Source organism: Cynocephalus volans, chromosome 7, assembly GCF_027409185.1.
Source record: "Cynocephalus volans isolate mCynVol1 chromosome 7, mCynVol1.pri, whole genome shotgun sequence".
Classification (NCBI taxonomy): Eukaryota; Metazoa; Chordata; class Mammalia; order Dermoptera; family Cynocephalidae; genus Cynocephalus; species Cynocephalus volans.
Window position 1 is genome coordinate 82311810 of NC_084466.1, and position 71607 is coordinate 82383416.

At 43.6% G+C, this 71607-nt stretch overlaps 2 protein-coding genes across 4 annotated transcripts; one reads left to right on the forward strand and one right to left on the reverse strand.

Annotated features, from left to right (window-relative positions):
- Positions 1 to 1137: 1137 nt before the first annotated feature.
- MTIF3 (mitochondrial translational initiation factor 3) lies at positions 1138 to 16577 on the forward strand. 3 transcript variants are annotated; one of them, XM_063102537.1, is made up of 4 exons: positions 1138 to 1365; positions 11647 to 12110; positions 14624 to 14781; positions 15701 to 16577. In XM_063102537.1, exons 2-4 carry the CDS (start codon positions 11648 to 11650, stop codon positions 15920 to 15922), a joined length of 843 nt encoding a protein of 280 aa, XP_062958607.1. In that variant the 5' UTR covers positions 1138 to 1365; position 11647; the 3' UTR covers positions 15923 to 16577. The 3 variants fall into 3 exon arrangements, with proteins under 3 accessions (XP_062958607.1, XP_062958606.1, XP_062958608.1); XM_063102536.1 differs by having other exon boundaries at positions 1138 to 1266; XM_063102538.1 differs by lacking the exon at positions 1138 to 1365 and adding an exon at positions 6472 to 6540.
- On the reverse strand, positions 13176 to 49566 carry GTF3A (general transcription factor IIIA). The gene is made up of 12 exons (XM_063101555.1): positions 49383 to 49566; positions 41049 to 41202; positions 27603 to 27756; positions 27313 to 27552; positions 25064 to 25164; positions 21356 to 21452; positions 20885 to 20973; positions 19759 to 19832; positions 18467 to 18547; positions 17643 to 17872; positions 16414 to 16473; positions 13176 to 16169 (listed from the first exon to the last, which is right to left on the reverse strand). Exons 1-12 carry the CDS (start codon positions 49564 to 49566, stop codon positions 16005 to 16007), a joined length of 1629 nt encoding a protein of 542 aa, XP_062957625.1. The 3' UTR covers positions 13176 to 16004.
- Between the last annotated feature and the right edge of the window lie 22041 nt (positions 49567 to 71607).

The following is a 71607-nucleotide window of genomic DNA, read 5'->3' on the forward strand; positions in this document are numbered from 1 at the left end:
ATATTATAAGGTTGTCCTGAAGATTAAGTAATTGGCTATAAGTTAAGTGTTTAGAGCCATGTCTGGCACATAGGTCAGTGCTACAATAAATGTGTGCACACGCAACCGTTGAGCACCTAACGTTCCCCAAGGTATTGTCCTACTTACTCTATCCCCCTACCTGCATCAAACAAACCTATATCTTGGTATTAAGAAATAATTTGGGTAGAATAAAGCGAATCTTTAATTCTTCCTGTTTAACTTGGAAATGGCCAACGTGCAAAGCTGGACTCCGGGTCACACACGAGTTGTTTCAGGGCTCATCTCACTATTTTAAGAAATTGTGAGTGCCTGAGGTGCCAGATGCTGTGGATTTGGTGAGGAAACAGACTCCGTCTGCTTTCAAGGAGCTACTGAAGGCTGAACTAGTTTCTTCATTTCTAATACAAAGGCAATATCTGGTTCCAGGAGTTGTCTAAGGAGAATTAAATAAGATGACGTGTCCCAGTGGGCTACAAATAGCCAATAAAGGTTATAGTTTCCCTTCATACAAGGAATGAAACTATCGCCACATTAGGTGGCTTCACTAAGACTCGATTGTAGAGTCTCGCTCTTCCGCTGAGAAAGTTCCTACCGAGGAAGAGAGGGTGAGGGGCAGGTAACACCGACTCCCACGGCGGGCCCTGGGGGAGGCCCCAGCCGCCGGCGCCGGGGTTTAGAGCTGGCTCTACTCTGGCTCCGGGTCCGCTTCCCCTTCGTCACATCAAGGACCTGTTAGAAGCGCGTGCTACAGTGTTTGCTCACCTGTCAGTCAGGGACGGGGCTCTCTAACTCCCAATGATTATAAAAGACGTTTACGAAATGTTTTATTAGATTGACTATTTTATTAAATAAAAAATACACTTGCGAAAGCTCTCTATAAACCCTAGTGGGAGATGTAGCCACACCGAGACAGGTGTTAACGTGACGTAACTGGTGGCAGGGATGCCCTGATTACTGCAGAAACTCGACGTTCTAGTCTTCACTCCCCCTACGCAGCGGCAGGAGCCGGGTGAGAAGTAACTTCCCCGCATTACCCCCCCACCCCCCACGCCTTCAGCATTTTTGTCGGAGGAATTTATCCCACCAGCGGAAAAGCGCTCGTCCCCACGTCATCTCCTTTAAAAGACGCGGGCCCAAGCCCCGCCCACTACGGAAAGTGACGAGGTCTTGCCGCGTAGTCCGTTTACTGGCTCCTCCTGCCACACCTGGTACCAATCGCCAACCCCGGCACAGGTGATAGTAAAGGTGAGCGGAGCGGTGAGGAGATCTGCGGCGGGAGGACGTGGTCTTAGGGGACACTCCCTGCGGAGGAAGCGGCACTGCGCTCGGCCGCGTCCCTAGAAGGTCAGGGCCACCCCGTCTTGCCGGGCGGAGGGCGACGAGGCCTCGCAGGCCCTGCCACGGGGTCGGGGGTTGGGCCGTGCTGTATAGCCGTCTTCGGGCTCAGGCCGCTACCCGAGCTTCCCAGTGTCGCAGGACCTAACGCCGGCACCACTCCTACAGCCTCCTCCAAGTCCTGCCCCACCCTGCCGTTTCGGCCTATGTACGCGCTCACGCCCGCACGCACGCACGCAGTTCGTCCCTACGTCCCTTGAGGCGCGTAGCCTTCTGGCGGTGGGCGTGGCCAACGCTGCTGCACGTGACCGGATCAGCTCCGCCCAGGAGCGCTTCGCGGCCCTAGTGCCTGAGCAAGCTCCGGTAGAGCCAGAGAGCGAGGGGCCCTTGCGCCTGCGCAGAAGGGCTGGCCAAACTTGCTTGTTGCCTGCGGCCCTGGGACAACCCTTAGTGCGGAAGGTCGCGATGTGACTGTGGGTTTTCTTTTTTCCTTAATTGTCATTTAGTAGGCTCCGTGGCATAAGACTGCAGAACAAAGTAAAATAAGTTTTCTTCCCGAGAAGACACAGTTTCAAGTACGTCTTATAAAAGGCTTCGGTCTAAGGAGAGTACAGAGACTGAAGAGCAGAATCTGGGAAATCAACTGCCATTTATTTATTGTGCCATGCAGTAATGAATAAATCAGATTTGTTCCCTGCTTCATAGAGCCTACGGTCTAGTGAGAGGGAACGATAGTAATAAGATAGTCACAAAGTCATGATTATGATAAGCGCTGTAGATTAACTGGACTGCAGCAGAGTTTAATGTTGAGCTCAACAAACAAATTTGGGATGGGTGGGTCTGGCTTAGTTTGGGAGGTAATCAGAAGAGAAACCTAAGAGTAAGAGACGCTGATCTGGCATTTCCTCAACCAAGAGAAAGAACAGCCAGTGTGGTTCAGGCAGAAAGGAGAGGCTGGAGTCTTTCGGCCTGGTGAAGGTGCAGGTCTTGAATCTTGGGGCACTTTTAAGGTGGAGAGGCACTGGGTGTGGTGACAGCAGTGCAGTGGGGAGAACTGGTTGCAGGGTTCAGGCATGGTGTAAGAGCCCAGTTAGGAGACTGGCAGGAATCCAAACGAGATGGACGATGCCTTGAACATGGGTAGTGGCAGTGGATGTGGAGAGAAGTGGATGGATTTGCGTGGGATTCAGGAAATAAAATTGATGAGACTTGGTTGTGGGTTGGCTATGAAAGTGAGGGAGAGTCACTGAAATGGGGAGTTCTGGAAGAGGACAGGAGCATTTAGAAGATTAACATACAGGAATAAGTCTAACTTTTAATGCCGAGTAACTTTAGCTCTGGGTTTAAAAGCTTTTTAAAAAACATTTTCTGGATGGTTATTAAGTTATTTCAATTCTGTCGCTAAAGAAATATGGTTAAGTAATTGGCCAAAGATATATGTTGGGTTTTTCTAATGTTCTAATTGCAGTTGTAGCACTTAAAGAGCTCAGCCTCATTATGGAGAGTATACTTTGTACTCCTTAAGAAGGGAGAGCAAAACCAGAGCCAGCGGAGGGCATTGTGAAGGCTTGATAACCATAGTACAGTCTTCTAGGGTTAAGGCTGCACAACCCCAGGCTAAAATGGGGCCAACGGGACAGTTTGCGTGCAGAAGCAAGGACTTTGTGAAACTCCTTTGGAAGGCGTGAGAGAGAATTCTTAGAGTCATAGGAACTGGCAAAATTAATTTCACAAATATTTAGTTCATTAGAATCTATGTAACTTTGATACAACCTCCTTGGAATGAATAGATATCAGTATGTGCTTGTAAATATGAACTATATGGAAAGAAGAGCAGTGAGTGAACAAATAATGGAAGTTATTTTCATCTCTTCAGTCCACATGGTGTCAGAATGCATGCAAGCACTTGAACTTCTTACAGGAGGGGACTCCACAGCCTCTCACCCCTCATGATTATATCTATTCTATAAATGTATCTATATTTTATTTATTTATTTTTGGCAGCTGGCCAGTGCTGGGATCTGAACCCATGACCTTGGTGTTACCAACACCAAGCTCTAACCAACTGAGCAAATTGGCCAGCCCCTGAACCACATATTTAAATTATGTTCCAGGTAGTTACATTACAAATACATTATAAGTACCTCATGAAGAATGTAAAATAACGTATCATAAGGGGAATGCAGCTGTCATTTGGAGCAGTATACATTTAGTCACTTTTTTTTGTACAAGAATATTCATGGCAGCTTTATTTATAGTAGTCAAAAACTAGGAGGAAATTAGATTTTAAAACTTCTGTATGTTCACATGCGGGGGCAGTTCTCAGAAATAAAAAGGAACAAACTAATGACATACAACAACATGAATGAATCTTGAAAACATGCTGAGATGCCTTACAACAAAAGAGTACATACTGTTTTATGCCTCACAGCAATGAGTACATACTGTACTCATACTGTTCCATTTATATGTCTTAGAACAGACTATGATGGAAAAAAATCAGAACCATGGTTGCCTCTGGGTAGAGATGGAAATTGACTTGGAAGAGGGATAAGGGAACTTTCTGGGATGATGGTAATGTTCTGCATGTTGATAGGAGTTTTCGTTACAAGGTGAACTTGTCAAAACTAATCAATCAAGTGATGTGCTTAACACTCGTACATCTACCTCATTGTAAATTTTGCCTCAAAAGAAAAAAAAAGAATTACAAGCAGATATTGAATTCTAGTTAATGGTATGCAAGCTGAAGTATTTGAGGATGAAGTGTGCTGATGTCTGCAAGTTAATGTAGAAATGTATCAAAACATAAATGAGAGGAAAGAGGAATAAATCGATGGATAGATGAAGCAGTGTGTATTAGTCCATTTTTCATCACTTTGAACAGAATACCTGAATCTGGGTAATTTTTAAATAAATGAAATTTATTTCTTAGACTTCTGGAGGCTGGGAAGTCCACAGTCCAGGGGACTTATATAGTAAGGGCCTTCTTCTGAGTGGAAACCCTCCACAGGGTCCCATGGTGACCAGGGTTTCACGTGGTGAGAATGGCATGAGGGAGAGTTAATGAGCTCACTTGCTCACCTTATAAAGCCATCAGTACCACTCCCTGATAACACATTAAACCATTAACTGATTAATCCATGAATCGGTTAATCTGTTCACTAGGACACAGTCCTCAGGATCCAATCACCTCGTAAAGTCCCTGCCTTTTAAATACCATAATTGGCTAGCCACAAAAACAATAAACAAACAGAAACAGACTAATACAGAAAATTGCTACCAGGAGTGGGGCATTGCTTATAGTAAATACTTGAAAGTGTGGAAGTGGCTTTGGAACTGGATAATGGGCAAAGACTGGAAGAATTTGAAGGAGCAGGCTAGAAAAAGCCTAGCTGCTGGTGGGAGTTTAGAAGACAAGAACACCAGGGAAAGTTTGGAACATTTTAGATACTGGTTAAATGGTGGTGACCAGAATGCTTATGGACATATGGACTATAAAGACCATTCTAAGGAGGTCTCAGAAATAAAGAGGAGTTTATTGGGAGCAAAGATCACCCTTGCTCTGAACTAGCAAGGAACTTGGCTGCATTCTGTTCATGCCCAAAAGCTTTATGCAGTGTGAAACTTAAAGGTGCTGACCCAGAGTATTTGGCAAAAGAAATTTCTCAGCAGCAAAGCACTCAGGTACTTGCAACAGCCTATGCTGAGTTATGGCTGCAAAGGCATGACATATAGCCTGAACTTAAAAGGAAAGCAGAGCATAGAGATTTGGAAAATTTGCAGTCTGGCCATGTGGTAGAGAAGCAGCAAGCATCTTCAGGAGAACAATTCATTGGTGTAGCCCAGTGACTGTTTGTTAAGGAGATTAGTATAAAAGAAAGGGATTATCAAGAGAAGGGGAAAGAGACCTTGGAGGTTTGTCAGAGATCTTGGAGGCTGTGTTTTCCATTACAGGCCCAGAGGCCTAAGGAGACAGAATGGTCTTGGGGAACGGACCCAAGGCACCCCCCACAGACTCACTGCCCAGGGCCACCCTGGGATGCTGCTCCCCACACCAGTACCCCAACTGCTTTGAGCTGCTCCAGCCATGGCTAAATTGGCCCCAAGTGTGGCTGGACCTGCAGCTTTGGAAAATACAAGCCAGAAGTCTTGTAATTTCTTGGCAGTGTCCACATGGTGTTAGGTCTACAGGCTCGCAGAATGCAAGAGCTGTGAAGGCTTGGGAGCCTCCACCTCGATTTCAAAGGATGTATGGAAAAGTGTGGGGGTCCAGGAAGAGATCAGTTGCAGGGGCAGATTCACTACATAGAGCCTTTGCTAGAGCAATTCCAAGAGGAAATGTGGGGTCAGATTTGCAGCAGAAAAACCCCACCAAGACCGTGCCTAGTAGAGCTGTGGGAGCGGGACTGCCATGGAGACCCCAGACTTGTGGGGCTACCAGTGTGCAACGCCAGCCTGCAAGAGCTAAAGCATCACCTGAGACCAGGAAAGTCACAGGAATGGAGCTGCCTAAGGACTTGGAGACCCAACCCCTGTACCACTGTGCAGAGGACATTGAACATAGAGTCAAGGTACATGATTTGCCAGCTTTGAGATCCAATATCTTTCCTACCGGGTTTTGAACTTGTTTGGGAGTTGTTACGCCTTTATTTTGGCCTATTTCTCCTGTTTTTAGTGGGAATATGTACCTTATGCTTGTCCCACCATTGTATCTTGGAAGTAGATAACTTGTTTTGATTTCACAGATGGGAATTTGAACCTTTGACTTTTGAGTTTAAACAAGTTAAGTCTTTGGGGATGGAATGAATGTATTTACCTGTGAGAAGGATATGAACTTTAGGAGCTGGGGGCAGAATGCTGTGGTTTGATTGAATTATGTCCCCCAATGTTCATATGTTAGAAGCTTTATCGCCACTGTATCTGTTCAGGGTGGGAAATCCTATTATGATAATTGAAAGGTGGGGCCTTGAAGAGGTGATTAGATTGTAGGACCATGCTTTAGTTAGTGGATTAATCGTCATCAGGGGTGTGATTCTGAGGGCTTTAAAAGGAGAGCATGTGAGAGTTTCTCTTTCTCTGCCATTTTCTGCCATGTGAGACCTCTGCATTGCTGTAAAGCTACCACTGAAGAAGACCCTTACCAGCTGTGTTCCCTGGACTTTTGACTTCCCAGCCTCAGAAACTGTAAGCAATAAGTTTCGTTTTCTTATAAGTCACCCAGTCCCATGTATTTTGTTATCAGTAGCAGAAAAGGACTAATACTATAAGTAAATACCGCAATCAGATTTCCCACCTTCTTAACAGTGGGTTTTACTGGGACATTCAATCCACAGAACAAGGATAGCAACATGTTAATTGTAGACTCTGGGTGATAGGTATGGGGTTGTTCCCTATAAAGTCTTTCAGCTTTTCTGTATGTTTAAACATTTTCATGACGTTGGGGAAAATACTCCTCCAAAGAATATTGTTCACTTTAGACAACTAAAGACGGATATGAAAATATAAAGAGCACAACCCTTAGCTTACCTAAAATACACAGCACATAGACACATTTATTTCACAATTTCCCACTTTATGGCTTAATATTTAAGTCATTCTAATTTCTTATGAAATATGTAGATTAAACATTAAAATTATACTGTATGCATCAGGAGTAATGAAATGGATGTTTTCTTACATCGTACTAGGAAAGTTAGTGCTCATTCCTTTTCTTGGAGTTTTTCTGGCATCAGCCTTCTATGTTCATTCTTGCCTGAATCAGTGATTTCATTTGGTAAAATGCTGATTTTCTAATAACTTTTACTTTTTTCTTCCATTTATTAGCTGTTATTCTCTAAAGAAGAGCTTTTCCTCATCAAATGGGACAATTACATTTCTTCCATAAAAAGTAGAATAAGTACTCAGTTCTATTTAATTACCAATTTTTCAATTTTCTTTCTTCTTTTTTTTTTCTTTTGCCGATTTTCAAAGTAAGGAGTCAAGGTACTCGTCATGTGCAGTTGTGGCAAATTCTTGTTCTCATAGATTTTTGCATATTCAGTGTGTTGAAAGGAATTAGTCATTATTTCTTAATGTTTAAACTGTACCAAATTTGACCAGTGGGAGTCTCTTCATGCTGCCAAACTGGAAATGAAATGTAAACAAACAAAATTGTAATACTATCAGGGGAATTGGAAAACTGGACATTTGATGATATAAAGGTATGATTATTAATTGGGTAATGTTATTTTGATGATTAAAAAGATCAAAGAGTACCTGTTAGAGGTTCATACTGAAGTATTTACTGATGACATAGGATTTACTCTGAAATAGTTCATGGGTAGAGGGGCAAGGTGGAGGCACATGGAGCAAGTGTGGCTGTGTGCTGTTCGCTGTACTGTTCTTTCTGTACAAGGCTGAAATTCTTCCCAGTAAAAAGTTTTAAATTATGAATTTGTGTTGATATTTGTAATTCACATTTAACATTACAGGTTTTTTCTAACCTTTTTATTTTTATCTGTAAGGGCCTATTTTGAAGAAACGTGTGTATTTTCAACTTTGCTGATCTAAAGCCAAAATTTAGCTAGTATTAAAGCTTAATTGCAGTGAACTGCTTTTTCTACTCTATAAGTTAAGAAAGTTTAAAGGTTTTTTAAATTTAAAATTAAATTTGAATAACTAAAAAGGACTTTAAAAGAAAACCACATAGTTCCAGTATTTTTCTATTCTTTTCCCTTTCTCTTTTTCTCTTCTTAGAAAGTGTTTTTAAAGCTTTTAAGAAAATTCTATATCGTTTTTCTGAAATAGTCTTTGTGTTTGTTTTGTTTTGCTTTGTTGCTTTTTATTTTTTTGTGGGATTTTTGGCAGCTGTCAGGTGGAGGTATCAAACCCTGGACCTTGGTCTTCTCAGCATTCTGCTCTAACCAACTGAGCTAACCTTCCAGCCCTGAAATAGTCTTTATTTTGTAAATAAATAAAATTTTTTTGTAAAAAATAAAATATTTTATGTGTACAAATAATACTTCCTTCTCAGAAAACATTTTGAGAAATAACAATAATTAAGAATGGGGGAATAATCACTTTTGTCTGCAACCTCATATAACCATGGTTTTCATAAATTTCTTCCTTTTTCCTAGTTTTTTTATTTGCTTCCTTGTTTGAAAACACTTCTACATTTTAAAGTAATGTTTTCTATGTTGAAAATTTCTTAAACAGGGCACATTAGCTTTAATTTATAAATCCTAGGGGGAAAAGGTACATACTATTTTAAAAATTTATATACAAGGATACTTCAAAAAGTTCATGAAAAAATAGAATTAAAAGTTAATACAAATCTTTCCACGAACTTTTTAAAGTACCCTCATATATTTAGTAACATAACTTTACATAGACTTTGGGAAGAAACACCACTGTGATTTTGGTTTTTTTCTTAATTAATTAATTAATTAATTATTTTCTTTTATTCCTTTTGTTTACTTTTTTTACTATTTTTCTTTTTGTTTTTTTCTTTAACACTGTGATTCTAGGCGTGAAGTTTACTGGGGTTTATAAGTTCCTTATAGTCCACTAGCATCTAGCACTTTGATATGCAGAGAATACCTAGTGACATTTGGGACTTGATGCTGCTGCTAGTTCTCTGATGATAAATGAAAAAAAGTTGGTTTTTGATCTCTTTAGATTTTTCTGCTTCTTTTGGTTTGGGGGCTTATTCCACCAACACAGATCTGACTTTTTTTGTTAAACAATTAAATGTCTTAGCTATTTAAAATCCAGTTTACTCCCTTCTTAGAGCCTTTACGACATCTACAGCTGGAGTACCCAACTAGGTAATGACTGTGAACTTACTCATCTCGCTCACTGTGGATGAAACATCCAGCCACAGACCCTCATGTAGACCAGTGGACATTTGAAACACCAACTAGAGGGGCTGGCTGGTTAGCTCAGTTGGTTAGAGCAAGGTGTTGATAACACCAAGGTCCAGGATTCAATCCCTGTCACTGGCCAGCTATTAAAAAAAAAAAGATGAAGACAAGAAATGCCAGCCAGAGATGTGAAGAGCAGCACAGTTTACCAGCGTTTGTGTGTACAGGTAGGAGTGACATGTCTGAAGGCCTAGAGGTCACATGCCAGCAGGCACTGCCCTCCCTCCTTGGCTGTTTCCTGTGGCCCATACATTCATTCAACATATACATATTGAGCCGGGCTCTAGTCTTTAGTGTTGGGGAATGCAGCAGGGAACAAAATGGACAAATCCTGTCTTCTTCATGAAGCTTACATTCCAGTGAGGAAAGACTATGAACATATATGCACATAAATATATATAAATATATAATGTGTCAAGCACTGAAGTTTTCAAAAAGGCAAGGCATTGGATTTGAAAGTGTTGGGGTGTGCTATTTGTAGAGGGGTCAGGGAAGGCCTCACTGAGTGGGTAACATTTGAGCAGAGACCCAAAATAGATGAACCATGCAGCTGAGGGAAGAGTGCTGCAGGGAAAGGGAATTTCTGGGTGCAGGGGCCAAGAGGAGGGGTGTTTTCAGTGTTTATAAGGAACAGCAAAGGCCCGAGAGGTTGGAACAGAGTGAGCCAGAGGGAGTACGTGGTTAATGTGGGCTGGGTTTCAGAGGGCATGTAGGCCATTGGGTGGGCTTGGCTTTCACTCGGAGTGAGATGGGAGCCCTTGGAGGGTTGCAAGCAGAGGAGGGAGCAGAGGACATGGTCTGACTTATCCATTTAAAAGGCTCACTCTGTGCCCTGGCAGTGATAAATCCTAGGGGGCAAGGGCAGAAACAGGGAAACTAGTCAGAAGGGCGTTTCTGTCATCCAGGTGGGAGGAGATGGTGGTTTTGGAGCAGGGTGCTAGTAGTGGAGAAGGTGAGAAGCAGTTGGATCCTGGATATATTTCACAGGTTGAAGAGTAGTTTTTGCTGGTGGATTGATGAGAGAAAAGAGAGTCAAGGATAACTTTGATATTTTGACATGATCAGCCAGAAGGATGTGTTGCTATTGTATGAGAGAAAAGGCTGAGGGAGGAGCAAGTTTGGGGTAGAAGATCAAGAACCGAGTTTTGGACATGTTAGCTTTATGGCAACTATTACATATCTAAGTGGAGATGCTGGGTAGGCAGTTAACTACCAGTTTGGAACGTCAGGGGAGAGGTTGGAGCTACAGCTATGAATTTGGGTGTTGGATATCATCAAGCTGGGGAAGGAGGGAAGTGAGAATATGCACATTCACCACTTTCTGTTCAATTTATCATATATTTATTTCGTATCACTCATCCACATGAGGGGTGAAGCATCATGACAGGGGTAGGATCAGTGGATTACACAACCCAGTGGGATCAAAGCCAGGGACCAGATGGAATTTCCAGTTGTGAACACTCCAGGTGATTCTCATGCAGGTGACACAGGGACCATTCTTCTCACCTCTTTCCTCTTTGACAAGTCACACCTCTCTGAGTTTTTGGTTCTCAGTATTTCAGAGCATACCCTAGATGAGATGACTGGATCCTCTCAACACTCTTTCGGCCTGCATGTCTGGTTCACCAAACAAGCGAAAGGAAGGAGAGAGACACTTATTATGGTAGAGAAGCAATTAAAAAATCAAAGTGCCATTTATGAATGCTTCACATTCAGTCTTATAACCATGAAGTAAAGCCAGTGTCACCATCCATGCCTTATGCTCAGTTGACACTTGGTAGTAATGCCTGCCTTGCGAGTGATCTTTAGGGTTTAAGAGGCCGGCACTTTGATTTATGTCAGGACATTTCCTTTCTTACAGTCTCAGTTCTTCCAGTGGGTCAGCTTCCTTCCTGGGGAGTCTCCTTTCCCATAATAGTGTTCTTATCTTTTGTATACCATCAGATATATTGACAATTGTTAATTATATTAAAAGCTTATGAATTGGCATTTATGAATCACCAGGCTTTTTATATACTGCATTCTTATAAATAAATCCTCAGGATATTTACTTTTGGAGTTGGCACTACACAATCCATGGGAAATATGGTCAAATGAGATTATGTGTATGGAAGACGAAAATGAAAAACCAAATCAATGTGAAAATCTGGTTTATTCTAATAATCATGTGTGCTGGGGACAATACCAATTAGTCTGGCCAGGGGCACCCACAGTCCACCTTATTGTTGTAAATTTTCTATGCATGGATCTGGTAGTCAAGAATAGCATTTCCATAACATTCACAGATGACATAGTCTCCACAGCCTCACACATGCCCTGCCATGCACCACAATATCAGACCACGGGAGTATGATTGAATCTTAATGAACTTTTCTCTCTTTTTTCTTAGGATGGCTGCTCTTTTTCTAAAGAGTTTAACACTACAGACCATAAAGACTAAAAGTAATTGTGTAGGAAGATGCTTTGGTAAGCACATGGTGCAAAAGACAGCACCAGCACAGTTGTCCCTTATTGCTTCTGCCCCAAGACTGTCCTACCTAATTCATGCAAAAGCTTTTAGTACTGCTGACGATCCCCAGGATGAAAGAAGGAAGAAAAAAGAGAATGAAACAGATTTTAGTAACATCGGAAGAAAAATTCATGAGCGAATTATTCATGTACTTGATGAGAAGGGCAATGATTTGGGAAACATGCACCGAGCAGATGTCATTAGACTCATGGACGAGCGCAACTTGAGACTGGTCCAAAGGAACGCCAGCGCAGAGCCTCCGGAATACCAGCTCATGACCGGAGCCCAGATCTACCAAGAACGCTTAAGGCTAGGAGAGAGGGGAAAGGCAAGTGTGAAAGCAGGTAGGTATTTTGCTGTTTGCTCCCTGAATCCTTTAGGACTACAAATCAGCAGTTTACATTGTGGCGTTGCCAAGGTGCATGTGACAGTGGGGAAAGAAGAAACTGGAAAACTCATGGCTTCATCACCATTCTCAATGTCTTTTTCTCCTTCATCCTTCAGTTGTTTCCATTCTTTTTTTCCCCTTGATACCCTGTGTCCATTGTCTCTTCCTTTAACCCTGTGTCAAAGTGAACACTCCAGAACGGTGGACACGCTTGTGCCCTGTGTCCTGTAGCTTTGTCTCCTGATGCAGTGGCAAGCGGAGGAATGATGCACGTCGTGAAATGAGATTCGAAAGAGATGTGTTCAAGTTCCTTGTGCTATCCGGGTCACTCACTTAACCGCCTTTTTTTTCTTTCTTCATCTCTAAAGTAGAGGTGTTTAGTTAATTATACAGAAGCGCCTTTTAAACCCTGAAATGATTCATAGAGCATCATGCCACAGCATTTTGTCACAGTATTGGTACTGACTCATTTACATATTTGGCCAATCGCCTTACGAGGTACTTGTCATTTAAGCCTCACACAAGCCATGAGTTGGATATTAAGTGAAGATGTTTTTCATGGTTCCTAAAAAGTGCTGATCATAATGAAAGACTGCTCAGTGGGGAGTGCACTGGGACAGGAGTCACAGACTGGCCCCAGTGCTGCCGCCGTGAGGTTGTGTGCCTTGAGAGCTTCACGTTCTGTGGCTGTTTTGTAATGTCACATTTAACAACAACGATGTTGATAGGAAAACAAAAAAATACTCAGAGGAGACTAACCAGGGGAGATAAGGACATCAAACTGTGTCACATTTTTTAAAAAGTTGAACAGACTGGAGAAGTTTGGAGAAGTTGAAGGGCTAATGTGATAAAGGCATAACTGTGTTCTGATAGAGAACTAGGACCAACTGGTAGGAGCTTTCAGGAAACAAGGAGGTGTTAATAAAAGAACTCCTGTAAAAACAATTTTTATTTTTGAAATTAAAAAACATACAGAAAAAAAACCGAACACCTTTTACTCATCATCAAAAATGAACAAGTGTCAACATTGTCATACTTTATTTTAAACAAAATAAAACATTACAGAAAAGTTGAAGTCCCCTACTCTCCCCTCTCCTGTCCCATCTTCCCTCCCCAGCAGAATCTCTGCTCACTCATGGATTTAGTTTGTTGATCCACGTTGTTAAACTCCAATTACATACAGATACATTCATAAACAGCACATAGGATTATTTTGTAGGTGTAAAACAATATAAATGGCATATTGTTTTCAAGATCTATCCATGTTTATGTAGTAGCTGTAGCTAATTTAATTACCATATGACATTTCATCATAAGAATATATCATACATTTCTTAATCCATTTCCATGGACAGAGGGCTCATTCCCAGTTTTTCATTATTATGAACTCTTGTGCTGAAATGAGTCAAAATGCTCTCATTAGCAATGTATGAAATTTTGGGGGTTTTTTGGCAGCTAGTTGGTACAAGAATCGAACCCTGGACCAAGGTGTTCTCAGCACCACGCTCTAACCAACTGAGTTAACTGGCCAGCCCATGCAGCATATGAAATTCCTTTCTGAACACCCTCACTCACACTTGGTTCTGTCAGACTCCAATTTTTGTCATGCTAATGGTGAGAAACTGTATCTTGTTTCCATTTATATTTCACCATAGTCCCTTATTTTTCTACTTAGATGGTTTATTTTTCTTCCTGAGTTATTGTGTTCCCTGTTCTATCTGATGCAAGAACTTTATCCCATTCAGATTTTTCACTTAAGAAACGCCTTTTTTATTACCTAGTAGCATTATAAATTTGACATAGGAAAATTATCAGTCTTTGCTTAATGGAATCCTTCCCTTATCCTGAGTCATCGCGTTTCCTTCTGTTTGTTTTAAAGTATTTTTCACCTTTAGACCATTAATCCACCTGGGGAGATCTCACTTTTTTCCATCTGAAAACTCTCAGTTGTCCCAACACCTTTGAGTAGCCTGTTTCTTCCCTGTAAAATAATGTGCTAGTAGGCAGGACTTGTGGACACAGAGTGAGCGAGCACAGGATGTAGGGAGCTTCCTGTCCGATGCAGTCTGTGTGGTCCCACAGCAGCAAGGAGAGCACCAGAGGGAGCGGCATGAGAAGAGTGCTCCCCAGCATGGGCCCACGCCAGGAGGAAATAAGGAAACCAAGTTTATCACAGAGCTAAACTTGATCCTTTTAAACAACCATTCTACTAGCGTTCTTTCATCAAATGACGGTGACAATAAAGGGAAGCATTCAGATTGTAAATACCCTTAATTGGCAAGTAAAAAATTGGCACCTGTATGTTTATCTCCTCCATTTAAAAAAAGCATTTACTGGTCTGTGAAATTGAATCAGATGAGAGGACCGTGAGGTGGCGAACTAAGGTTTTATGATGTGTATGTGGGAAAGTTCAGGTTTCAAGGAGACTAGTAAATAGTCCTGGCACCAAATCTCACTGTTTCAAACTAGGACCAACTGTGATAAAGGAGGTAACTTTTTCTTCAAATATTGGACAACATGATTTGGACACAAAGAGTAAACAGATTCAGCAGTGGATTAAGAAAAAATACCAAGTTAAAATTACTATAAAGAAAGGGAAAAAGGTAGACGAGCCAGAAAATAAAATGGTAAGTAAAAGCAGGTATGAGTTACTGCTTGAGTTCTTTGTTTTCTGATCTAAAAATACAACTGTAGAGAATCTGGAAAATTTAAAGGCAAAGAAAAGTGACTGGTAATTATACAACCCAGTGATGAAAGCTTTCCAATTTGTTTTCCAAAATGCAAGTAAACTGTATGTACATTTTCTATTACAGCATATTTTGCCATATGAAAACATTTTATCATATAAAAGGTTTATACTATTGTTTTATAAGTTATAGAATATCTGTCCTTGAACAAGAAGTAAGATTCATCTCGTTTCCTCTTCATAAGTGCTCATGAGAAGTCTCATACAGTCAAACTCTCTTCCAGAAAGTGGGTATCAGTTGACAATTTCAGGATAAGTTTATGGAATATCTAATTTGCTTTTAAAAGGTAGATAACTTTGTCATCCACTAAATACAGTGGTCTTGAACCTAGCTCCACGTTAGAGTCACTTAGGCCTAGCTAGTTCCCAGCTCAACTGATTCAGAATTTCTGCAGCCCAGGTCTATGTTTTTTTAATCACCCAAGTTATTCTGTGTTAGTGAGTGTTAGAGTGAATGTTGGGAACTGCACTGGGCTAACATTTTTGGTATAAGGAGGTACTTTGCCACTGTCCAAACTCAGTGCTCTGTACCTGTTTTTGGGAGAGGGTAGTCTGGGACCAAATATAGCCCCTTAGAGCTGTCACAGAATGGAAAAGTAAGACTATCAAGCCTTCAGTATGTTAATTCAGTTACGTGGAGTACAGATTTCAATCAACTTAACCAGACATATATGAACTGATTAGCTACTCAAGTTGCAGCAATTCAAGAATGCTTGTTTTTATGACTGTTAGACCATTAATGCTGGAAAGCATCAAAGACACTGATTTTATACTAATCTTTGGCTGTTTTCCTTTTTTAGGAGGAGCTATTTAATCAAATCCTCCAGACTATGTCTGGAATAGCTACCTTCTCATCCAGGCCACAGGCTATTAAAGGAGGAAAAGCTTTAGTGTGTGTGCTTCATCATTTGAGCAACAAGGAAGAGAATGCACATAGAGAAACTCAAAAGACCAAGAAAAGAGACACTGTGAATAAGGAAAACGGAGCTGATGATAAGGAATCAAATATTCTACATCAATGATTTTAATAAAGAAGAATCAGCCTCTGAGAGAAAATAACTAAGCTCACTGGCCTGCAGTCCTTTAAACAAAGCAATGTGGTGTTTAGTTGAGGGTAAGTATTGCGACTGTAGAGAGCACGCTGTCTTCCTTACAGTTCAGTGACTCTCCGTTTTGAGGCAAAGATAAGCTTTGCTCTTGTTTCCTTTTAGGAGGGATATATCCGCTGAGACGAGAGGCCAAACTCCTTTTTTCACGAGATGGTTTTACCTTTGGGCATAAGGAAGATAGACAATTAGAATTCAAAATCAAAATTATCTGAATTAATTTTATAATACATAGTTGTTTGCTCCAAAAGGTATAGTATACAACACTCCATTATAAGAAATTCAAGTCTTCAATGTAGTGCAGACTCACTCAGTAAAATAGTTGAAAATATTCCAATAAGACTGTACTTGGCTTTAAGCAATTTTTGTTTTAAATCTAACAGCTTGCCTAAGCAGTTTCAACTTACTTTGAGCTTCATTTTCTTCTTGTCAGGATCATGCACAACAGCATGCCTCGTGAGACTTTGCTACAATGAAGGAAAAAGAAAAGTTTTATTTTAAAAACATCCACATTTGGTGTCTATTAATATGAACTCCACAAGTTATTTAAATAAACCATCAGCCTTCTTTCTGTTATGTGCCACTGAGGGATTTGACCCTACCTAAAAGGACTCCCCCATCAGAACTAAGGAAAGAATTCTTTCTCAAATCCTGGACTTAAATCACTCTTTTCCAAGGAATCAGGTTCAGAATTTATATAATCCCAACCACCTATGGCTTCTTAGTTCTTTCATAAGTAAGAAGGGAAAACCAGCTCTAAATGAACTATTCCAAGCTGAAGGAGGTTTTTGGTTTTATTTTTGGGGGGGGGGGGGGGGGGGGGGTGGCAGCTGGCCAGTCTAAAGGAGCTTTTTTTAAAATGGAATATCTAAACAGTGTTCCTAAATACTGATGGGAAATCTGGCCAGTGTCCTGCTAATCTTGACAATACTGCTGACCACCATTAGCACAGCTGTCTGTTTTCTAATGGTCTGGACCCACGCTGAGTGAACCTCACTTCTGTCTTCTGTTTCAATTATAATTCACGGTAAGCACCTATATGACCACCAACCAGAGTGAGGGCCTGCAGAACTGCGCAAGGCCCTCCATGGAGTGGCATGTTCCTACCTATTTGAGTCATCCCGAGACCTGGACTAGATCCTCAAAGTTCTATGGTCCCTCATCTCCTTGTCTGTTTCCCTTCATCCCTAGGTGATGATGGCCTAAAAGGACACCCAAAGTACCAGCATACTCTTAGGAACAGTAAGTGTATGATACCAGAGCCACTGGTTCTTGCATTTAGCACACATACAAATCCCCTGGAGGGTTTGTTAAAACAGATTCCTGGGTCCCACGCCTCAGAGTTTCTGACTCAGCAGGTCTAGATTGGGACCTGTGAATGTGCATTCTAACAAGTCCCAGGTGGTACTGATGCTCCTGGTCCAGGGCCACACTCAGAAAAGCACTGGCCTTGGCAAACCTGGCGTTCTGAAGACTTTAGTTAAGCACTGCCCAGCTGAGCGAGAGTGCAAGGTGTGTCTGGAGCCCTGCTCTCCCAGCCTTCCCCATCTGCAGGCCCTGGATCCCAGTGTGAAATCCAGGGCTCCCAGTGTGAAAGCTGCAGCCTAAAGGACTGCATGTGAGGGTGAGCACTTACTTTCATTGCAAATGTTTTGCCACAGCCAGCATGTTCACACACAAATGGGCGCTTTTCCTCATGAAAAGAGAGAATATGGCTCTGGAGGTTAAACACAGTTGTGTAGGTTCTACCACAGCCTTCTCTTGGACATCGACACACATCCCTTTCTAGGGCATGAGTTTTCATATGTTGCTTAAGGTAATCTTTGCGTTTAAATGTTTTCCGGCATACTTCACATGTTATTTCCTCTAGTGGAGTAAAGAAACAAATTAACCAATTTCCCCAGATATTACCATATCGAAAAAATTAATACTGAATATGTAAGTAACTTACTCAGTACCTAAAACTTTATGACTACACACATATCAGAAATTTCCAAGGAAACTCTAACCCCAGTTTTTACTGCTAGAAAGTTTGTCTCAGTTGTCCTAAGTTCTTACATAAAGTCACTCTGGTCACGTCCCAAGGAGCAGGAGTTCTTAGCATGGTGGCTGTGGGTAGGCAGAGAAAATGAAATAAACCAGTTTCACTCCTTTTCATGTCCTCCAATCCGTAAGGCACTGGTTCCCAAACTGTCCCACAGAACACTAGTGCCTCCTGAGAGTCCTTACTGAAGACTCACGGAAGCTTTTAAACACACTCAGCATGCACGGCAGCGGTCGCTCTGACACCTGGCCTAGCTCTGCTCATCTGTCAAACAGCCGAGGGACCCAGCACTTCACAAAACATAATACAGAAATCCTTTTACTTTAGAACACATATTTAATGTTTCACTCTCTAAAAGCACTAAGTCAGTTCTGTAGAAGCAAATATTTCTACCATGACATTCATGCCTGTCTTACCTTTATGGGTTTCTCTCACATGTTTCAGAAGTTCTGTCCATGTTTTTGCCACAAAGGAACATCCCTTTTGACATATATAGCCTATTAAAAAAAAAAAAAGATTGGTATATTGTCTACTGTGAATATTGTGAGTACTCAGTGTGAACACCAAACAACCAAAAAGAACTTCCATGCCTATGTCATTTTTCTACTACCTCACAAGAGTATTCTGCTGTGTTAGTCTCAAGAGGTGGAAGTTAAAACTAAGAAAGGTTTATGTTACAGTAAAATCTGACAATTGCCTAGCAAGGTGCTTCTTACCAGGGTTTTACCTTAGCAGGCCTCACAGAAGGATGCCTTTCCCTCGCCTGCTGCTCTCAGGAAGTTGGGGCTTCTGTGTATGGACTCTGGGCTATTTTAATTCCCCACTCTATGTCTCATGTTCCCCTTCCCCTGCCTGCTCTATGCTTGCCTCTTTTTTCCTCAGCAACAGTCCTTTGTCTTGCAGACCACCAACACTAAATCTCAGTAAGTTACAGTGCCACCCCCAGCCCCGGCTTCCTCTAGTCTTGCCATCTTTTAAGTTTCATATTGTAAAAAAGAAGCTGGACACACCTAAGGAAGTAAATAACCTCGAAGAACCCAGAGAAAAACACTGAACAAAACTGGAAATTGTGCAAAGCACTAGAATTGAGCTAATCATCAATATAACAGCCAGGCTGAGTTTCACCCACTAGAAACTTAAAAGAATGAGACTGCCTCTCACTCAGCTACTAATCTCCTGTTTAAAAGAAAAAAAACAAAATACCCATAAATTCTAGGGCCTGGGAAATTGGAATACAGATATCAAAAATCCGTCATGGAAACAGATAATAGATTCAACTAGTTAATGTAAGGAAGTCCTTTAAAAAAAAAAAAAAAGTGACAATCTGATGGCTCCAAAAATGCCAAACAGTTATCCAAGCCGTGTGAATGGCTGACAAGGAAGGGAACAGCACAGGCAGTAAACAGAAGAGGTTAAAAACAAGATAAAGACACAATGCCTGGGCTGGAGCACTGACAAGCTCTTACATGCAAAGTGTGAGCAGGGGTTTGCTGTGAATAATACACATTAAGTGTGAACACCAGTGGAAGAACAGACATAGGTGGTGCCTCTTTGGACAAGACCGTAAAGCCTGAGTGAGCAGCATGGTGTTCCCCTGGCCTATATAGTTCCTATCTTCTCAGCATGACCACGGAATAGACCGGAAAGCACTGAGTGTGCTTTGGTCATGTCACTCAGGGTGAGCACACGCAGAGCTGTCCATACATACCCTCATGGACCTTCCCATGTCGCTTCAGATGGCTGGGTGACGCAAAGTGCTTCCCACATCCCTCCTGGGTGCACCTGGGTTATAACAGATGTAGTATTAGCCAATCCACCTTCACCAGGAACTCTCCTTAGGGAAAGTAGCACTCTGCCCTATTTCTCTCACCAAGTCTTGCCTCTCCCCACAATCAAACCAGTCATACAAAACAAGATTTAAAATGTAGACCTAATAACAGGTGAAATTTAAGTCATTTGACCAATCTTGGGGCAAAACAAACTGTCTCTGAGAATAAAGTTACATTACTTCTTTTGCTTATGTGACCAATTTAAGCACCGTTTTCATCTTTATACCTCTAAAAATGTACTGTGCTTTCATGGCTACAAAGAGGTACTTCAAGAGGTTATCTGACTTGGCTTAGGCAACCACCTAAGCCATTCTGAACCATTTGTATCTAGCTTTTCTGCTGATGCTGCACAGGATGTGTGATAAGAAAACAGCAGCAGATGCACCAGCCTCAGGTGAGCAATAAAAAGCAGGTGCCATTTCTGTGCTGAAGCCATCAGCAGCACAAGAACAAGCCGCAGACCTGCAAGCAAGGGCAGGCACTGTCGCTGCGGCAACTCTGAGGCCCTGGCCAGCCATAGTTGCACAGAGGCTGCCACAGGCACTCTTTAAGCAGAGGTGGCAGATCCCTCAGTGCCCTCCCTGGGGCTATTCCAACAAGTCCAGCACCCTTTCATGTTTCTTAGGAAACCCTCTCTAACTGTAGGCTAAGCCCAAGTACTCTTGTTTTGTTCTATAGAGAAAGAATAATTAGTGTCTTCATAATGACATCTCATATGATTGAACAAGCTCTATTTGAATAGTTAAGATATTTCTTAGCCTTCCCTCCAAGCTTAACCATGATTGTAATAATCTCACAAATTATTTTAAAACACATTAAATATTTCTTTTAGAGAAACACCAAAATTAAGCTTTTAAAATGCTCTGACATAAAAATGGGCATACACAGTACACATTAACAGAAAAACATTGATTAGGAAACTACTTCAGAACACTTGTTCCCAACCTCCGCATTTCAAGATTATACCTAGAATTTAAGAGATTTTCAGAGACATGAAGTACCTACTTGAACAGTGGTTCACTGTTATGCTGGCACTGATGAATTTTCAGCTGCTGATGTTTCTTAAAGGTCTCCTTACAGCCTTCAAAACTGCACTGTTTAGTATAGGTTTATTAGTCTTGAGAAAAATCAAAGAATCAACAATTCATAACAATCCTCTCAAGGTAAATTTTGAAGATTACATAATCGCTACTTTTACACAGTTACTATAAAATGCTACTTTATGTCAAGAAGCTTTAAAGAATAATGACATTTGAAAAAGCAAGAATGTTTCAGTTGGGATAATCTCCTGATAATATACTTTAATTTGCACAATAATGTTTGCTTCCAAAGTAAAACCTTTATGATTATGACTGCCAGTGTCAGGCTAAATTCAGATATTTGACAGACAACATTTGGTTGATGAAACTTTAGAAACATAGGTGTTAAACATAAAAATATTCAGAAAATTTAAGCATATAAAATCATTATACTTACTACATATTGTTTTTGCTGATTTTCATGTTTACGTTCAAAATGTTTCTTCAAGTTTGATTTTGTGTTGAATTTTTGATCACAGCCAGTAGCTGCACAACTGTTAAAAAGTGTATAAACCAAAATATTAATCAAGGGAAGTGTGTATTCTCCTACTTTATAAAAGCTAATTATTCCAAAGAATAACATAAAATAGTCTTCAGCAAATTCCAAAGTGTTAAGCCATACCATGTAGGCCTCTCAGCTTTGATGTGACTATCATGTAACAACATGCTTTTTCATGTTAGGCTTCTGAAATTAAGCACACTACATCAGACATTCTTTGTACTCTGGGCAGAAGGGAAGGTGAAAAACACTAGTCCCAAAAGCCTAAACCCTGCTCAGGTTTAAATCAGGCTTATCTTAAATTATTCTCAGTTTACAATCTAATAACCTTAATTTTGCTTGAAATGTCACTATAAATGACATTTCCAGAAAGACCTCAAAAAAACTGATTTCAGCTTATCTTTAAAGGTAAAACAGATACAACAGAACCAAAAATCATTACGCCCTCTAGCACATCACTATGCCTTTCTAGTTCCCTATCTTGGCATCCTAGCGAATGATCTAAATCCTTTGTGAAGCTTTTCAAAAAAAAACTGTGCTTTTTGTGATGAATCTTCATAAGCCTGAGGATGAAACAGGATTTCCTTTCCAAGCCTTGATCTTAGCTATCATTCATTAATAACACTGAACAAAACTTCTGTCAGGCACTGTACTATCCCCAGGGCCAGGTGGAGAAAAGACAGAAACCAGCAGTCACAGTGACAGTGAGAGAGGTACAGCACTGAGGCCCACATGGGAGAGGTGCTGAGGCAGAGACCATGAGAAGCCCCCCTGACTGCAGGGACAAATGCCGAGTGTCAGCTGGGCAGGTGGCCAACAGGAAGAGATGTCTCCAGCCTCCCTGGAAATTAGGAGTGGTCATGTGGCAAAGTCCGGCCCATCCTACTCAACTCCCACAAAGAATCTCTAAAAAGGGGGCACACTTCTCTTGCCCCTTCTTCCTTTTTGCCGGCTGGAATGCTCATGCTACAGCTGGGGCTCCAACAGGCATCTTGGACCATGAGTTTGAAGCCCTAAGATGAGGATGGCAAAGAGATGGTCCCCAATGACTACAGATCAGCCCCAGACCCTCCACCTTGGCATTTCAGCATTTTAGTCACACAGGAGAAAAAGAGCCTGTCTTCTCTGAGCTTCTCTCTCTCATGCTTTGTTTCCCGTCATTCTTGCCTCTAAATCTGACATAGGCATCTAACTCGACAAAAGTGTGGGGCAGGGGGACAGGGCCAGGAAGAGTCCTGGTAGGAACCAAAGAGCAGGTGCAGGGGCATGAAAGACCCTGGCAAACTTGGGGGTGGGAGTGTTGGTTAGTTAAGCATATAGCTGGACCACAATTTCATGTCTGAGATTTAAGCAAGATAGGCAGAAAAGGACCCAATCACACATCTGTATGACACACTAAGAACTTGGACTTCATTATGCAAGCAGTGCTTAAAACCACTACCCAGTCTTAAGAAGGGAAGCAACTCAGAGGGTTACATGGGAGAGGGTCAGTCTGCAGACAGAGAAAAAACTTCAATCATTCAAGTGAGGAGTAAGGGCCTGAGATAAGATAGTGCCGGCTGCAGTAGGGGAGGGTCCTGAGGAGTAAGTGACAGGGCCCGCTGACCTGTTCATTGCAAGGGATGGGAGAGAAAGATGAGGAGTCCAGGGAGCTTCCTTATCTTTGCTGTGGGTCACTGGACAGACAGACAACCCAGAAGAGAATGGGGGAGGAGGAGCTCAAAGAGAAAGATGAGCTCAGTTTGGACTGTGAGGAATTTTGGCCATGTGGAATTTAAGAAGCCACAGAGACAGTCAAGTAGCACAGTCCAGCAAGCAGCCGGATATGGGGATTCAGAGCTGGAGAGAGAGAACTGGGCTAGACAGCGCAAGCTGGAAGAGATCACTGGCCAGTTGTCCCAGCGGGAATAACCTCCACCTTTCTGTTTCATCCCGTGCCTCGGTCAGCAGCCCAATTTCTTCTATAAGATTTCTATAATAGTGTACAGTCACTTAGTTCCAAAATCAAGATGCATAACAAGGGACACGACTGCAGTGTTTCCCCCCGTTCCTGCCCCATCCAGCCTGTGCTGCCCCACTGCTCCCAAGACAGATGCCAGCATTTTTAGTTTTGTAAGGTAACTTTTAGGATTTCTTTATACAAATAGGAACAAATACAAATACAGCTTCTTCTTTCCCACCCAACCTTCCTCCCCTGCTTTTTTACACACAAAAAGGCAGCCCTCTATAGAGGAATCTGCTGCACCTTGGTTTTTCGATTAATACGCCCTGGCAGTTTTCTCATGGTTTCACAGACAACATCTGCATTCATTTTTCTAGCTGTAAAGTATTTGACTGTGTTGATATACTTTAACCTGTCCCTGCTGATGAGCATTTGGGTTGACTCCAACATTTTGCAACTATTAAGTATTGCATATAGCCTTGGACATACATTTTCTGCAGGCATAATATATTTGTAAATTTCCAAGAGTGAAACTTCCCGGACAAGACTATATCCCAGCACTATTTTGCAGACTTCTTGGCTGGTCCAGTTAAACTATATTTTGAAATAAGTTCAGCTGCACGCTGGGTCACTGATGTTGACAACATGCTGCACTCTGCCTCACAGGGAGTGAAATAAAGGCGCCTGCTGGCTGAGTACCCTGAGCCCTTCCTGCTGCCAAGCACACTGATGAGATGGGCCTGACTGACTCGGCTGCCACCACGGAGGTGGCTCTGCATGTAGAATATGACAGTGAAGTCAGTCCTGTGTCAGAAATTCACCTTCCTCAGACTACTTGGACCTTAGTGAAACATGAGATACTTTACATTATCATCTTAAATCTAAAAGAAATCCAACTCAGGTCATTAGAAAACCTAACTGCCTAAAGAATTGTCTCATGGAACAAGATTATGATATTAAATTTTAACATCTGAAAAAACTGCTATACAGCTACTTCCTGATATGGTCTACTGCATATAGTTCCGCACATCTATTACAATTATTTTCAATGAAAAGTAAATGTTTTTGTGGAACACTTTGGTTAGTGTGGAAGTCCAAGTAGCAGCATCACCTGAGAACTTGCTAGAAATGCAGATTCTCAGGCCCCACCCCACACCTACTGAATCAGAAGCTCTGGGTGGATTCAGCAGTCTGTGCTTTAATAAGCTCTTCAGGTGATTCCAATGGACCCTAAATTTGAGATCCATTCTCCTTTAAAGTAGCTGATAGGAAAGCATTATCTCCACACTTTCAGAAATAATCAGCAACTTGTAGAAGAATAAAATTAAAACTTTGTATGGTAGAGGTGCGAAGGCTTAATTCTAAGAAATACAAGATAAACTATTAGAAGCTCTACTCCTCCACGCTTGTATCTCTTATCACAGCAGCCTTCTCACAAAGTTACTGCAGCAGATTTTTGTTGTATAAAGACTGGGCTGTTTAATAGAGACCCCGACAATGCTGAGCCAAGAATTTTCCAGGAAACCACTTTCCGGGTAGCTCAAACTGTATGTTTTCCAAGCTTAATTTCTTATTTACTATATTATTTTAAAGGGAGATGAGAGGATGCAAACTCAAGAGTGACCCACGTCAAAGGCAAGGCCTAAAAATAGTTCTCTACTTACACAAATGACTTTTCTCCAGTATGAATTAGGGCATGACGACTGAGATGGTAGTCCCTGACGAAGGCCTTGCCACACCCTTCATAGTCACAAACAAATGGTCTCTAGCAGGAAGAAAGGAAAAAACATGTCAATCCTGCACTAGTTAGTTAGTAACTCTGGTATTATTTAAAAGCCTAAAATGTATAGTAAGCAAAGCCACTGACTCCCTCTCCAGAGATGGTTTCCACTCAATAAGTGTGTAGAGTACCAGGTATACCACGGCAAGACACAGCTTTCCTTCATGAAGTTACACAACATAGTGCTACAACTTCTCACAAAATCATTGCAGCAGATTTTTGTTCTCTGAGTGGCATCCGAAATAGGCAGGCAGCCTTCACAGTAACGGCACAGCATTGTTAACCTGCTCCTAACCTGGCCACCAGGCTTCAATAGCAACCCCCTCTTAAAGATTACTTTGCTGTTAGCATGGCCTGTCTGCACAGATCACCACAGCATGATTGAACCCCTTTAAAGAAAGCCTAAGGCAGAGGAACAAACAGGTTCTGTCTCATCCTGGACAAGCCCAGTGTCTATGCTAAGAGAATGCCAGGCACAGCTAGGGGAAAATGTGTCACACCTAAAAAAGCTCACAGGTGCCAGAGCGAAACAAAGAAAACAGCTCACAGTCCTAATTGCAACCATCACTGGGGACCCAGGAGTTGGGAGGGGAGACTCCTCTCTAGACCTATAGGAAAAAAGCCAAAATACGTCCCCCAAATAACCAGTTTTGCATATATTACTGTGGAACGCATACCACCATGATGTCTAGGAGGGGGAGTACCAAGAGCACAGAATGAGCAGCAGTCACAGAGCATGTGGACAGGAAGACACAGGTGAGCTGTATTACTAGGGGCAGAACCCTGCACAGCTCCAGTCATAGAGTAGGCTCCATAAATATTTGCCAAATTAATCATGTGAGATTTGGGACAATAAAGATGACTCCAAGTTTTCCAACCTGTATGAAGGAAACTGGTAGTGCCAATAGCCAAAATACAGCACACAGGTCTAAAAGGAAAGGCAGTCTCTAATTTGGACATACTGGTATAGAGTTTTGAATCTGGGGGATCGAATGGGCGCAAGAGACAGGAAGGCAGGGTATAAAGGATGTTATGAGTGAAGCCAGTGGCTGGGTAAGACTGCAGAGAGAGCTGGGCAGGTGGATAACGCACCGGGCAGAAGAGGAGCCAGCGAGTGAAAAGGGCCAATGAGGAGGAGAGATCCCAAGGAGGAAGCAGCGCTCTTCCAGTGCTAAAGGGGGAAGAAGAATAGAGACCAGGAGGATGCCAGGAGGTGGCGGCCCATAAGTTAGGGTAGGTGCAAGGAACAAAGGCAGGGACGGCAGAAATGAAGGCAGTGTGAGGCCTGGCTCTGCCAAAAACTGGAAATTGGGCCAATTCCTAGGCCTCCAGGAGCCTGGCTTTCCTCCCCTGTAACATGGGTTGCCACATCACATCACATTCTCTGACATCCTCCAAAGGCTTCCATTACCCTCAAAACAGAACTCAGACGCCAGCCCAGCCAACTTCTCGTATCTCATTTTGTAGGATTCCCCACCTAATTACACCGGCCTGCCTTACCCCGGGACTACAGCTCCCTCTGCAGTTCTCTCTGCCCGACTAAGCGCCTGCTGGCTGGATCCTTCCTTCTCAGTCAGCTCACAAGAGAGGGGCCTTTGCTGACCACCCTCCAGCAGCCCTCTCTTTACTGCATCTCACTCCTGCCTATCCCTTGGTCGGCCTGCTAGTGAAAACATCAGCGCCGTGGCAACAGAAGCCTGGCCCGTTTTGTTCCCTGCTCTCTCTGGTCCTGAGTTATGAAAGAACGAAGGCCTGCTGCTCGCACGACGCCGATACACGGAATTTGTCCTCTGCACCAGCTCCCGGAGGCCGGGCTTTAGGGCAGGTGTTTGGTGGTGCAGGGTGGTCAAACCCGCGAATTCACCGATTATGCGAGGTGCCTGACTGGCCGAGACTCAAGAGCCAAGAAGGGGAAGGGGTGCTTAGTAAGCCCTGAGCCCGTGGCAAGGATATCACGTTCCAGAACGAAGGTCCTAGAACTCCTTGTCCACTTCCTGGCTCCTTCCCTAAGTCCAGCGTGCCGGAGCTGGACACGCCTCACACGCTGGGCACGACAGCAGTGGCTGCCCTGGGCCCGCCGCGCCCGTAGCCCCAGGGCTGGCGGCCACGCCCCCCCGGCCGCGGCCTCGTTACCTCCCCGGTGTGCTTGCACAGGTGCGCCTCTAGCTTCCAGGCCTTGTTGTAACCGGCGCTGCAGTCAGGGAATGAGCAGATGAACCTCCTAGGGAGCGCGGGGAGCGGAGAAGCTGGGCTCTCGCCGGCCGTGATGAACGCGTCGGCGATGGTCAGGGACGACACCGCCTCGGCGACCGAGGCCGGCGGCTCCACGGCGCCCTGACCTCCGCGCCCCGGACCCGGTGCGCAGCCACGTGCCTACCCACGTGCAGCGAACTGGCGCGCGCGGCTAACAGCTCCGGGCGCACCCTAAGCGCGAGCCCCACGCACTTCCGGGAGCGCGGATCCGATGAGACGAGCCTGGAGCGCGGGCGCCGAGGGCGCGCATGCGCCAGGAGGCCGCGCATGCGCCGGGAGGCTCTGCGGCTACCTGCGCTTCCGCGTCCTCCACTAAAGGCGTCTCTTCCCATCAGACAGCACAAGTCTTCGGGGCACTGCTTAGATATGTCTTGTTGTGTTCGGGACACTGCTTAAACGTGTCTTGTTTCCCGTCCCGTCCGCCACCACTCTCTAGGAAGTACTGGCCTTACGTAATTCAAGCTAGCCTGTTCGTAGCACGTTCTCGGTTCGTCCTCCTTATGGATTCATTTCTTTGAATGTTCTTTACCTCCTGCTGCTGCAAGCCCCAGGACAGTGGTTCCTAAACTAGTCTGCTCGCTGGAATCACGTGGAGATCATTTCAAACTTCCAAAGCCCAGAGCAAACCTGGACCAATTAAATCAGAATTTCTGAGGGTGGGAAACGGCATCAGTATTTTTGGAAACTCCCCAGCTCATTCCAATGTGTAGAAAAGTTTGGGAACCACTGCGTAGGGCCTTGGTGCGCAAAGTGGTCTTTGCACCGTCATTAAATTGGAAACTTAGACCTACTTGAGTCAGATCTCTAGGTGATTTGATGTATATTAAAATTGGAGAAGCACTGCTGAGAGGCTTGGATCAACAAGGGTAGCTTGGTTTAGAGGACCACATGTCCACAGTAAGTCCTTGAATGAAGATAACAGTGACGGGAGGGACTGTCTGATGTTCCCCCAGACACGTTTTTCACATCCTCCATCATTCCAGATCATTAAGTGAGCCCCTGTCTGAATCCAATAAACAGGTCCCTGCACAGAAGTGCAGTTTTAAAAACAAGCTAGAGCGGAAGGGTCCTGAGCCTCAGACTCCTCTTGAACGTAGGAAAGATGACAATGCCTGCCTCGTAGGGGTCTCATGAGAACAGGACTGTGAGACGGTGTCTGACCTACTACTTTCCTGCGCTTTCCTCATTTGCTGCTTCCGCCTCTCTCCAAGGAAGAAGTCCGTACACATCCCTCCTACAAATCCAGAAGCCTGGAGTGTTTCCGTTGTGCTGGTTCTGGCTTTCTGCTTCCCATGCCTCGTGGCATGGTGAATCTCTGAGCTCCTCCTCTCTCTTGGCCTCCTGACCCCACACCGTGCACCCATGGCTTTCCTGCTGCATCCTAACTTCTCCTGTCTCCTTGGCCACTTCTTCCACCTGCTTACCTTAGTACCCACGTGTTTTTGCTCAGTCCTCTGTGGGGTTATACTGTAGTGGGAGAGTATTATAGTGGAAGAGCACTGGCTTTCAGCCTCAGTCACCTGACTTTGGATTCTAACTGTTAATTTACTGTGAGACTTTGAATAAAGTTCTTTGAATCTCTTTTCTTACCTTTAAACTTGGACTGTTAATACCCACCTGTTAGAGTCATTTTTTAGAATTAAACGAAATTATATTAACCAATGGTTCTATTTATTATGTTCTACCACCTGTGCCAGGCACAGTTGCCACCAACCTTCAGTTCTCCCAGCAACTCACCGTGTAAAGCAGCTAATAGGATCCAGGCCATGCTATACACTCAACAAATGTTGGTCTTTTTCTTCTCTCTCATTTTTCTCCATGAACTGATCCATGGATTTACCTTTTTTTCCTCTGCAGTTTACTCCCCAATGTGTTTTTCCAGTGTCCCACATTTCTAAATAACAAGTGGGTTGTTTTTTTTTTCCACTTGAAGGTTAAGCAGTCACCTCAAACTCAGCATTATTTGTAGGTCAAACACTCCTCATTTCTGTATGTCTACACTTCCTTTTTCCTTCTTTCTCCCTGTCAATAGTGGTATAATTCTGTCTCCAGCCATGAAAACTTGGAACAGTTGTTGTCCACCCTGGCTACACATTAGAGTCACCCAAGAGCTTTTGGAAATGATGATGCCTGGATCCCCAACCACCCCAGCAAAATGAGACCCTGATTTAGGGTTGAAAACCATTGACAGTATCACCTGCTCTTTTCTCTGCCCTTACCTAGGTGGCTTCTGTACCTGTCTTGTCCATTCTCCTCTCTCCCCACCTGTCAGGCTCTTCTTTACTCTGGGCCTTGACACCTGTACAGCCCGTGACAGGTTTTCCTGCCTTTAATCTTACCTGCCTTTAATCTCTCCTGCATGTGGCCTCCAGCAGCTCCCTAGAACACCTGAGACTTTATAGGTTTAAGTTTGCAATACTGGTTTTTGCAAAGCATTTTTGTTCTTCTGAGCTATTATTTCTGCAATTCAAGTAACAGTGCTCAGGTGGGAAACGGGCCCTGGGCTCAGGCCCCTTCCTACACTCGGCACAATTTCAGGCCCAGATCAAGTCCTAATTCCTCTAGATAAATCTCACCTGATGGCTGCCCCATCCACATTTTCTGCCTGTGAACTTTTGTGGCCCTTTCTTTCTGTAGCACTGAGTAGACAGTCCTCAAATGTGTTGGGCTATTTTTAACTATTCGGGCATATAATTTCTTATCTTCCCAATCTTGATTTCATCTGCATAAGGGTAGGGACTGGATAATATTTTTTTCAAATCCTCAGTAGCAAGGTGACTTGTGTACATGAGGGGCAAACCTTATTTATTGTTTGTTAGTTGAAATGAACATAACCATGAATCCATTGTGTGAAATCTTAAAGGATTTTCATGAATATCTGCATCAAGAAATGTTTCACGTGCAAGAAACATAACCCCACTCAAACTAATGAAAAGGGATATATTGTAAGAATGCAAGGGGATCTCACTGAGACAAGTGTAGAGAGGCCTTGGGGTGGGAGAGTTGTCTGCAGATGGTCCGTTTCTCAGTCTGTCACTGTTGGGATCTACTGTCCTTAGCCTGGCTCCTCATGTGCTCCCCAGGCATCTCTTAGATTCCTTCATTCAAGTCCTAGGTGCGTGCGTGTGTGCGTGAGTGTGTGTGTGTGTGTGTGTGTGTACCTTGTCCCTCTCACCCTTCCCCTCCTCCAAACCCGTCTTCTTCCCCTTCCTTCAGGCTTCAAATCTCACAGTCCCAGGCTCTGCTCCCCTCTTCCTGTCTCCCCACTCTTTTCTCTGCAGGTCAGCTTCTTCTATAAGACTGGATTTCTGCACCTATGACTGTGGTTTTCCAAGGGCTTCGGCTTTACCCAAGTAGCTCAGCCCTTACATAATCTGATTTTTTAAATCTCTGTGGCTGTTGACACCTGAAAGAAAATCTTTGGGCTATCTGAAGTTTAAGCTCTTCCCCAGGCCCAAACAGCTTCAGCCTTGAGGGGATAAGACTTTGGATCACAAAGGTCAAGGCCAAAGTTTAACATGGTGTGCCTGTTTTAGCTGATACATTTCATTTACTAGCCACCCTTTGTGGTATGACTTTGTTCCTCCTGTGAAGGAGGCTGGAGATCTTTTCTGTCCTCTTGACTCTAAGACCAGCTGTGTGACTTGCATTGGCCTATGAGTTGGGGGTGACAGTGTGCATGATTTAAACCTAGGTCTCAAGAAACGTGTTGTTCTTCATGCATCTGCCATGGTCACAAGGATGACATTTCTGGATTAGTCTATCCCAGGAAGAAGAGAGGTGTGAGGAGCAAAACGGAGCTGTCCTCACTGAGCACAGCTAGATCAGCTGTCATCAGCTCATGCCAGCCAAGCCACACAGCCATGGCAGTAAATGATTGTGACCCACTGAGCCATGGGGAGCCTTGTTATGCAGCAAGTGTGTGGCTAGCTAACTGCTACACCCTCTTTGCTGGTATTTCCCTTCAGCCAATAAACATGCTCCAGCCTCTTTCTCTCATCTTTTAAAATGACAAACTCCCTTTCATGCCCCTGTGATTCCCCTGTTCATCACCTGAATGCACTCCTTCCCTTCACAACTAAGATAACTGGAAGACTAGTCTGTGCTCTTCTTCTGCCTGTTCACACATTCATTACCATAGAAATTTTAAGCATACACAAAAATAGAGCAAATAGTACCAAGAACCCCTTTGGACCTATCATCCAGCTTCAACAATCATCAATTTTTTGCCATACTTGTTTCATCTAACTGCCTCTATTCCCAATCTTAGACCTTCAGACCCTGCAACTCAGCATATTCAAAGCTGCCCTCCTCCCCCCGCCCCCAGGGTCTCCTTGTCTCAGTGACTGGTGCCACCGTCCCCCAGCAGGCTGAACCCATGGCTTCTTCCCTTCTCTCACACCCTGCATTGGTTACATTACTGTCTATTTTACATCCCCATCTTCAGTTACACCCCAGGAAATCCCTGGTCCTCTAGATCCCGTGGTCGGCTGGGATTCCATCAGAAAAGGCGTGCTCAGGGATCTACTTAGCCACACCCCAACCATGCAGGGGGAATTCTGCTCAGGGGCTATTCTTCCCAAAGCTGCTCCAGATCTTTCCAGTTCTCCCCAGGTGATCCATCAAGCCTTGGGCTTTCTACACCATCTGAGTTGCTGTGATTTTATTATGAGTGTAGAATATGGAAAGCCAGGTTAGCCTCCCCTCTCACCACCATTTCCCGGTAATTTAGGGAGTATTGACTTCAGAAAAAAAGTTGCATAACGTGTAAGGCCAAGATCCCTTCTGGCTCTAACATTCTGTGATTCCGTGATGAGAAAGAGGGCGATGGTGATAAATTTTTGATCCAGAGCTTGACAGGATAAATATAGTTCTAAGAAAAAGAGGCATGTAGTAGGATCAGAAGGGGGGGTCCTGGAGTAGAAAGGCACACTAAGAGGACATTATCAGCAGCAGAGTAGGTCTGGACTCAAGGGGATGAGCATGGAACCAGAAAGAAGGTGGACAGGTAGAGGACGTATGAGTGCTCTGGTAAAATGGCAGTTCAGTAATGATGGTGCTTAGAAGCATGGCTGTGGAGTTTGGCAGAGCTGACTTCGAATCCTAGCTCTACCATTTACTATTTGACCTTGAGCCATTTATTTAATCCCTGTGAAGTTTGTGTTTTCTGTACAATGAAGGTAAGGATATTTATGCCACATGGTTGTCGTGAGAATTATATGGGATAATTAATTCCTATACGGTGCTTAACACAGGGCCCAGCATATAGTAAGTCATCAAGAGAGAGTATCCTGTCTTTGTGATTAGATTAAAGATGGGTGGGACTTACCTCTTGCTTGCAGGCTCTCTTCTTTGCCTTCTTGACCTTCTTGGCTTGCCCACTTTGATGAAACAAGCTACCATGTTGGAGGAGTCTACATGGCGAAGAACTGAGGTGTCCTCTGGCCAACAGCTGACTAGAAACTGAGGCCTTCAGCCAGCAGCCCTTGAGGAATCGAATCCTGCCAATAACTATGTGAGCTTAGAAGTAGCTCCTGTCCCAGTCTAACCTTCAGATGAGATCCTAATCCTGCCTAACTGCTTCATTGCAGCCAGGGAGAGACCCTGAAGAGCAGAACTCGGTTACGCTGTGCCCAGATGCCTGACCCACAGAAACGGTGAGATAATAAGTGTGTGTTTTGGTTTAAGCTACTATGTTTGGGGGTAATTTATTATGCAACATAACTAGTACACAGACTCAAAGCTCTTCACTCCACAAAATAACTCTAGACCTGGTGGCTCTGAACTCACATGAAGGAGAGAGCATTTGAACAAAAGGAGTTCGGGCAGCAGAGGGGTGGGGCTCTGACCCCAAATCCGTCCATTTTACCAGATCCATCCACTTTACAAGTTTCTTCCTAACCAAACTTCAGACGCATAGTGTGACGAGTGAGTGTAGTTATGGCGATAACTGGAGAAAATATCTCGTATGTGGAGTGTCCTGCCAAACCTTCAATGTGTGGTTCCTCTTATCCCAATTGTACTTGTATCCTCCAATGTTAACTTCTCCTGATTGATCCAGCATAGCCAAGATGGTTAAGGAGGAGCACTGTCCCTGTGGGTCAGGCAAGGAACCAAGACATCATCCCCCAAACACACCTGTAACTTACAGAAGCAGAACCGCATGCTCTGTTTCTTCTTTTATAGGCAACATGGTGTCGTAGAAAGACCTTTGGAATGAGCCCCCATTGCCACTAACTACTTAACTATGACTTTGGGCAACTTTTCCCAACCTGCATCGCATCGTCTACAAAATAGAGGACACCTGGCCCTACAGTTCTCACAGAGTTGTTACAAGCATCCCAGGAGATCTTGGCAAGTTAACCTCTCCCTACCTCATCAATCAACTGAGAATAATAGGACCTACCTCACGGGTTGTGAGGATTAAACAAGAAAACACATGGAAAGCACATGGCACGATGCATGGCTGCGGGGAGCTGCCCAGTGAGCGTCAGCTCTCCTCACCGCCACTGCACCATAATCTGTGGGAGCATGTGTGTCATCACCAAATGCCATGTGTCTGCAAACTGTTACTAACAATAGGTTTCCAAATACCGGCCAGACAAAAAAGTGAATGAATGGCTGAGCACCATTAGGCTGGCCAAGGTCAGCCCAAAGTGAGCTGGAAGACAATGGTTAGAGAAGTTTCTTCTGCTTTGCCTCTGGATGGAGCAAGTGAGAGTCTCCCCCCTCGGCCACATTCTCTCTCCACCTCAGTCTCTCAGGAGGCCTCAAGGAGGTGCTAATTGTCTAATCGCCAGTTAGAACAGGTCTCCACCCTGACATCTGTGTCTGTCCTCGCTCCCAGCCATACTCGTCAGCAGAGTTTTCATGCTCTGTCAGCATCTCAGTTTTTTGAATGTTCCCCCAGGACTTCACTTAGACCTTTGCTTGTCTGGAATCATCCAATGGACAATATTTAGACACTGTATCATTTGTCCTTCTTGCTTACCAGCTTGTCACTCTATTCAACCCGGCTTCTCTAATTAGCCGTGCGCTCACTTGGTCAGATCATCACATCTCCTGCAGCAGTAATTGCTCTACCAGGATGCCACACAGGCCTGTGCTTAATCACTCCCACCCACTTCAAATCCATTTTCATCTGCAGGAGCCAGATTCCATCGAGTGAGCGAGGCTTAATTGCTCTCTGATTACCCACAGGCTCAGGTACTTGAATGTGCAGAGTTTCCATCCACAGCACATAGGAGATTTTTGTGTTTGCTAATCTCCTCTGACAGCTCTTTTCCCTGAGCCACCAGAGATGCCTCTGGCAGAAGTGAGTGGGCACCCTTAGGGAGCCTTTGCCCCATCTCTGCTTACTTAAGGGGTAGAAACCACCCATGTCTCTTTACTGCCACTGCCACCATCTCAGTGCTGTCTGCCATGGTCATACCCAGTCTCCAGGTGCATCCCCTTCAATCCTTTCTCCACATCACTGCTAAAGGATCCTTCCCAAATACTAAGGATTTTAGTGGCTTCCCACAGCCCTTAGCATAAAGTCCCAACTCCTTTCTTGTAAACTTGCAAGACCCAGAGGAACCGCATTCTCTTCTGGCCCCATTTCTCACCACTTCCTCTCTGTGTCCACACATGCAGAGCTGAGCTTCTGTCATTACTCACACTTGCCCATCTTTTATTTGCCTTCAGACCTGCCCATGCACTGTCCCTGGGTTTGTATCACTTGCTCCTTCTTGCCCTTGATGTCCCCCCCCCTACTCACAAAAGTCTTTTCACCCATCAGGTGACAGTCTAGAGGTCAATATCTTCAAAGAGGGGCCAGCTGGTTAGCTCAGTTTGTTAGAGTACAGTGTTGTAACACCAAGGTCAAGGGCTCAGATCCTTGTACCAGCCAGCCGCAAAAAAAAAAAAAATATATATATATATATATATATATACACATATATAATATATAATATATATATCTAAAATATATGTCTAAAATATATATATAAATATATATGTCTAAAATATATATATAAATATATATGTCTAAAATATATATAAATATATGTCTAAAAAATATATATAATATATGTGAATATATATTATATACATCCAGAAAGCTTGCTAGACCTGCTCCAGTCGGCAGCTGGTCTGGCTTCATACCCCCAAATTCTCTTCACTTCTATCGTCACTGCATGTAATGCACATTACTGCAGTTGTTTGTTTAATTAACCTTCCCTGGCAGCATGCAGACTCCATAGAGTAGCTTACACGTGTCTCACTCATTAAATAGTTCTTGACTGAATCAATCAATTTCCCACCACTGCTATGAAGAAGCAGAAGTAACAGTGGAAGTTTCTATGGCCAAGCATTTATTGGTCCAGACAACACTGCATACAAAACATTAATTTTTGGCTTGAACAAAACATTTAATTATTGCTTTCTAGCATGTGGATGATGTTTTTATTTATTTTAAAAATTTCTCTCACATGCTTCACAGATTCCCTGTATCTTTATGAATTGGATTTGAAATACCACTCCTCCCTTTTTTTTCTTAATCATATTAGGTCAGTTTTTAGCCAGTATCTATACTAAGTACTTCTCTTAACTGTGGCCACCACCAAGTCCTTCTTCCTGATCAAAAATTGGCAAAGATAAATTCTGTAATCCAACTGTTGAAAAGTGCCAAGCAGGACCTGCTACATAGCCCTTCATAAATAGCTGCTAAATGATTGGGTTAATTGATGGGGGAGAGGGGACGGTAGACAAAAGGACAGATGAAGTCAGCCAACTGTATTTATGTGTTTTACCTTAAAGTATCCTTTTTTTTTTTAATAAAGCATTTATTGACTAGTACAAGCTCAAAAAGTTTACATAATATTTTCAATGCAATATCTAGGAAGGATGATGGAAAACCCCACGAGGCATGAGAGGAGAGCATCTTGAGGTGGCAAGTGTCATAGAACAGGTTAGTGACTGGACCGAAATGATGACTAGGGGGAGTGAGGTCCCTGAGCACCAGCACACGTCCTGTGAGTCCAGGGCCCCGCCCAGGGAGCTGGTCTAGGGGACGAAGGATGTGGGGCTGGGAGAGGACCCACCCTGGGGACCTTGAAGGAGTCCATTTCTGCCCTGCCCTCCCTCCCCTCACAGCAGTAGGGGAAGGGATCTGGGGAGGGCCTGGAGTGGGGCCTGCCGTGGCTTGACCCTTACCCCCAGGAACAAGAAGCTGAGAAGGGATGATGGCCGGGCCCAAAGTGACTCACATCAAATTGTGACCATAAGAACAACTGAAAGATCTAAAATTCCAAACCAAGTTGCTGGCTGCACTTCGTCTCAGCTGTCCTAAGCACTCTTAAGAACAAGGACATTTGAAAAGGGGCCCGAAATTTTCAGTGGAGACTTGGTGGCTCAGGCAGCAGAGGCTAAGTGTAGCCTGACCTCCAATCCTTGGAGAGGGCCACATGTGGTGCCTGTGGGAGCCCAGCCCCTCACTCTGCCCCTCGGGAGCCGCCTCCTGCTCCCACGGGGTTAGGGTGGGGGGAGGGGTGAGTACCTTGGAGGTGACCAGAGAAGACAGACTCCACACCCACTAAGCCCTGCCTCCGTGCCACAAGCCACCCTCCCTCTCATGCCAGCCCAGAGTGTGAGTGTGGGTGCAAGAGGGGCAGGGGCAGAAGCGGTCCTAGAGACCATGGTCCCAGGCAACAGGAAGGAGATGGGCTGGGGCTGGAGGGACCCACGGGGGAGGCAGGGCGGGCATCGAGGCCCCACGCTCATCATAAATTCTGCAGACACAAGACATCTCCAGGTTTCCCTTGGGGAGAGAAAAATGATATGATAAGAATGTTTTTTTTCAAATCAGCCCTCCTTGAGGGGATAGGGAAGCCCAGACTCCCAGCCTGGACCACCAGGGGCCTGTCGGCCTCCAGCCCCAGAGGGGGCAGCTTGTGAACTGAAGGAAGGTTCTCTCCCTCTTGGAGCTTTCACACCATTGGGTTTGTCTTGCTCCAAAGCCCATGTTCAAGGGATCCCCAGCCTCTGTGCTGATCTGACTGGCGGTGCAAGATGAGAGGAGAGAACAAGAGTACAGGCGCTCCTGGCCTAATCCTTTCCTGCTGGTCGCTGCAGCCAGCTTCAGAGGCAGGAACCATCTCTCTTCAGCTGGAGGCTTGTGCGGGAGAGAATGGGAAGGGGAGAACTCTGTGCTCCTTGGGACATCTGGGGCCCGTTTGAGAACTTGCAAGATATATCCTGGAAAACCACTGTCTGAATTTATGTGATGGTACAAACTTGCCCCAAAGTCTCAAAAGGACCTCTGTTAGTATTCACTCACCTACAGAGGACAGAAAATAGCTGGTCTCAAATGTTTGTCTTCTAAAAATAGAAATTTGAGCAGATGCGGGGACAGTTGCTGACTCTATGCCCTGCCCTGCCCCTTGCAGAGGGAGAAAGGACGCTAGAAAGGGAAGACGCCTTCCCCTGTTTGCAGTTGGAGTGGAATGAAATGGTTCTATTGGGCTTTTCCATTTTCTGGGTCTTCTGTCATTCTTGTCCCCAATGGAGACAGAGTTAAAAAAACTGAATTACATGGTTATTTCTTTTAGCAAATGTAGAAAGAAAAAAAAAAAAAAAACACTCCATCACACACCAAAGCTCTTCCTTTGTCACACTCACTGTACATCGCTACCACAGGGCCATCAATCCCCAGGGTCCTCTCCCCAGAAAATTCCCACGTGTGTCAGCAAAAGGTCTTGCACACGGGATCACAGCATCATGGACTTCGGTCCCCAGGTTAAAGATCCCTGCTCCTGAGGCGAGTAGAAAAGGAATTTTCAAAAGCAGCACTTAGGACAGCTGAGACGAAGTGCAGCCAGCAACCTGGTTTGGAATTTTAGATCTTTCAGTCGTTCTTATTGTCACAGTTTGAAGTTCTGGAGCTAGTGACTGTTCCCAACATGGCTTATCTCCAGCTTAGTGGCCCCCTCCAGCTTCCCAGAGGGTGACGTACCAGGAGAGGCACACTGCCACCTAGAAGGGAGCCTATTCTCCAGTGGGAGAGTTTGTGACAATAATTCTTATACATAAACAGGTGGATTTCTTACAGGTTGCTTTCCTCCCACAGTGACTGCACAGAAAAACTTTACGGTATCAGTGATAATGGGGGTGAATCTGCATATAACAGATGAAGTTGTTTCTTTCAGATGTTTACTGTGAATTCTGTGTGACATTCTGTGTCAGCCCCAAGATGACACTCAGGAGGATGTACCACAGAGCCTTCAAGCTGCTCACTGTCTGGTAAAGGTGCTGAGAAACTGTGGCCAGTGACATTTTAATGGTAAAATGTGTTAAAAACATGAATTAGTCCATTTTCCGTCACTTAGAATATCTGAAACTGGGTAATTTATAAAGAAAAGACATCTATTTTTTACAGTTTTGGAGGCTGAGAAGTCCAAGATCGAGAGGCACGTCTAGTGAGGAACTTCTCCCTGCTGGGGACTCTCCAGGGTCCCAAGGTGGCACAGGGCATCACATGGCAGGGGGCAAAAGCAAGTGTGTGGGGAGCTGAGTATGTGTCAACATGCCCACCTGCTCCCTCGTAAAGCCACCAGTGCCCCTCCCATGATGACCCACTCATTCATTACCCATTAACGCATGAATGGATTTGTCTGTCAGTGAGGGCAGAGCCTGCATGATCCAGTCACCCTCCCAAAGGCCTCACCTCTCGACACTGCCACATTGGGGATCAAACTTCCACGTGAGCTTTGGAGGGGACGAACATTCAAACAGCAGCCAAGTGTCAGAGCAGGAGATTGCCACTTGCTTACAGCAGGGCTGGTCAAGGAAGACTTTGTGAAAGCTTCAACTAAGGTTGTTACACATAAGCTTTTTATCAAACTTCTATTTAGTTTATTTTGCTTAATAAATGAAAGTGTGTAAATCTGGGAGAAATTCAGGGCAGTGTCTGCTGGAGAAAATTAAAGAACCGATTTTTCTCTTTTAAAGTTATTTTGAACAACAAAGAATCATTTGTTACTGGTTATATTTATATTCATATTTGAAAAAAAAGTAATCTTCTAATATTATAATTATACTCAATTCAGTTTACTTAAGCACTATTGTTTTTACTTAAAGAAAGTGTGTGAGATGTGGTGATAAATAATTAGGATAAATTTCTTGGGTGTAGCCCACTCATAACATTAAGGAGTGGCTGTCTGCATAGAATGACTTCAGGGGCTCAGGAAAGAACTTCACCCTACAATGGTTCCTCTACTTCAAGCTTGAAGGTACATAGGTATTTGGGTACCTGGAAAAGAAAGCAAATGTTCCTGGAGAGGTGTACCTCAGCACCCTCTGTAGATCAGCAGCCTCTGGCCCCAGCCCCCAGGAGTCCCCTGCAGTTGGACAAGTTGGGTTTATTGCCCATTTCATTTAATGTACGAGTCTGGAAGAGTCTGGCTGGAGATGCAAGCTGGAGAGTATTGAACTATATTTTTAAGACCTGTAGGTATTTAGAGGTCACTGCTCAGGTCCTCTCAGATCCTTTTACATTTGAGTCCTATCCCAGCCTCCTGACTAGCCCCAGAGATGTGCACTGGGGCTGCAGGAGCCCGGCCACCTGTGGGCAGGAGCTGAGAGTCTCCAAGGCCTGGTCCTTAGCTAGAGGCACTGCAGGGAGCAGCAAAGCCGGCAACCTTGCCTGGAGGAGTCAGGTCCCACCTGAGCTGCGCTGCCTCCCTAACAGGTTTCCTCTGAGAAACTTGCACACAAATCCCCATCTCAGTGGCTCCTTCTGGGGAACTCAAGTCATTTTATAAGTCAAATCATTTTAGAAGACTTGTTATGAAAAACAACATGCCCTTGCTTCCCCCACTGGAGTCCCTCCAATTTCTTGTTCTCCAGAAGCAACCATTTTACATTCATCTTAGTTTTTTTTTTTTTTTGTATGTTCCTAAATAACATTCCTATAGCACTGTTTCCTGATTTTTCAGTTTTAGGCATTTTTTATTGATTTCCTTCTATGGAATATGAAGATTAACCACTGCCCCCAGCACACCCACACCCCCAGATCCCCCTTCTCCCACTATTTTCCTGATAGGGTTGTACAATAACAATACTAGGTTTCCCTTATATAGAGCTAGTTACATGCCAGGCACCACTTTAAGCATTCTACATGTATTAATTCACTTCGCACTCCCCCAAACCCTATGGAATAGGTTCTGTTATGATCCCCATTGTACAGATAAGGAAATTGAGGCACAGAGGGGTTAAGTGAGTGTCCCCGTCACACAGCTATTGAGCAGAGGATACAGATTTGAACATGGGCAGTCTATTTTCAGAGTCTACTTTTGTGATAACCACATTAAACTGCCAAAATTTGGCCATAATTTTAGTTAGACCAATCTTCAATATTTATATTCACGTGATTACATCAGTGCCATTACAGCTGACCTATGTGGTGAACTGTGATTTCTCTTTCCTTCTTGCAAAATCTTTTTTTTTTCCCCAGAGTTAAAAATTGCCTGTTTTTTTGTTTATATGCTCTTTTGTATCTTAGGTAATTATCACTAATTCAACTTATCTGAATCTCCGCTCAATATGCTCAAACACATCAGGTATTCCATCAGTTTTACCTTCTTGGAGAAATGTCTTCCAGAGCACTTCTGACCTGGCCCAGTCTGGACTGGCAGCTCCCAGAACCTGCTACTTCCACGGGGTTCCCTTTGCCCCTCTCTTGTTCCCTGGATCCCAAGTCTTTCTCTTCTTGGTGGAGAACTCTGTAGCTTCCTGAAAAAAAAAAGCACACAGGGAGCAAAATTTTGGGGACATTGTACATGTAGAAATGTCTTTTGTGTACCCTCATACTTAATGGACTGCATGGCTGAGTACAGACCTCCACGTGTGAAATGCTTCATCCTCACTGTGTGGAGGGCACTACGTCCCTGTCTCCTAGCTTCCAGCGCTGTGCTGAAAAGTCTGAGGACCTTTTGATTCTTGATCCTTTATATATGCCTCTGTTAACTCTGTTTTTCCTCAAGGGCTCTGGAAACTTTTAGGATCTTTGCCCTCTCCTTAGTGTTCTGAAATTTCACAATGTCATGTGGCGACATGCCTTGTCATGGCGTATTCTCCACTGGGCTTTGCACAAAGTGGGCTCTCGTGGGCTGGAAACCCACGCCCTGCTGTCCCAGGAAGTGTTCTTGGATTACTTCTTGGGCGATGCCTTCCAATCCTCTAATATTCTCATCTTTTCACTTCTATTTTTCAATTATTTTCCTTTTTGTTCTATTTTCTAGAGATTTCCCAGCTTTATCTTCTAAACCTTCGACTGAGTTTTTAAAATGTGCTCTCATATTTTTGTGTTTTCAAATTTCTATTATGTTTTAAATTTTCAATTTCCTTTCTAGCTGTTTTTTATGGCATCCTGTCCTTGTTTGACGCACGTGGCATCTTTTATCTGTTTGAGGATATTGATAATAGTAATTTTGAAATTTTCACTGCCTGTGTGTGTGTGTGTGTGTGTGTGTATGTGTGTACTGTAAGACCCAAAACAGCCTTTGTTTCCTCCTCTTTGCTCTCTTCTCTTTGTGTTGCTCCCTGTCTTACATCAGAGAGCTTCTCAGCTTTGTGGTGGTCTTTGGCTGCCTTCTCATATTTAATTGAAAACCAACTGAAGCCCTGTACACATGGGTGGTGTTCGAGAACTGGGCAATTTCCTTGTTTTTAGGGCTTTCCTCTTGGGCTGGCCATATTCCCCAGGTTTCTGCAGATGTGCTTCCAGCTGCTAGAATCCCAGAAGTTTTGTGGAAGAAGAGACTGGGAGTTGACTTGTTCATTAGTCCCCTACCCTCAAGTGTAGCAGAGCCCTACAACCCACAGACCCTCTGCTTTACACTCTTCATTGGGTATAACTTCTGGATTCTGCTGGGAAGAGGAAAGGGGAAATTACTCACAGTGAGAAGTGTGTGTGTGTGTGTGTGTGTGTGTGTGCGCGCGTGTGTGTGTGTGCGTGCATTGTAAGACCTAAAACTTCATGTGCCGTATGTGCTTCATGTCTTAGCATCTAAAAGGCCCTACGGGACTTACCATGGGTTCCCCTGCTCTGGCTAGATGTGCCCCCACCAAGCAGGAAAGTCTCCCCACCTGGCTAGTTCCCCTCTCAGCCAGACTAGCTGCACTCTACCTGGACCTCAACCTAACAGGTTTCACCTCCTTGCCGGCCCATGGAATTGTTCAGACAAACTAATAACATCCACCTAAGGGAACCAGGGGGCACCCTGCCCTCTTGTTACTACAAAGCCTGTCTCCCACAACCCCTATGGTTCACTCTGCTCACACGTGTAACCCCTGTGTGACCCTGCATGGTGTGTGGCAGACTGTGAGCATATGTCACTAATAGACTGTTGTCATCTCATCAGTCCAGTGTTGGGTGCTGTGTATTTAGCCATCTAATACAGTTTAGGGCAGGAATCACCCTCACTAACAGGATGAATAGGAGGTGATTGGTAGAATGCATGCATATGTGTGTGTGTATACATGTACCTGTGCAGTGTACCTAGGGTGCTAACTGCTTCTTAAACAGACTTTTGATTAGTTTCTCAATTTCTAGCATTTCCCCTCTTTTAGAAAATACGTGATAAATGCCAGAGTCAGACTGCCCGGAATTGGATTCTAGCTCCACCCCACTTCCAGACTGTGTGGACTTGGGCAACTTATTCAACTATTCTGTACCTCAGTTTCCTCATCTGAAAAATGAGAATGATAAGAGTACAGGGTTATTATGATGAGTAAATGAGACACCACATGCAAAAGCCCACTTTGGTCTTATGAAAGATGGCAGGTGGAATGTGAGCATTCACTTCTGTTTCCTTCTGAAACCCCAACAAAATGACAGGAAGGACATTTTTTCAAAAAAAGCCTATTATCCCAGAAAGACCAAATAATAAGAGAAGATTGTAGCAACAAAATTTGGGGTGCTGGGAAGCAGAAAGTTGGATGGTAACTAACTCAGCAGAGTCAAAATGCCACAGGGAGAATTAAATAAGTCAATACATGTTAAGCACTCAGAATGTCAAATGCAGTGAAACTATTTTGGTGGCTTTTGGCTGGTAGAAAAAGAAAACACTTTGGAGAGAGTGAGATAAATCCACAGAGTTCCTTAAAAAAAAAAAAAAACAGAACTGATAGCAGCTGGTACTGCCTAGGAATGGTAGGTGAAGGAATGTAAAGGAGGCTAATTTGTTCCTAACTGAAAGCAAGTTTTGAATTACACAGGTTTGGGGAGTTCAGAAAGGGATTATCTTAATATAGAGAGCCAAAGGGAAAAAGTCATATATTAAAATTATATTAAGCTTGACCACCATTCCATGGGGGGGGGGGGAGAGCATTTCAGAACATGTATATTGCAAAATATACAAGTGTGCTTCAAAAGGTTCATGGAATGATTTGTATTATCTTTCAATTCTATTTTTCCACGAACTTTTTGAAGTATCCTTGCATATTTGGTCTTTATCCTTTCTCCTAGAATACTACTCCTAAAATCCTTAGGATCTCCAGTGTGAGAAGAATGCTAATGAGTTGACTGTTGTCTGGATGACCTTAGGGAGCTTCAGGATGCGGGTCTGGTCACTGGAAAGGCCAAGGCAGGATTAGAGGGTTGAGACTTTCCGACCCTCCTCACAACCTTCAGGGCGGGGAGAGGGTTGAGGGTTAAACTGATCATCAATGGCCAGTGATTTAGTCAATCATGCCTAAGTAAGGAAACCTTCATAAAAACCCCAAAGGACTGGGTCAGGAGAGCTTCCAGAGCTTCCTTCCCCATGGAGGTTCCTGGAGGGTGGCATGCCGGGGGAGGACATGGAAGCTCCAATCCCCTATCCCTATATCTCACCCTATGTATCTCTTCAACTGTATCCTTTGTAATGTCTTTTATAATAAACTGGTAAATGTAAGTAAGTGTTTCCCTGAGTTTTGCGAGCCACTCTAGCAAATTAATAGAACCTAAGGAGGGGGTTGTGGGAACCCTGATTTATAGCTTGTTGGTCAGAAGTTCCAAAGGCCTGGACTTTCAACTGTCATCTGAAGTGGGGGAAGTCTAGGGGACTGAGCCCTTAACTTCTGGAATCGGACACTATTTTCATGTAGATAGTGTCAGAATAGAAGTGAACAAAAAATCTTCCAACAAAGAAAACCCCAAGACCAGATGGCTTCACTGCCAAATTCTACTGAACATTTAAAGAAGAACTAATACCAACTCTTCTCAAACTCTTCCAAAAAATTGAAGAGGAGAGAATACTTCCAAACTCATTCTATGAGGCAAGCATTACTCTCCTACCAAAACTGGGAAAAGACACAACAATAAAAAAGAAAACTACAGACCAATATCCCTAATGAGCACAGACACAAAGATCCTCAACAAAATACTAGCAAACAGAATTCAGCCATTCACCATGATCAAGTGGGACTCATCCCAGGGATGCAAGGATGGTTCAACATATGCAAATCTATAAATGTGACACACCACATCAACAGAATAAAGGTAAAAAACCATGTGATCTTATCAATAGATGCAGAAAAAGCATTTGATAAAATCCAACACTGCTTCATGATAACACTCAACAAATTAGGTATAGAAGGAATGTACCCCACCACAATAAAGGCCATATATGACAAATCCACAGCCAATATCATACTAAATGGACAAGAATTGGAGGCTTTTTCTCTAAGATCTGAAACAAGACAAGGGTTCCCACTTTCCCCATTTTTATTCAGTACAGTATTGGAAGTTCTAGCCACTGCTATTAGGCAAGAGAAAGCAATAAAGGGCATTCAGATTGGAAAGGGGGAAGTCAAACGATCCCTATTTGCAGATGACATGATCCTATACATAAAAAACCCTAAAGACTCTACCAAAAAATCACTAAAACTAATGAATGAGTTCAGTATAGTGGCAAGATACAAAATCAACGCATAAAAATCAATAGCCTTCCATATGCCAATAGCGAAATTGCTGAAAAAGAAATCAAGAAAGTAATCACATTCACAACAGCTACTAAAAAATGAAATATATAGGGTAAATTTAACCAAGTTGGTAAAAGACCTCTAGAATGAAAACTATAAGACATAGGTGAGAAAATTTGAAGATGACACAAATAAATGGAAAGATATCCCACGTTCATGGGTTGGAAGAAATAACATCATCAAAATGTCCATATTACCCAAAGCAATCTACACATTAATTCAATCCCTATCAAAATACCAATGACATTCTTCACAGAAATAGAAAAAAAGAACTTACAATTTGCATGGAACCACAAAAGATCCTGTATAGCTAAAGAAGTATTTAACAAAAAGAACAAAGTTGGAGACACTACACTTCCTGAATTCAAAATATACTGTAAAGCTATAGTAACCAAAACAGCATGGTACTGGCATAAAAACAGACAAATTGATCAATGGAATAAAATAAAGAGAACTGAAATAAACCCACACACTTACAGCCAACTGATTTTTGACAAAGGTGCCGAAAACATACACTGGGGAAGGGATAGCCTCTTCAACAAATGATTCTGGGAAAACTGGATATCCACATGCAGAAGGTTGAAACTAGAACCCTCTCACCATACACAAAAATCAACTCAAAATGGATCAAAGACCTAAATTTAAGACCTGAAACTATGAAACTACTAGAAGAAAACATAGGGGAAACTATGTGAAATGGGAGTGGGCAGCACTTTTTTGAGGGAGACTACAAAGACACAGGCAACTAAAGCAAAAATACATAAATGGGACTACATCAAACTAAAAAGCTTCAGTACAGCAAGGGACACTGTCAACAGTGTGAAGAGAGAATCTACAGAATAGGAGAAAGTGTTTGCAAACTATACATCAGACAGGGGTTTAATATCCAGAACATATAAAGAACTCAAACAACTCAACAGCAAAAAAACCCAAAACGAAAAAACAAAAACAACAATAACAAAAAAACAAATCAAAAAATGGGAAGGACCTGAACAGCCACTTCTCAAAAGAAGACATACGAATGGCCAACAGGAGCATGAAAAAATGCTCAATATCACTAGTCATCAGGGCAATGCAAATTAAAACCACAATGAGATATCTCACTCTAGTTAGAAAGGTTGTCATCAACAAGACAGAAAATAACAAACACTGATGAGGATGCACAGAAAAGGGAACTCCTCCATTGCTGGTGGGAGTGTAAATTGTTACAGCCATTGTAGAAAACAGTATGGAGTTTCCTCAGAGAACTAAAAATAGATCTACCCTACAGGCCCAGCTATCCTACGACTAGGAATATTCCCAAAGGAAGTGAAATCAACATATCAAAAAGACAACTGCACACCCATGCTCATCACAACACTATCCACAATAGTCAAAAGATGGAATCAACCTAAATGTTCATCAATGGATGAATGGGCAAAAAAAACCATGGCATACATACACAGTGGAACACCATTCAGCTACAAAAAGAAATGAAATCCTATCATTTGCAGCAACATGGATGGAACTGGAAACTATCATGTTAAAGTGAAGTAAGTCAGGCACAGAAATACAAATACCACATGATCTCACACATATATGGAATCTTAAAAAAAAAAAAAAGTGGTTCTCATAGAAGTAGAAGCAGAATAATGGTTACCAAAGGCCAAGGAGGGGAAGGGCAGGGGGTGGAGGAGGAGAAATGGTGGACTAACAGGTACAAAACTGTGCTATCTACCTCAAGTGAATCATTATGCAGTATATGCACGTATTGAAACAGCTAGCTGTACCCCCACAAATATGTATGAGTAAATGTTAAAATATTTTGAAATAAAAAAATTTTATTTTATTTAAAAAAAAAGAATGAATAAATTTAAGTATCATCAGTCAACTAGGGCAAGGGTAGTTCTATTTATTTAAAAAAAAAAAAAAAAAGTACTTGGGGATACCCAGTTGGTGTTTGCTGCAAATTGATTGTTTGCTTGCTGGTGGGGAGAAATCCCCATACATTTGATCACAGAAGTCTTCTGTGTTGATTGTTGCTGAGTAAGAATATAGGAAAAACACCTTGTTGTTTTTTGTTTGTTTTGTTTTGTTTTTCCTATATTCTCAACCCCCAAATGGAGGCTGATGCATCCGGGAATTGACACTGATCCCGCATGTGGTTTTCCAATGACACCCATGGCTGCTGTGTCCTCCACCTGCCCGTGATGAAGCAGACGCAGAGATCCCAGCACAGTTGCAGGCATTGCTGTCAGCCCTGGGAAGACGGCAGTGAACAAAGCCAGCCAAGTCCCTGCCAAGGGTGCGGGAAGCCAAGGACACTGGGTGCTTGGGGGAGGGGGTAGAAAGGAGAGGGTCTCACTCAGCGAGGAAGGGAGGCTGAAGTCGCTGCTTCAGACCGGCTGTCCAGTTTGGATGACAGCATTGCCCAGGGCTTGCACTGCCTCACACACACGATTTGCCCTGGAGCCCATCTTGCTCCTAGAAGAAACCACACAGAGCCATCTTGTGGTGGGAGAAAGACACGGGTTTCAACGTGAATGCTCTATTGGATTTTATTTGACGTTAGCAGGTGTAAATACATCTGCATGCTGTTGTACCCTTGATTCTTCCCATATGGTCAGGCAGCATTTTAAAGTGGTCAGCAAATGTTTACAGCAATCCATACTTGTCCCACTAACACGTTTACCACAGGTAATTAACTTAACTACCTGATAAAAATGTAATTGGCATGTTGAAATGCTAGCTATTGCCTGAAAAGACTTTGACTGACAGTTACATTCCTCTCTTGGTTATCTTTATAGACACATAATCAAATCCAAATTTGATCATTATTTTGCGATTTGATTAAAGTAAACGGCCAAATTGGGTAATCATGATCCAGAAAAATTTATTTGTCTCAATTATGTGGTTTAGATTTCTGTATTGTTAGAACATAATAAGAAATTAGTCTGATTGCTCTCTGATGCTGCCAAATGCTATGCGGCCACACCCTCCATGTCCAGGATAACCCTAATTCGTCAGAAATGATTCCCTGAGGCAGTGGAATATCAATTTGTATGCTTCAGTGATTTGTGTTGCCTCTCCCAGAAGCGTGAGGCATTTCGCGTGAGTCTTTTATCACATTGCAAACAGCAACACCACAAGCAAGTTCCATGAGACCACGGAGAGCGTGTCTCACAGACACAGGGACAGACTTGCAGGGTGTGGATTACAAAGCAAAGCAGCTGCTGCCCGAGCAGCACAGATTCTGAGCACGGATCCCCTGTGCTCCAAGCTCTCATGTCCCCTGAGGTACAGGATTGTTATAAACAGCTGGAACCGCAATGACTGGTGATGTGCGGATGCCCTTTTTGCATACAAACTTCAGCAGACAGCTTCCTGCACAGCACTCATTATAAAAAAGACTTTCCCAAAATGTGACAACTTATTTGGGTTTTTCTCACTGTGTCTAGAGAGTGCTCAGAATCCACTGGGTGCTTCCACGGATTTGGGACACTTCTCAGCAGCCTGGCCAGTGTTGGGAGAACAGGCCTTGACTGGGCTGTGTTTAATAAGGCTCAGCCTCAAGACCTCAGACAGTGAAACCATAAGAGCCTCAGCATGGTGTCGATGTTTTCAGGCACCAAGGAACAGTCCCAAACCCGGTTCAGGGAGACACTCTGCTACAAATGGCTTTGGACATGCCCTTGAAGTTGGCTAAGACAGAATTCAGTTCAGTTTTTTAATCTAGTTTTTCCCGCATCCTTAGGACAATGTGGAATGTGTTTCTGCTCCTCCATGCCAGTCCAGCCTCGTCCTGGTGACAACCTGATCTTTGCCTGTCCAGTCCCAGCCCTGGGCCCACCAGGGCCTCTGGGCCGCTGCCTGCCTGCCAGACGTGCTGGCCTGGCCCACATTTTACTCTCGGCTCTGCTGGCTTATCTTGCTGGCTCATGGTTTCATGTGAGCCACCGAACACCCACGTCTCCCCAGTGACACGGGAAGTGGCACGGGGGCCACAAGCCACAGTGCAGGGCAGTTCAGATGATCTGTTTGTCCAGCAAATGTGTCCTGCGGGCTACTCCGTGCCAGGAGCTGCGCTAAGCCCGAGGAAGACGGAGATGAAGGAATAAACGCGTCACATTCTAGAGGCGCGCCATGGCGCATGGTCCCAGGACACCTGGGAGTCAGAATCGAATCAGAGACTTCGACGGTGCAAGCCAGAGTCCCCAGCTTTCCCTTTTGCTGCACTGCGCTGCGAATTGGTGCACACACCTTAGAAAGCACATTTGCTGATGCGCTCCAGGCTCTGGGAAGTCCACGAGCTCCTCTCATTTTAGTAATTCAGCGGTTTCCCAAGATATGCCCTGTTTGTCCCACTGGGGGGACTGGACTAAGATGGGCCTGGAGCTTGACAAGCCATTTCCAGCTGTAACGCCCCCAGCACAGAGCCCGCAGCAGGAGGAAGTCAGGGGGTCACTTGTGCTGCCGATTTCAGATCACCCTTAGCAAATACAGTTCACTTTATAGAGCAAACGGGATCACCCAGTTAACTTACGGAGCAAGAGAGAAAGAACTTTACTCATCATTAATGTTTTACTACCTCGCTCAGAAAGCGTAACCTTTAACCCCCAAATCAACTCTAAACCCAGGCTGAGGAGGTGCCGGGTCAGTTCCGGGTGCGGGCTCTGTCCCTATGCCAGTGCCGTTGCTATCGGGAGAAACAAATAAACAGAAAGATAAGCTCTTTAAAGCACATGATGAAGCAGACCCAGAATTTCCAAATCAGAGACAGCCAGCCGCTTGGCCCTCGTGTAGAGTGATATATGGCTGCCTGCCCAAGCGCCACCCATCTGGGACAGAGTGGGGCCTCTGCCGCGCCGGTGGCAGGGAAGCCCTTCCTGGCCTGGAGAAGTACAGCAGGAGGGAGGCCTGCCCAGAGCTGATTGCAGGAGTTCTGTGATTGACTCAGCCCTGGCAGGAACACAGGCCCTGAAGGAACTGATGCTTCCACCCATGTGCCAGGCTTACTGCCAGTCACCACCAGCAAGGGGTTTATTTAGCACAAGGATGGCATTAACTCCAAAGTCTAAGTAAAACTTGGTGGTGACTGGAAATGGCCTTAGCGAAGTCTGAGCCAGGAAGGGAGCATTTCCATGCCATGAGTCAGCAATGTGGCGAAATTCCTCAGGACCTCCTGCCCAGCAGGATGCAAACACGCAGGTCCCTCCTTCACGTCTCATGTGTGAATGACAGACATTTCGAGACATTTTCATTTTTATAGATGACTAATGCCTAATTATCTTTGGCCTAAGAAGTGAGTCATTAGGAGTTAGTACAATTTATTATTCACACACTAAAATTAGCACAGGACTAGAAGTTACTGAGAGTCTGATTTCAGTTCCTCCCCAGAAGCCTGGCTGCCCTGCAAGGCTGGGTTGTGTGGCCAACATATGCACGTAGTTGGGACTCCTGCACTTTGGAGGAGGAACACTTGGTTATCAGTGCTGTCCCCAGCTGGTCATGCTTTACGATTGCATCTTCACTGCTTAGATGTTGCAGGTTGTTTGATTAGGTGCCTAAACTACACAGTGACTACACTTTAACACAGAAATGCACTGGGGTTCATGAACCATCCATGCCTCTACCATTAAATCAAAAATGTACACAATTCAGCCAGATGTAGTGAGGATCTCTTTTTCTATACCATATGAAAGCTGATCAAGGTAGGTAGGCCACAGGTTTCTGGCTTGTCAAAGTGGGATGCTGTCAAAAAAGTTTTACAAGCCACTTGTCCTATGAGTCTGGAATTGCATTGCAGCAGTGTATGTAGTGGTGCACTGGTATGCAGTGCATGCAGTGGTGTGCTGGTATGCAGTGCATGCAGTGGTGTGCTGGTATGCAGTACATGCAGTGGTGTGCTGGTATGCAGTGCATGCAGTGGTGTGCTGGTATGCAGTACATGCAGTGGTGTGCTGGTATGCAGTACATGCAGTGGTGTGCTGGTATGCAGTGCATGCAGTGGTGTGCTGGTATGCAGTACATGCAGTGGTGTGCTGGTATGCAGTACATGCAGTGGTGTGCTGGTATGCAGTACATGCAGTGGTGTGCTGGTATGCAGTGCATGCAGTGGTGTGCTGGTATGCAGTGCATGCAGTGGTGTGCTGGTATGCAGTGCATGCAGTGGTGTGCTGGTATGCAGTACATGCAGTGGTGCGCTAGTATGCAGTACATGCAGTGGTGTGCTGGTATGCCGTGTATACAGTGGTGTGCTAGTAGATATTTAGCAACCAGCTCTGAGGGGTAAAAATGTGTATGTGTGTTTAACATAATAAATATTTTTTAATATAAATTTTACTGATACAGATGTGTGACACAATTCTCAAATAAAAAGCATATAATATTCTTGATTGTAAGTCCCATGTAGCCAGTCAGTTCTCACAGAATGCTTTCAGATGATTTTTGTTGAACTCTTGTATCCATAGCCAAACTACAGTAGCAATTGATGAGCAAGTGTAGTTCCAACATAAATGTTGTCATTTTTGTTTGAGTATGACAAAAGTGAAACAACTATGTCCAAACTTCAGTCATTTAACAATGTGAATGAATCTTTTGCTAAATCAGATGGTGCTTTCAAAATCTGAAAGAATGCATTTTCGATTTTTAAGGTATTCACAATTTAACAGCTAGACACATGACGCACTTAATAATTTGCATTATTTACAGTTTCTTCATCACTTTGTTAAGTCTAGGCAATTGACAAAATAATCCAGCCCTGATTTGGAGTGTTTGCTGATTTCTCTGATTTCTATCTACTGACACGACATCAGGTGGAGTTGGGAAAAGATGCATGTAGTACATCACTATATAGTGTCCCCACACACAGCTATGGCAGCCTAATAACTTCAAGAACATAGACAATAGTAAAATGTGGTAAAAAACAAATTAGGAAGTAATGAGGTTTGAGTATTATTACCTTTGTTTTTTATAATGTATTTAATTGGAACTTTATGTAATTTAATCATTAATAATAGCCATGTTTACTAACTGGCTTGGAAGATTCCTGAAGATTCTTATGAGTCCATACTAGCTGGCCCCAGCATACCATAGAGTGTGTGGCAGTGAAGGCAGCCATGGGTTAAAAAAGGCTAGTTGTTCCTTGTTTTTCCCACTCTAGCTTCCCTCAGCTTATGATGTGGACAGCACCTAAGCCTGGGTTCAACCCCCTCAGCATCAGCCCGCCCTTGTCACAGTCCCCAGCCCTGTGCCCCCCTGGGGCTGCACTATGGCTGTGCAGTCTGTCTGCAGCCAAGATGGGCCGGGGCAGGTCTGCACTTCTGGCAGCACCAGAAGCTCTACCCCGCCATAAAGAGCAAGTTCTAGGAGCAATTTGGGAATTAGGCAGAGAGTGCCAGCCAGTGACTACAAGCCTAGTACAGCCATAAAAATCTGCCCCAGGTCACGTCCCAAGAAACAAGATGTTAGTTTTAGAAGTGTTTCATTTTGTCTCCCTTAAAAACGTAACCAAAAACTTTAATTATAGTCAGATCACAAAATTCACATTCTAGTATCAAAGGACAATTCCAAGGACACGAACACATGAGTTGTACATTTTGTAAGGCTTTATCCAATGTTTTTTTTCCGTGTGAGTAACTGCATTAGTCCTTTTATTGGTCAAGTGTGGAATTTTTAGGTTTTCTTTTTCATATCTCCTTCTTAATGATAACTGGTCTTAATCTCTTTCAATTGTTTAAAAATATAACAAGACAAAAACATTTCCTCAATCTTCCTCCTCCACTCTTTTGTTGAAACAAATGGGGGTCCTGGAGTTGAGCAGGTGCTGTCTCCTGGCCCTGGTTGCAGATGGGACTATTCCAGACCTTCCCCAGCTTGCGCGTCCTACCGCGTGCTACTCCAGTAAGGAGATATCATAGACTCTGAAACCGTTCTCTTCTCAGAAGAACTCTCTGCTGTGATCTCCTTGGGAGAAAAAGTTTTTTTAGCAAAATTATTCATTTGGAATGCATCCTGGAGTTTTGAACAGTGAAATTTTTGTGATATGATACGGGGAAAATATATCTAAATAAACACCTTCTATTCATGGAAGTTATTTAAGAATAGGTTGAATAACAGCAACAAACAAACAACCAATTCTTTTCGACCTAAGAAGCCTGAAAAAAGTAGGCAGACTCATCGTTTCCTTTCTTGAAGTCAGAGAAAATGGCACTTTGAGAGCCAACAATCTGGTTTCCAAAAGGGACCTGGAGAAGTGAGAATGTAGAGAGGGCATTGACTGAAACAGAACTGTCAACCACAGTTTGAATAATTTCAATACTAATAGCATTTTATGCACATTCAAATGGACGCTTTACTTCATGCCTAACAATAGGCTATTGTTGCTATAATATATAACTTTATCCTCAGAGATGACATCTGGCCAAAATATAGATGAGAATATTTAAAAAAAGAATCTTATTTCAACCACTTTGGTCATTTGTCTGTATTTTGGGTATACCTTCAGAGGATTGTTTTCTATTTTGGGTTAAGTGTTATTTAAAATTTAAGATGCTGTATTGACATAACTGCTTTAACAAACAAGTCTTTTGACACAAAATGCATTTTGGTTTTTGAAGGAGGAAGCATTTCTTGTTGGGCTTAATTAATGAGTTTTAAATGCCCCCTTGTTTGTAGTAAACCTAGCTCTCAGTTTGACTCCCATGACTAGGGTGCAGGGAGCAGTGGACTGACAGTGCCTGGTTTTGCAGTTTGCCACACTCCCAGCGGCTCACTGAGTCATCCACCTGGGGTCTGCTCCGTCTCTGCCTCAGGTGTGTTTGACGGGTCTCCTAACACAGCAGTCACTTCTCCTCCGTTTCTGGGTAGGCTGTGAGCCCAGTAAGACAAGGCGCGTGAACATGCTTTATCTGAAACATGCTGTTTCTCAGTCCTTGCTCCAATTTCTCCCAGGACCAGCCCAGGTGTCTAGTGTTGGACCACAGTTGGTATGTTTATTTTAAACACTAGGATTCCAAGGTCCCGTCTAAAGCTATTGGATGAGGAGGATGAGAGGTGACCCCTTACCATAACCTTTTCCCAGAATACGGTCCTGATTAAAATAATGGGTCTATTAGAAACATTCTGGAGAGACTAGCTATGAATCTAGAATATCCTTCATTCAACAAGTTATCAACTAAATAACACTTAACCCAAAGTTAAGTGTTGAACAATCCTCTGAATGTATGCCCCAAGTACTCACAGACAAGTGACTAAAGAGGTTGAAATAAAATCCGTATTTAAATATTCCCATCTATGTTTTGGCCAAATTGCATCTCTGAGGATAAAGTTATGTATTATAACAACAATAGCCTAAATTAATAAAAGCACAGGAAAACACTTTAATAGAAAGTGGAAATTTCTGTAACTTTTGCCCAATCTAGAAATAGGAGGAGATATTAGATATCTACAGGATATAGAATTGAGAGCATTTCCTAGGACATGAGTAATAGGTTTAACCATATATGATTATGATTCCTGGTCTCATGACTTCTCCCTATTTTCAAAGACAAATAAATAATCACCCCGACCACTGGGCCCAGTGCACACAAAAAATGGAAATTTAACATTTAATAAATATTTTTTATGCTAATGATAAGTGTTTTACATGTTTGGATCAATATGGTAAAATACCTATAGGTCTGTATCAGCCATTACATCACTGGTATGAAGTCCAAAGAAAAATAATTCTTCTTATGAGTGTGTTTACAATATCTAATATAAAAGGCTCTCATGCCCTGTGTATATATGTGAGCATATACCATACTTTGTGTTTTACAGTACGACCTCATATACCTGAACTTAGCAAATAAAACTATAGAAAAATGTGTTGTTATTCCCAGGTGATATATAAATAAATATGAATGTGGACGTTTTCGAAATGTTGAATGGGAAAGGATTTGCCTCTAGTTTTGTGGTTGAGCTGAAATGAGAACCCAAGTCTCCAGGCTTCCGGTTCACCATACTGTCCCCTCTGCAGCCTGATGAGGTTCACCATACTGTCCCCTCTGCAGTCTGATGAGCCTTGGAGGCACCTCCCGTGCAGTCTGCTGAGAACTTTCCTGGGCTGGCAGGGGCCTGAAACAAATGTGGTCCTGCTGACCCTCTTTCTGTCACATTAGTCTGGTGTTCTGGGACTTCGAGGCCAGGAGGGTTATGAGATTTGATTTGAGAAGATATTTAGATTCCCCTAACTCCTTGATAAGAGAAACACACACAAGATTTGTTTTTGTAACAGGATGACATTGGTAATTGTAGGTGAGATAGCGAAGAATTTTATCACCTTGATGATTGGGAATTATTTGCAAATATTTGTGTATACATGTAAGTAATAAAGAGTGGAGGGGGACAGTGTGGGGGGAGGAGGGGCGTCGGGGAGGGAGGAAGAACTCTGCAGACTGGAGAGAGCAGGAGGAGCTGGGATGAGAAGATAAGCAGCCTTTCCCAGTTTCTACACATTGAATGAACCCAATTCTGATACTGACTCTTGTATTCTTTCAACTTATATGTTAATTCTCTCTAATGCAGTCAATGTTTGTCATCACCAAATCAAGTAACACAAGTGAAGCTGTCATAAGAGTAAATTTTAATTCAGTAATGTTAAGTAACAATAACAACAACTGCAATAATAAAAATAGTGTAGTGATGCCACCAGGTGACCATTATGGGGGACTTTCTATTTTGGGACACTGTGTCTGGCTCTATAGACAACGCAAGGACTACAGGACGCTCTCTTTGCCTTGATCATGCTTATAGTCTCCGGGAGAGACAAGCACGTGGGCATCCAACTTGTGATTTAAGCAGAGAGAAGTAGAAGCCCACGCAGGTGCTGGAGCCAGGGCACTGCGGGCCGGAGCCCACCAGGCGCTTCTCTTCCCAGCGCCAGCCTCAGCAACCTCACAGGGGTGGCTTGAAATCAGCCATAGTAGGACTGTTGACACCACAGGAATGGCAAACACTGCAAATTAGGGCTTATTTTCCCCCCAAAGAACTGGTTGTTAAACATTTACCTTTACCGTTCAGAGGTGAGAAGACATTTGAACTGGGCCTTGTAGGTGGGGAGAGATTTCTGTGCTTGGGAAGCATCTGCTCCCATACTTTGTCCTCTCTCGCCATTTTTCTATCAATCGTGGATCTGTTTCTCAGCTCCAGGCTCTGGAGGAGAGAAATGTAGCGCGAGCTAGTCTGTGGCGCGCCCAGCACTCTCCTGCACGTCCCTCCTGTGAAGTGCAGGGTGTTGGGATCGAATCCAGTGAGCGAAGGTCTGAGCAGACCCTCTCTAAAGGGAGAGCAGCACAGCCAAAAGCCGGTAAAAATAGAGCACATGGGCCGGAAACTCACTATCCTTAACATTTTCCTGTTCAACTTAACCTAAATCACTAAAATCACATTTTTCCTTCAGAGATAACTGGATGTATTAAAAGAAAAGAAGTGGGGGTCCACATTCTCCTTTAATTTCATTTTCTTCTTGCTCTAATTATATAAATTGCCTTTAAACAATTATTGAACCATTAAGGCTTTATGGAAAGACATTCGTTGTCAAATAAGACAGTACTGCTTTTTGTAGGTTCATGCACAGTCTTAGATATAAATACAAGGAAGCCACAGTCATATCCATGAAATGGGAAAGGGGTGTATGCTTATTCTATCCTCTGATTGAAGATTTTGAGCCAGCTGGAGTGTCCGGTGAGATTACTTAAATGTTCTCAGTAACTACCTATATTTGACTTTGGCACCTTTTTAAAAGTCAAAAGCGGCATTTGCAAGGAGTCATAAAAAGTCATTACATAAGCAGAACAATTGAGGCCTCTCAGCATCTGGGGAAGGCAACACATCTGTCTTCTGTCTATTTCTTCCCTAAATGTCTCCCTGAATCAACTTTTATGGGGCTGGGGGAGGTGGGAGGGTGTCGTAAATATCCCATTCTATTTGGATGGGAGAGTTAACAATACCCCCTGTGACTATAAACACAAGATGTTGCATTCAGGAGAGAGGTGCACTCAAGTAAGCAGAGATCTTTGTGACAGTGGTCTCGGTGTGGGCCACAGGCCAGCTAATCACATTACCATGAGAGCCAAGAGGTGGCCCGCAGACAGTGAAATAAAGAGGAGGGGGAAAGCAAGACTAATCTCGTTAAAAGGAAAGCTCCGATAGACGCTGCTTTTACACAGCTGCTTACAACGCCCCGTTTTCCCAGGACGGGATCACCTGGGCATCCCGGGCGGCCCGGGCTGGTTTTGGAGCATTGTTTGGTCCTGCCAAATGCTGGAGCCTCTGAGTGCAAACAGACCTTGTCCTCGAGTCTTCTTTTCAAGAAAAAACAGACATCACCCCCTCCCCCACAAAGCCTTCGGGAGGCTGTTTTCCTTCATTATCCTATTTTCACTTGACTGTTTCCTAAATTTTTAACAAAGACTAAGTCTTCCAAAGAATTGAACAAAAAGTTTCATCTTTGTGTGTCTTCTGCAACCTTGAGGAAAGAAAAACTAAAACTGAGGAAATCCACTAGACCAGTAGTTCTCAAAGTGGGGCCCAAGGTACTTTCAAGGGGTCCCCAAAGTTCTCCCTTTTCCAACTACATGTCTTTGTGACGCTAGGTTTCTTATATACTTCAGTCCCAACAACATATTACAACAGATTGAAGCAGACATAAGAACCCAGCCGTTAAAGAGATTTACAAACCAGAAAGCAAGACATTAAAGAGATTTACAAAAATGAAAAGCAATGCTACTCTTTTCAAGAAATGTTTTGTTTTGAAAAATACAATTATTCTTGATAAAATATGTGTTCACATATAAAAGATTTGTTACTGTTATTTTTAAGTGAATTAATAAATCAATATGCTTAAATCCTTCATTTCTGTTTCTAATACAGTGAATATGGGTAGATGTAGCCCAAAAAACAAAAGCTCTTTAGGGTCCTCAATAACTTTTAGGAGTATAAAGAAGTCCTAAGACCAGAAAATCTCAGAACTCCTGCATTAGAAAGACATGAAAACAGTGTAAACATTGCTCATTGCTCTAGACCTTAATTTTGAAGACCATGGGCTGACTTGAACCTTTGGACGACAGTAGGGATTTTCCTCAAACTGCTCATCAGGCTTTCTAAGGCAAAGCCTTAAATGAACCTTTGATCGAAGACACATGATGTTCAAAGAATGACTCGTAGAAATCAGCAAGGCCAGGAAAATGGCAAACAGGCAAGATAAGTCATTTACCAAAGGAGAAGGCCCTTTACAGCCACACCCCCTGCTGAACTCCTGGCAGCAACTGTCCATTCTCTGTTTCTATAATTTGGTCATTTTAAGAATGCTACATGAATGGAATCCTATAAAATACAGCCTTTTGGAACTGGCTTTTTTCACTCAGCAGAATTCTCTGGAGACTCATCAGGTTGCTGTGTGCGTCAGTAGTTTATTCCTTTTTGTTACTGAGTCGTATTCCGTGGTATGGACGTACCACAGTTTTACACATTCACCCACAGAAGGACATTTGCATTGGTTGCAGTTTTTTCTATTATGAATAAAGCTGCTGTAAACTTCCATGTACCAGTTTTTGTGTGACCATAAGTCTTCATTACTCTGGAGTAAATGTCCAGGAGGGCAATTGCAGGGTCACATAGTAACTGCATGTTGAGTTTCCTAAGAAACTGTCACAATGTGTTCCAGAGTGGTGGCATTATTTTCCCTTGTCACCAGCAGTGCATGAGAGAGCCAGCTTCTCTGCGTCTATCCTCACCAGCATTTGCTGTTGTCACTTTTCTTATTTTAGTAATCCTAAAAATTTCATAGTTTCACCGTTTACATGTAAGTGCACGATCCATTTGAAGTTAATTTCTGTGCAAGCTGTAAAAATCAGGTGCAGGTTCTTTTTTCTTTTTTTTTTTTTCTTTTCCACCTGTGATGTCAGATTGCTCTAGCACCACTTTTTGAAAAGGGGATCCTTCCTTCATTGAATTGCCTTTGCGCCTTTTTCGAAACTGAGTTGAGCACATTTGTATGGGTCTATTTTTAGGTTCTCTATTTTGCTCCTTTGATCTAGATGTTTATCCATCCACCAGTACCACATAATCTTGATTATCTTAACTATATAACATGTCTTTAAATCAAGTAGACCACAACAGATTACATTTCGAATATCTATTTATGTAAGCTAAAATATTCTAACATAATTCTAATAAGTATATTAATTGAAGCATCTACATTTTCTTGACATCTTGTCTATTATCACAATTTACATTTTTTTATTGCAATTCACACTTTCCCCCTGGTTCTGCCACTTACATTGGGCAGGTTTCATTACCACCCTGAATCCCAGTTTCCTCATCTATAAAATGAGGTAGCACAGTCCATCCTTTGGGGTTTATACATACTTTGCAGGAGGTCCTGCAGGTAGAATGGTAGAAGATTACACGTAAAAGCAACCAGCACAGCAATAGGCATGCAATAAACTCTAGGTACTTCTGTCCTTGCTGCTGTTTCCTCAGAGTCATTCTGTTACTTATGCTGATAATATGTGAAATTGTTTGTTGTATTTCTGCAGCTCGCTCTCATTTCTCAAACCCTGCACCATGTACGCGACACACAGCTCTTTTGTAATGAGCCAGCATGCGGAGGCTATGTACAGTAATAATAAATGTAAAATCTAGAAATCCATCCTAAATGAGTTTTTAACTGGCTGATAGCTGGGGTAATCTGTTCTTGAAAGGGCCCCCAGCTCCCTAGAGCAGGGCAAATCCACAAAGGCCTCCAGAAGCTGCACTTGCAACAACAGTGATGTCATTGCCCCTCGTTACTCTAACGAGTCCCCTCTTGCCCTACATACACACACCAGAGTGTAAAAAAGACATTGTATTCATTTAGAATAAAATATTTATGGAAAAAAAGAGCATCATACTTTGATTTTTTTTTTAAACCATCACAATCTCCCCTTGTGAACTACTATTTTCTCCATTTTATGTTTCCCCTCTCTACAAATAATTATTTAACCTGGACGCACAGATGTGTATTTGCTAACTGGTAATTCAGTGAAAAGCTCTGCTGGGAACACATTTAGATATTTTACTTCTCTTATCTGTCTAATTTATCCAATGTCCTTTACGTAAGTATGAGATAAATGATTCAGCAGTTTAGTGACTTTACAATCATGTCCACAGTGGCTGTTTTACAAAAGACTTATTTTCACTTATAGACAATGCAAAGGAAAATATGTTTTCCATAAACTTGTAAAAGCCCATTTATTAACTTTTTTATTTTAATCTTTTAAATTGAGAAGTGTAAAACATATCCAGAGAAGTGCATAGAAACAAATATTCTGCTTAATAAATAATTGTCTTGTTTTACCCGTGCATTCACCAACCAGGCCAATAAGTAGGACATTTCCAGACCCCAGATGTCTCTGTGTCTCTTCTCACTTAGTTCCCCCTCCCCGCTATGACAACTACCATCCTGGCTTCTATGATGACCATATCCTTAATAGTTGACCGCAGAGTCTAACATGTTTTTATTTATTTTTTTATTCCTGTTCTAGTTTTCTCTATTTTAACGTGTGCACACATTCTTTAACAACATAGTTTATAGATAATATGTATGTATTCTTGTTTGTCTTGCCTTTTTCACCACCATTACTTTTGTAAGATTTATCCACGTTCCTGGATGTAGCCGTGGATTATTCATCTTTGTTTCTGTATGATTATTCAGTACATCAGTGTTCAACAATGGAAGTACCCATTTAGCTGCCAATGAACATTTCTATTGTTTCCAGTAAGTATTTGGCTGTCGTGAACAATCTTGTTCGCACACTCTTTTGTACCTGTGTCCAACTGTGCACGTTTCTCCGAAGAGAATTTCAAGATATATGTACATCTGTATCTTTATCTTTAGTCAATGCAGAGCTGTTTTTCAAAATAGTTATATCTATTAATGTTTAACAATACATTGTCCTTTACTGAATTTAAATGGAATCTAAGGGTATATATTTGTTTCTCTCCTTCGCTAACCCCTACGACCCAGTTTCACCAGTATTTTTTTTTTTTTTTTGTCTCCCACAAACTCTCAGGTTTTGAAAAGGACTGGGAAAGTGCTAACTCCTGATGAGCAAACACGTCAGCCTCCCAGTTCTCAGACTACGAAATCCACAGAGGGTATCAAGCTGCAGGACTGAGTGGCGGCTTTAAACACTGAACAAATTCACCTTCCTGAATGTTGAAGTGTGAAAAAACAACAACAACAAATTAAGGGATCTACTGTGTGTGATCTATAATGTTTCTTTATTTCTAAAAAATACATTGCTTAAATAGAAGAGAAGCTCCATAAAAGTGGCATTTATGACGTCTTATTTATTTTGTCCGTTTGAAACACAAGAAATTTCAAGGACCACCAGAAACATACTGAGCAACATGCTAGGCCAACAGTTACAAAATATAAAATTGAAGCCCAACTTTTTGGGAACTCATATGGTGTATAAACCTGGGCACACCTATATTGGACCTTTAAGTCCCATTAAAGGATACAGTTCAGTTACAGGCAAATGTTTAATGGAGAAAATGACTGGCAAGTGCCCCGGGTCCTGAGCCAAGTCGAACCTCCAACCACTGAAAGTATGTCCTTTCCACGGTACCATTGTCTGACTGCAAATTTCCTTATGCAAAGCATCCACTCCTTGCTAAATCTGATAAGAAGAGTCCTATATTGCTCTATTAGAGCCTTTAGAGCTTGAATCCTCTTTCTCTTTTTAAAGCTTTTTATTATGGGAAATTTTAAACATACATAAAAGTACATAGAATGGTAAAATGAGCCCCAGGTACCCATTACTTAGATCCAGTAATTATCAATTTATCACCAATCTTGTTTCACTTATATCGTCCTCCTTACCCCTACCAGGATTACGTGGAAGTAAATGTAAATCGTGACTTAATCTATGGCCACTTCCCTGTGTGTCTCTCTAGGATAAAGACTAAACACACACACACACACACACACACACACACACACACACACACACCCCAACTCAGCACCATTATCAAACACAAAAAAATGACAATTCTTTAGTTTTCTTAAGTAGTCATTATGTGCATTTATTTGGCCTTGATACAGGGTTTTTTGTTTTTTTTTTTTAAATAATTTCTTTTGTTCAAATGAGGATCCAAACAAAGTCCATATATCACAATAGGGTAAGTCCTTCTGAAAACTTAAAAAATACGATTTGTACACAATCAAGAACTAGGGAAATCCTGCCTTACCATGCGTTGTATTATGAAGCTTCTATAACTAAAACAGTTTAATATTGGCCTAAGAATAGACAGCCAATGGACTAGAACAGAAAATCCAGAAATAGACCCAACTGCATAAAGAATTTAGTGTACTATAAAGGGGGCATCTCAATCCATAAACTAGAAACAGGGGAAATGTCGCTAACTATGTTTGAAAACCAGAGGTAATGAGGGATTGATAAATTTGCTTATATTAAACAACAACAAAATACATTTTACGTGGCATAAAGCCTCATTACAAAGTAAAAAAACAAGGCAATGTAGGAAAGACATTTTGCACACAGATCAGTGGGTTTTACAACCTGTGGGAAAATGGGTGAGAACTTGGAACATGATTCACAAGAAAAGAATGACAAGTAAATCTTAACCACACGAAAAGGCCCCCAGCCTCGCTCATGTCCAGAGAAATCCCAAGTAAGATTTCTCTTTGATACAGTTTCTCTACTAGCTGCTTAGCAAAAATGCCATCGTTTGACAACACACGATGTTGGTAAAGCTGTGAGAAAACAGGCCTCTCATATACTTACAGTGCAAGAGGAATTGGGCAATGTGTAGAAAAATTATACATGCATTTACCCTTTGACACAGCAATTTCCCTTCTACAAATCTATCCCAAAGGCACACTGGCCAAAGTATGAAAATATGACCATACATATTTGTAATAGCAAAAAAACTGAAAATAATCCAAATGCCCATCAATAGGGGACTGGATGAATAAATTATGGCACTTTTATGCAATGCACGTGTGCCAATGAATGAGAAAGATCTCTGTGTACTAATATGGAGGAATCTCTAGGATTTATTATTAGTTAATTAAAAGGATAATCAAGAGACATATGTCAGTGCATGGACCTCATATGGATCCCACCTCAAATGAGAAAACTGTAAAAAAATTAATAGGCAGAGAAATGTGAACATTGACTGGATATTCGAGTGATATTGAGGGAGTACAGCTAACTTTTTAGGTGAGATAATGCTGTAGTTACATTTTATAAAGTCTTTGTCATTTAAAAATGCTTACTGAAATATTTATAAATAAAGAGCTACCTAGGATTTGCTTCAAAATAATCTAGGTGGGAGCACAAGAGGAGATGAAACACACTAGGCCATAAACTGAGAACTGTGGAAGCTGGAGATGGGTACACGTGGTCATCACACTGTTCTCTCTGTTCAGGAATATTCCAGCCTCTCGATAATTCAAGCCAGGCAAGTAAGCGGTAATAGCTCTATGCAAGAGGAGGCTGGACAGAAGAGCAGGACGCCTGTGTACTGCCCCTGGGGTGGAGAGCGGAGGCTCTCTGGCTGCCCAGCACTGCGTCTGGGGCCTAGCACGGTTCCCGGCCCCCACACGGAGACACATGTGCCAAATACAGGAGTGACCAGGCACTGTCGGTGTGCTAGGGCGTAAAGAATGAGAAGATCATTTCGCATCTTCCCATTGGGAGATAGATCTTTAAATAACTAGATAGCTCAGTTGTTTAGGAACCTTATTTAGATACCAAAGCAGATAGCAGATGAGGCTAAGTAGGTCAAACTTGGCTTGAGAATAAAGAGATGCCAAAAAACCTCAGTTTTGTTTTTATCTGCTAGAAACTGCACTTTCTTTCTCTCTCTGCCTCCTACTGCACTCCCACCTCCAGTTCCCCAGTCAAGCTAGAGCTGGGTCTGGTGCTCACGGACCCCTCGTGCCATTCACAAACCCTTCACACGCAGGTCTATGAGCAAAACGGTCCTCAGAGCCTTGGTTGAAGTAGGAACAGTCTTTATTCAGCACGCACAACACTATGAGCTTTGCAGTCCACAGAGAAACTCAAAAACTCAACTGCTACTGGCAAAGTCCAAAGAAAAAATAAAACCAAGCAGCTGCCAGCAGAGTAAACATGCTCTATTTTTAGACGCGAGCTCTCTGTCCCCAGCCTGCTTCACAAACTCAAGAACACACAGTAGTGATTAACTAAAGAGACACATGGGTGCACATGCTCACTAACTCCACCCACACACAGTTTGTTTATAAGAAATGTGGAGGGAGTCTAAGTTATTCTATTTTCCCCACACCCTGCTCTCCCTTTTTCCTCCCTTTCCATAGGTGCCCCCTCCTCCCTCTCTTTATTCTCACTCCTTCAGCCCCTATTGCTCCTGGCTCTGCACCCCAGTCCCCTGTGAGGAGGTCAGGGGGACAAACCCTGCAACAGGGCGAAGGGTCTAAGCGTCTCTTTCCCAACCCCGAGGGCCTGTATAGCGTCTGCTCTGTTCCTCTGTCTTTTTCTCTCTCCGTCTGTTTCTCCTTAGAAGGTTGCATTGAGAACCCAAAGTGAGAAGAAATGACTCTTCTAGTAAAGGTCCCTCCATGGCTCCAGCGTCTTTGGAGACAGAACCCTAGGAGACTGTAGCTTGATTTCCAGGGAGCCCAAAGCACACGTCTTCTTTTCTTTTTCTTTGTATTCATTTTCCTTTAAAACAAAACAAAACAGCTGCTGATGTTACGGCAGCTGGAACGTGCATATTACGAATTTTCAGAAAAGCGGACTCAGAAAAGTTACTGTGAAGCACTTCAAAGACTGGAGCACTAGACTGCGGCCACTGTGCCAGCCAGACCAGAGTGACAGGAGCTGGGAAATAGCACTCAGCCCAGTGCATTCTGTCCCCTCAGTCTCCGCTGCCACTCCTCAGATCACACACTGGTGGAAGCCACCAGCAGAGTGGACAGTTTCCACTTACACATGGCTTAGCAGCTAACATGCAGCGAGCAAGTGGCATGTCATTGAATTTAGGCTAAATAAAAAAAGAAGTTTGTAAATGCCCAGCTGCTTTCCTCCCTTGGGTCTCTGTCCTGTGCCTGCCACCTGCTTCCAGAACTATGGGGTGTTACTAACCATAGAGTGCTGAGCCCTCACCGGCCTCTCAACACACCTGCCACTTAGGTACTGATGCACAAATGAGGAAACTAATGCACAGGGAGGCCATGTAACATCCATGATCACACACCTACTGTGTGTTCCCAAGTTCTTGCTCCCAACCCTCCTATGGAGGGTCCTGGCTCCCCTTGCCTCCCTCGTGAAATCCCAACTCCGTGCCCCGCCTCCCAATCTGGCCTTTCGTGGCTTCATCTCCTCCCCCAGCGGCCCTCCCCAGTCCAGCCTCTTGCCGTCCACACTCTGCACAAGGCACGGGCCACCCCCAGGACCTGGGTCCTCAGAATGTCACCCTTCCTCTGTGCCATCCATACCTGCTTCCCCGATGAGGCGCTGTCTTTCTATCCAGCCCTGCAGACCTCTCAGCCTCTGACTCCTGTTGCATTTCTGATGCTTATCACAGCACTCAGCACGCTCCACGTTTGATCACTGCTGACCTGTGTACGTCCTGCAATGTCTAAGGCACCCTGAATTGATGGGCTGGTGGCTCCGACTCAGAGATCCCAGAGAGCTGGGATGTCAGAGGTGCTTTGGGTGCAGGGAAAGGTCCAGCCTGGGATGGACAGAGGCAAACTCAAAGCGTCTCTGGAGACCATGTTTTATTCTTAACGTCCACATACTTGTTACATTCTACTCCACAATATGTTCTTGTTTGAGTATAAAACTGAAGTTTGCATCATGTGCCATAAAGAAAAAGAATGACTGATATTCACCCGTCATTTGCCAGCTGTTTTCTCGTTTCCCATCCCAGGCACGGCACCCACCAAGCACTCACAGCGAGGAGTAGGAGGTGCCCTGGCCCGGGAAGCACGAGTGTGCAGGGGGCAGCGCTGCAGGTGGAGCCGGGCCAAGCTCTGGGCTCGCTGGGTCTCGGGGACAGGCTTCTCCAAGCCCCAGCTCCCCGATGGGTCTCCAGAGTCCATGTCGCCGTTCAGTGGGCTCCTGCCTGGCTTGCAGTAGATGCTCACTCAATGCTGGGTTTCTTCACTTCTCTCTTTCCTCTGCAGCCCATCTCCCAGGCACCGCCCGGCTGGGACCTTCAAAGGAGGCTCAAGAAAAGAAATCCCTGTGCAGACATGGGGAAAAAGTGTTCAGTCTGACCCTCTGGATCTTGAATCTCCTTAAGACCATCTAAAGTTCTCCCTGAAAGTGCTGCTCTGAACCCACTCCACAATCTATTCTCTAAGAGTGCCTTGTTTCTCTGACAAGCACCATCGCAAAGTGCTTCACAAAGAGACATGTTGTTCCTGCCCAACAAAGAGTACATTGTATAGTCCCAATGCTCTACATGTAGGGTAAGGAAAGGCACACAGACTTAGAATAATGTCAGTGGCCCCAAAACCAGGAGCTTTGTAAATGGACAGCCACGGAATTATGTACTTCCAGCATAGTGTCAGCTACTTTGGTTATAGTCAGTTTTTTACTAACTTAGAATTCAAGCTCCTTGGAAGATGGGATCATTTCCTATTCATTTTTATGTATTGAATCTCCATATCTGTGCAGTTTCACAAGTAGACACCCAATAAATGTCAAGAGAACTTATACAGAACAAAGCCTTACTCCTACTGAATTCACCACTAATTATTCCTAAAATACCTTTGTGGATATGTAGTTGACATATCTTGAAAGTTTAGAGATTTATTTTCTGTAAAAGGCACCACTTTTTCCAGAAGACTTACCTAACCACGAACCCCTTTCTCCCAAACCCTACCCCGAGGGAGTCAGGGCAATCCTCCACTATGTTCCCCCCATATCCTTTGTGCTTTTGAAACTATCTGCTTCTATGTTCATTTGCCTTGTGGTATGAATGAACTGGAAGTCCCAAGCCAATTCCAGTCAGGATATAAGGGACAGTGAAATTGCATTCCATCGATGAAGGTATTTGAAATGCTTCATAAACAAACAAGAAGGGCTCCTCTACTGGATTTAGTACTTCTCACATGATAACTTTTCATCTTTCAGAATTTGTGGAGTGTGATACTAAATTTTGCTCCACTGAAAGAAAGAAAAGGAGGGAAAAAAGGAGGAAGGAAGGCAGGAAGGAAGGAGGCCAGCCATAATCCCAGGAGCTCTAGCTACATCCTCCCATGTAATCCTCCTAGCAAGGTCCTGCGTGAGGGGCACTATCCTCCTCACCTTACAGGTGAGAAAACGGAGACTAGAGACGCTAAGTAATTCGTCCAGGTGCTAAGTTGCAGAGATGGGATTCAACTCTGGTTTCAAAGCTCACGCCCTATTCCTGAACGGTGTGTTTTCTCCTGTCACAAAATGCTGGCTTTTCAGGACAGAGTGGCACGATCTCCGTGTACTTACTCCCTTCTCTTAAGATCTCCTGAGCTGCGCGAGCTGCCACCACCTCCCCCCACCCCCGATGGTTGCATCCTCTTCGTCGCTGTCTATCTGAGAGCCACCGCTGCTGTGGCTCAGCGTCGTGGTCGAAGGACAAGCACCCCTGAGTGACACATGGGAACCATCTGAGCAAAGGCAGCAGATCCAGCCAGGAGGGAGTATGCGGCGGCCACCTTTGGACCTCACAGTGATCAGGAAGGGCCGGGCTGAGCTTCAGGACAATAGAGCTGTTTGCATCAGGCACTGAAAGAGACCGAGACCGAGACCGGGACCTGTTACACCAGGACCACCTAAATGGTGCATGTAACCCAGTGCTCACCGGGCACAAGAGTGAGTGGGGTGAGACTCCTACAGTGCAATTGATCAGGCCACTCTGCTCCTTAGAATCTTACTTGTATTGCTTTGCTGTTAGTGAAGCGGGAACTCAGAGGTCATAAATGAGCTAATTTTACAAATAAGCAAACAGCCCTAGGAAAGTCACCCATGTGGCCTGGCTTGGACTAGAGTATGTCTGAAATCCAATTACAGAAAATAAAGGCATTTTAAAGACAGAACAGGCATCTTTGCTTATTCCCTTACCTGTTCACCTAATGAAGAAAGTTTATTGGGTTTACAGAGCAAAGCTCATCTCTTTAACTGGTGAGGCTGAGCTAAGAATTGAATACATGAATGTCAGAAGAGACATTTTCACTGGACTTTTGCCTTTAGGAAGTCCCCACGCAGTTGCCCCACTTTGACAAATATTGCAGGCTAAAGAGCCATGCAAATGTTTTAGGGGAAAAGGGACCTGATACATCTTCCATGTGCCTCTGATTACTCATTTTCCGTATTAGTAAGGATGTGACCTTAGTGTGACTTTCTGCAGAAAAGTCTGGCAACCTTTCCCGCTGAGCACAGACAACAGATAACACTGTGATGACATCAGCACAGCATACTTCCAAGAATCGTATTAGCTTTATTTGGTGCTGCCTTTCTCCAAAGGTATCACATCATGTGGACACATTGTATTCTTGGGGTAATCACTTAAAAAATGCAAGTATATAGATATGTGTTTACATGTCCTGAAAATATTATTGCTAGTCATCCCCACATCGCCCTACTGTTAGGACAGAGACTGTGTCCTGTCTCTGTAGCCTCTGTGCTGGTTGTCTGGCCTATATTAGGTGCCCATTGCATTTGGTGAATTAATGAATGACTCTAGGGTGTTTACGCATTCAGCTCTGTTAAACAGAGCAGAGGTCAGAACGAGGTGGAAGTGTGCAGAGCGCCTCTCGGGGCTGAGGTCTTTTGGACATTTCAGCTATAACCACCTTGGGCCTTACTTTCACAACACCCACCTTCCTCCTCACCACCCAAGCCTGCATGAAGCTCCCCTGAGGAATGTTGTTCCCTCAGGAAAACTCCTCTCCTTACACCTTCCTAGCCTGAGTAAGTCGGGTCTCAGAGGAATTTCTTTGAGAATCAACTGTCCTCAAACCCTCTTATTAGTGTAACCTGCTCAAGTCCATTACAGAGGAATTTGCAGAGGAGCAGAAAAGCTGACGGTAAGATCTCCCAGCCTCGGGCATTGACTTCCCAACCTCATAAAGCCTGGCACCCTGCCCTCCTGTCTCCCCTGGCTGGAATGTGAGGGCAGGGGCACGCCTGCCCCTCGTCTGTGTTCCAGTCTGCCGTGTCTGGAGCCGCCCAGCACCAGGAGGGAGTCAGTTCCCTGAGCACAGGCCAGGCCACTCGGCCACACGACTCCCCATCTGATCCCGGCCACACCAGCACACAACACCTGGGTCTCCCTTGCTGTAAACAGTTTTATTTTCCCTTGGGTTTATGGCCTCCCCTTCCAAAGGATCACAACTTGTTTAAACCCGCTCTAAACAAAGGGCTGTCCTGATTACAGACATGCCGCTGGTTTTATGGTGGTCTTCCTTTGTCTAATTTTTTCCCACTCTCCTCCTTCCTCCCCACCCCCACCACAAGGTACCCGGGCCTTTCAAGAGAGGCCTTCCAGCCAAGTGCTGGGCAGGGGGGTGCAGGGGCTTTGGCTAGTGACATCTGGTTCCTCTCAGCTGCAGGTTGGCTGCTCTGACGGGGGAGGGGGCTGATAGAAGGGCAAGGAATCTGAATGTTCCAGGGTCAGGCTTCAGCATGTCCCCCACCCCCAGGAGCAAGAAGGGTGTCTGGGGATGTCCTCAGGGGTTTCACCTGCCCGGGTCTCCGTCACACTCCCTGTGCTGGGATAAAGAAAGACACCCCTGGTCCTATTCCGTCCCTTCAGCCATCCTGGCAAATGCCACACTTCATTGCAGTCAGGGACTTGTGAAGGAGGCAGCACTCCTCACCAAGCCATCTCTGCCCTGCCTCTTGAGGGGACAGACTCTGTAGCAGACACTAAGGCCACTCCCCAGGTGCCTGTTAGCATCCTTCTGGTGAGTCACCAGCTTGCTGCTTTTCTCAAGTCAGTGTTAATTCCCGCTCCTGGGCTTCCTCTTGGAGTGTTGGCATGGGCAGAAGGTCTGAGGGGCCCAGAGGCCTGAGAAGTTTTCTGGGGGCTCACTCAGCACTCGGGAGAGTGCACGGTGGCCCCTCTAGATGATGTTACCCGCTCTGCTGGTCCTCCTGCGCTGGCCACCTTGCAGATGCGGGTCTCCCTCCCAGAGGCTCCACGACAGCTCTCCAAAGACCTGGACCAGGAGAGAGAATGACTTGTGAAAAGGAAATGACTTCTCTTTGTTTCAGCCTGAGGATGCCTCTTTGGCAAAAGGTATTATTTGTTCAGGGGATTCTAGTGAAAGCCTCTGACTAGGCGTGAGGCTGGGAGTGTGGAGAGAGGAGGTGTGGGGCCGCTGCATTTTCTAAACAGCCTGACTCAGAGCGAAAGAAGATTGTCTCCCATTCATGCCCTAGTTACACAAATGGCCTTAGCTTAACTCAGAACGTGCTCCAGAGAACAAACAAGAGATGGTAAAAAACAGTGAGGGGACTGTCCTGATGCCTTTTCCCCATTGGCGATATCTGGTCATCTCCTCCCCAGGTCTCCACTCCGTACAGAACCAGTAGAAAGGCAGATATACCCAGATCTGGGCCTGACACAGGGGGCATGTTTGGAAAATGAACCATAAGGTGATTCTCTCCTCAGGTTGCAGTCTACAGAGCAAAAGACGTGAGAAGAGAAACACATAGACTATCATCAGGAGGAATGGGTGACCCCTGCAGATGTCATAGGAACACGGATGCAGAAAAATCTCACGGCCCCTTCTTCCCTCCTGCCTGAATCTCAATCCTGATCAGAAGCCAGCCGACTTCTAACGAGCCCGACAACTCTGGTGAAAGCATCCGAGAGCAACCAGATTCCAGAGTTGCTCCTTTAAAAACTCACTGGAGGCAGATTTTGCCCCAGTCCTTGCATGTGTGCCTTCTCATTTTATAATAAAAATCCACCATTCCTATAGTGCTGTTTTCAGTCAGCAAATGCATTTATTAGCTCACGTAATGCACACGATTCCGCAGTGAGTATTTTTGTCTTATTTTTTTTCAGAAGAGGAATGTAGACTTAGTTAAGTGACTTACTTTCCAAACCGAACTATAGTTTCTATATAATCCAGATCAAAAGGTCAACAATTTATTTATT

Excerpts from the sequence above, each read along its gene's own strand:
- MTIF3 (XM_063102537.1), top strand. The coding sequence starts at position 11,648 with ATGGCTGCTCTTTTTCTAAAGAGTTTAACACTACAGACCATAAAGACT. Across the intron at positions 12,111-14,623 it reads AAAGGCAAGTGTGAAAGCAG|GACCAACTGTGATAAAGGAG; the intron begins GTAGGTATTTTG and ends GTTTCAAACTAG. Across the intron at positions 14,782-15,700 it reads ACGAGCCAGAAAATAAAATG|GAGGAGCTATTTAATCAAAT; the intron begins GTAAGTAAAAGC and ends TTCCTTTTTTAG.
- GTF3A (XM_063101555.1), bottom strand. The coding sequence starts at position 49,566 with ATGCGCCATGGCGCGCCTCTAGAATGTGACGCGTTTATTCCTTCATCT. Across the intron at positions 27,757-41,048 it reads GAAGACATTTCTCCAAGAAG|AGACGCCTTTAGTGGAGGAC; the intron begins GTAAAACTGATG and ends TCTGATGGGAAG. Across the intron at positions 25,165-27,312 it reads TGTGCAAGCACACCGGGGAG|AGACCATTTGTTTGTGACTA; the intron begins GTAACGAGGCCG and ends TCTTCCTGCTAG.